This window comes from Notolepis coatsorum (genome assembly GCF_963971535.1).
Source record: "Notolepis coatsorum genome assembly, chromosome: 7".
NCBI lineage: Eukaryota > Metazoa > Chordata > Actinopteri > Aulopiformes > Paralepididae > Notolepis > Notolepis coatsorum.
In genome coordinates, this window is record NC_140171.1 from 12,496,891 (window position 1) to 12,568,979 (window position 72,089).

Sequence of the window (72,089 nt, forward strand, 5' to 3'; positions counted from 1 at the left end):
AGCTGGCCCCACCGCCTGTACGTTAATGCCAAGCAAGCAGTGCAAAAATGCTTCCGCATTCGTCACCGCACGCTAGTGCGGTAAAGCGCCCTTCTTTTCAGACAAATGCTACCGTGCGTGCACCGGCGGCGGCGTGCTCGCTCAGGTGCGTGCGTGCGCCGGCGTGCTCGCGCGAGGTGCCCGCGCATGCGACACGAGCGGAGCTCAATATATATAAGTCACCGCCCCTTATTCAGTATCCAACAAATAGCTCAATTGGCTAGGACACATGGCTGTGGATCCTATGGCTTGTTTGCTGGCGAGTTCGAATCCCATCGAAAATATTTTTTAACGTGATTTTTTTTTAACGTGTATTCTTTCGCCGATTAAGGTTAGGCATTGTTTCGGAGTTGGTTAAGGTTAGAACGGTTAAGTTTAGGCGCTGTTAAGGAGCTGGTTAAGGTTAGAGTTTGTCAAAGAGAATGGCAATATAATTTCTATGGTTAAGGTTAAGGTTAGGCATTGTTTCGGAGTTGGTTAAGGTTAGAACGGTTAAGTTTAGGCGCTGTTAAGGAGCTGGTTAAGGTTAGAGTTTGTCAAAGAGAATGGCAATAGACAGCCTATTTCCGCGAAAATGAAAGGCGCATTACTGCATGCCACTACGGTAAATTTTTGCACTGCTTGCTTGGCATAAAGCTACACGCGGCCCCACCTCTACATATCACTGATCCCAGGTCAGTCTAAGCGACTGACGTGCAGTTTTCAGGGATAGACGATAGGGGGCGCTTTTTTCCATTCTGAGCTGCTGATGGGGCTGGTATACCAACGGGAGACTCGGTTGATGAAATATGAATTCAGATCGCTAATAAAAAAATAAAACAATAATTGTCGTCGTGGGCATTCAGGGGGGGGGGCTGATAAGACGACAATACACGTCTGTGGCATTCAAAGTGTTAACAGGCGCCCCAAAAGGGCACAACTGTTTCAGCTGAGTAACGATGATAAAACAGCTCAACTCCAACCAATCAAATAGTTGATCTCAGCTGATGACACATGATTCCTTGTTTAGCGGGGGTGGTGGCGGGGTTGCGGATGCAGGTGCGGGTCTAGGCGCAGGTCTAGGTGCAGGTCTAGGCGCAGGCGGTGCATGAAGTAGTGGTAGGTGTCAGGAGAGGAGGTGAGGCTGTCACAGAGATACCGGAAACACCACATGTTGTCCTGGAGGAGAGACGGGAAAGAAACAAGTTGATCTGAAAGTAAATTCTAAAACAATTTGTTCGTCGCCAACAGGCCTCGCTCTACTGTGGATATTAAAACCCTACTACTACTACTACCGTCTGTAGCGTGGTAGTGAAAGGGTTAACATTCTGTAGTGTGACGGTGAAATGGGTAACCCTTTGTCGTGTGGCAGTGAAAGGGTTAACCTCGGGTATTGTCGCAGTGAAAGGGTAAACAAACACTGCAACAGGAAGTAAAGTAGTTTTAGCCGTTTCCTAGCAACACACAAAACATTCCAGTGCAACCATCTTTAGACGGCTTCAGCTTTGACCACATGAAACATTCGATACAGACCCAAGTGTATCTCCCGCCGCAGTGTTTGCCAATACAATAGCCGTGAGGGGAAACGCACTTCGGTCCGAACTGTTCCCCAGCTAAACTAGTGCATACAGGGTTCCCACAGACTTTCATTGCAAAATGAAATTCAAGGACTTTCAAGTACTTTTCCAAGCACTATTTTTCATTTTAAAAAGGGCATTTAAAAGGATCCAATTAAACTTTAAAAAGTTTCGTATATGGGCGGACTAAGCGTCTGTCTACCACCGCAGAGACACTGGTATCGAATCCGGCTGTCAAGGGTGCCTCCGGCTTGGGCCGGTCGTCATACTGACACAATTGGCAGAGTCAGCAGGAGGGAAGCCGGTGGGTGGTATCCTGGTCGTTGTAAACAGCGACTCCTACAGGTCGGTCAGGGCACCTGCACAGCGAGGGAAGGAACTGGTGAAGGTAGTGTGATCCTCCCACACGTTACACTTGACCAATGAGAGTCCACGCTGTCAGGTGAAAAGAGGCTGCTGGCTGTCTCCTATGTATCGGAGGAAGCATGTGATAGACTTCAGGGCTCCCTAGACCGGCAAGTAGGGGGCAAATGCGCACAACAACCAGGAAGGGGAGGGGGGAATTGGCATAACGACTAAATTGGGATGGGAGAAAAATATTATTATTGAAAATAAAGAAAGATTTGATTAATTTTTTTTTTAAATTGTTTTTTTTTATCCAATATTTATGGCTTAAAACCAATTTCCGACAATTAGTTAAAAAAAAATGCTATTTCTTGATTCATTACAATTGTATCATGGATGAACAAAACTTTCAATGCGAAAGGTTGATTTGAATTCCAAGGACTTTTTAAGCACCTTGTTAAAAATGGGCTGGTTAAGGAATTCCAGGCCTTGACTTTTTTTTTGTAAAAATAATCAAGCACTTTAAGCACTTCAAGGACCTTGTGCGAAGCCTGTCCATAGTAAGATCTAATGGACAGAAGGTTGAGGCTTGATCTCTTCAATGAACTCCATTGTGCCTTTGGGTTTGGAAGAGAAGACTCCTTGGTTACAAACACAAAGCACACGTTGATCTGAAGCCAGGCCTGAAGCGTCGGCACCTCCACAGTGGCCGTTTAACCCGTGTTCTTCCCCACAAGGTGCAGGATTGTCACCGTGGGCTATATGTGGCAAATTGTCACTCACTCACTCACTCACTTGTTGTACATGTATGTTTTGTGAGGGACATTTTGTAAGATGCATGCGCAGGTCATGGAGATGCTTCTACCGTCATTTCGAAGAGTGTTATCCACATTAGCCACATTCTCCACATTATCCCACTTTCAATGGCAACACAAAACTTCTAAAAAGCCCTACAGTCTGATCCGGACCCAAGAGTCTCAAAACACCTGCTAGCTAAGCCAGACTAGTTAGCATGACACCTGCTGGTGCCATGCGAAATTGTCATCAAAGAAGTTTTGGCGTAAATTATACTAAATGTGGACCGTGGCACATCACAGCCGAGTCAAAGAAGCGGGACGATGTTTCCTACGTCAAGGCAGCTCACTGTGGCTGTAGAGCTACTGCAAAGCTAACGGGCTACACAGCTGGCGGTAGCCGCTTCTCAGCGCTGCTTCTTCATCTAAAGCTAAATGCTTTGCAGGATGACTCGGCTTGAAAAGAACACGAAATACCATAGGGATAAATGAGCATGAGCCAACAAGTATGGCCACCCACTGTCACATTGAAGCCACTGCCTAGCTGCGTTGGATCTGGATGTTTTATTTTTTTACACTCCCACAGAACCACACATTCACACCTGGGAGCTCCTCAGTACAGCCACAGTCAATACACTGTTGGCCATCGAGCATCTCCACTGGAGAGGTTGAGGGTTACGTGCCTTGCTCAAGGGCACATCAGTGGTGTGTATTGAGATTGAGGTCCGGGGGGTTCTAACCAGCAACCTTCCGGTCACAAGCCCACTTCTCCATCCTTTAGGCCACCGCTGCGCCTCTTTCCAAGGACAGGAAGTGATGTCAGAGAGCCAGGAAGAGGAAGCTACCTTGAAGGCGCCGATGAAGGGGAACGCTGGTTTGCGAGGGGACTGGAGGACGCGCTGAGCCAGAGCCTCCGTTACGAACAGCAACAAGGCCTGGTCCTTGAACTCCTGGACACACACGCACACAGATAAACAAACACACACACACACACACAGAGATCGACAAACACACACACAGATAGATACAGATAGACAAACACAACAGGTTCAGGGACAGCTTTTTTCCCCCACAAACCACAAGACTCTTGAACACACACACACAAACACACCAACAGCCATCAGACTTTATAACGCATCACTGAGCACAGAGTACAATCTGGCATAATCTTCCTGGACATTTACTTTTAAATCGACATTTTACAATTTTACACTAATTACTGTACATTTTACTGTATATTTTTGGCTGTATATACATATCTCAGAATGTATATCCCGGACCGTATTTAATTCTTTATTCTTCTTTCGTGACTTTTGTTTTGACTACCTAAATGTTTACGGTTACTGTTGTTACAAAGTGTTTATTGTTACTCAGCTGATAGAGTTGTACAAAACTTGTAAGTCGCTTTGTATAAAAACTTCAGCTAAATGACTAAATGTAAATATATGTATGCGTGTGTGTGTGTGTGTGCGCGTGTGTATGTGTGTGTATGTAAAATGCACATACATTTCCACTGGTTAACACCGAGGGGAGTCTGCAGGACATCTCGTAGTCCAGCACTTGTCTGGAGAATGTCCTCGCATCCTGGAGAGAGATGGGAGACACGGTGTGAAGAAACACAGGAGACAGGAAGCTGAGGAGAGGGAGAGAGGAGAGAGACGTACCTGTATGAAGGTGGGACTGGGCTCCACCAGAGGGACCTGTGGGTCCGACGGCGTGTTGACCAGCTCCAGCAGATGGGCCCAACATTGACACTGGAACACAAACGCATCGTAAAGGGAGAGGCCAGCTTAAAAAGGAACACGCCAACATCATGGGACATGACCGCCTTCTCCAGAGTCTGACAAGAAGATGGGCAACAGTGAGGTAGGCAGGATGGCCTAGAGGTAAAGTGGCCGGCCAGTAACCGAAAGGTTGCTGGTTCGAACCCAGTCACTGACAGGAGGGTGTATTCCAGCTGGTGGCTGAAGGGTGGCTGGTATTACATCTACGGTGCACACCATTCTGCCTAAGTGCCCTTGAGCAAGGCACTGAACCCCAAACCTGTTCCAGGGGCGCTGTACTGCGGGTGACCTGCACTCTAACCTCTCTGATGAAATGCATGTGTTGAGGACTAGGAGGGATTGGCGAAAAGACAAATTTGAATTGCCTCCGTGTACATTGACAATAAAGTCGTCTTCTTCTTATAGATACCAATTTCCTCTGTGCGTTCAAGTATAATTTATTTTTATTTAAAAAGATTTGAGCTGCTATGTCCAAATAAGTTGAATTTAAATGTAGGCTCTGAATCAGGAAATGTACCCACATCCCAGTGAAATCACCATGGGTACCGTCATAGAAACAAAACAGAGCAATAATAGTGCACAGTTAAAAAAAATAATAATAAATGAATCACTGATAGACAAATAGATAGTCGCTCTCAAGGAATGTTTAGGGAATGTTTTGATTTCTTCAAAACTAAAAAATAATGGTTGTATTGTTGTTTTTTTACCTTATTTTATGTATTATAATTTTTTCTCTCCATCTGGTAGAGAGCGTTTTATTTTAACTGTCATGATAGTGTAAGAAAGGGGCAGGACTAGATAAGCTGTGCTTCCTTCTGCCCCGTCTCCAACTCATCCTCATTTGTTCTTCTATGGATGAAGACGTTGTGGTCCATGGTTGTTTATGTGTACATTTTGTCTTTACTGTGATTTAAAAAAAAAAAAAAAATCTACCACTGGTCTACACCCTCCCCAGACCAACAGTAGGGCAATGCCCGCAACGACCAGGAATGGAATTGGCATAATGACTAAATTGGGATGGTAGAAAGAAAAAAAATAAGATATAATAATAAGTCCCATTGGGCTTGTTGCCGCATCCATTCAAAGTGGCAGGTCGGAAGCTCCCAGCTGGGGAAATTGGAATTATGACCTCAGTGCATTCCAGTGTCCAGCTTGGGAAGTTTATCTAAGGCAGGAGCACATGACCCTGCAAGAGGCTGGTGTTTGTGTATCTGGCTTGCCAGCACAATATATGCTGGGAAACTTTGCAGATTAGGCTGCCACACTGGTATGGACGAGAACCTAGCTTCAGTGGTCTTTTTTTTTTTATTTTATTTTTTCCCCTCCTTTTTCCTACGTTTTTCTCCCATCCCAATGTTAGTCGTTATGCCAATTCCCAATCCCCTTCCTGGTCGCTGCGCACCTACCCCCTACGGTCGGTCACGTGCTTCCTCCGACACATGTATAGCCAATCAACCGCTTCTTTTCACCTGGCAACGCGGACTCTCACTGAGAGGGTGTAACGTGTGGAAGGATCACACTACCCCCCTTAGATCCTTTCCTTCACACTAATACAATTGGCTGTATTAGAGGGTGGGAGAAGCTGGCGGGGTGGGTCCGGGTCGTTGTAAACAGCGACTCCTACAGTTCGGTCGGGGCGCCTGCTAAGCGCGGATAAGACCTGAGTGGGATAGTGTGATCCTTCCACACGCTACGCCCTCTCAGGGAGGATCCGCGCTGCCAGGTGAAAAGAAGCGGTTGATTGGCTGGACGTGTGTCGGAGGAAGCACGTGATAGCCTCCACTCTCCCAGATGATCTGACTGTGGGGGGTAAGTGCGCAGCGACCAGGAAGGGATTGGGAATTGGCATACGACTAACATTGGGATGGGAGAAAATCGGAGGAAAAATGGAGGGGGAAAAAAGATTAAAAAAAAAAAAAAAAAAAAATAACAGAAGTACAGAATACCTTTATACAAAATGCTTCTTTCCGTTACGCTCCAGAGACTGTGCTAGACAAGAGATAAGTATGAAATAAAATAGTGTAGCATGTAATAATAGAAGTAAAAATAGAAGTCACACAGTGTTCGGTATATACATATGTACAATGTTCGATGCAGAATAGAAGTAACTGAGTTACCATACAATATACTATGCAATACTAATATTGCATAGTATATTCTATGTTTCCAATTTTCTATGTTTCTTCTTCACTTAAAATCAAAAATTTACCAAAAAACTAAAGAACCATCTTTTATCATGCACTCTTCCTACTATACTAATAGGTCTCTACTACTATGCACTCAACACTGCAGCGCCCAAGTTTAGAATAAGGCTACTGAGGCTAATGCAGTTATTGGTAATCAATAATCAGAAACGGCGCCACATTATTATATAATGTACAGTAGGTTTCTTATTCTTGCCAGAGCTCCGCCATTTTAAAATCGGATGGTTGCTAAATGCTCAAAATAGGGGAGACAAACTAACTGCGCTCCAATATGTAAGGGATAATGTCGTTTTAACATTCGCCGAAATGCTTGATTGTGATTGGTCAATAGCACTCGTCAGAGGTCCGTTATTACTCGATAACGGACCTCTGCCGAGCAATAATGACCGCTGTTCGCAATCAAGCGCACTGACACACACTGCATCATTACAATCAGTCCACACACCTGCCGGCTGCTGACAGCGGACGGCGCCACAGAACAACTGCGTCTGCATTTGATCTCGTCTTGTCGATGGTGTAAAATTAATTAGGTATATTGTCAGTAAGTTAGCCATGTAATAAGCGGGATAATGTATAGCTAGACTCGGTCATTGTCGCAAAATAATTGACCTTCACTACGTTTAAAACACCTCAGCGAGGCGCCTCTGTATTCTAAGATTCTAGAGCAGGGGTAGGCAACCCTAGGCATAGGCACGCGGGGGCATTTTCATAGGCACCCCTAGGGGGCAGCAAAAAATATATATATATATAAATAATAATAATATATATATATAATATATATTTTATTTATAAATGTTATAGTGATATATTTTGCACTGTTGTCGCATTTATCTTGTTGAGATCCTCCCACAGGATCTTTTTACTACCACATATTTAATTGAGACCCTTTGTTTATTATTTCAATTTAGCTGGAAATACATTGCTACATCATTCAGTAACATTTGCAGAGCCTTATAACAAAAACATTATTACGGTCACCATTGTGACCAGTGTGATTAATCAACAAATTGTATTATTTATTTTTCTATTTCATTGAACATTGCACATGTTAAAAGCAATTGTTTTTACTCAAAATGTGAGTATTACCAAGTCAACTTGTGTTCTTAAAACAATGACAATAAACATAGTTTTATTAGGTTGAAATAATGTGGTTGTGTACTTATTTTTCTGTTAACTTATTATGGATTGAAAACTGAAAACCTTAATGCACAGTAACTGAACTCAATATTTTTAAGTTCTGGTAACTTATTATTATTTATTTTTTACAGTGTAGTCTTGCGATCAATCAAAACGTATTTACACATACCTCACATTCACCCTCCATTCACATCCTGGTGTTCTCCATTAGGCCTGTAGGTGGAGCTATGGCAGCACACGTACAGTACACACACCGATGGTGTGTGATGTGTCCAAAAATGAATGGGCAAATGTGAGTGAAATGGTCGCACTGTATGCAGCTGTTTGTCTGCATTGCATCCCCCCCCTCCCAACTCAGATTTAGGGTTGATACAACCATCATAATAATATTGTTAATAATAACAATAACAATGATGTAATAATGTAAAAATTATCATTAAAAATACCTGATGAGAAAAAATTTACGATGCATGGAATATTGTTGAGGCACACTAGTTACAACTATATTTCAAACAGGCACTCCATGTCAAAAAGGTTGCTGACCCCTGGTCTAGAGTAATAAGAAAAATAAAAAATAACCAGGAAGTCATTTGCTTGCCGAAAGCTAGAGACCTGGGATGTGTAGTTTTGAAAAATTCCAACGCTCATTGAAAGCTCTGGATGTCCTCTTCTCAAAATGACTACATTTTCCATCATTCAGCGCCATCAATCCAAAGCTGTTAGAATAACAACATGCAACTTGACATTTCTGATTGTCATTTATTGTTGAGCCCCCATGTCAGAAAAATACAAAAACTGTAAAAAATTAAATATATATATATGTATTATACACTTAAATTAAATAATCTATTTTTTTTTCTATTACCTTTTTCCCCCTCCTTTTTCCGATTTTTCTCCCATCCCACTGTTAGTCGTTATGCCAATTCCCAACCCCCTTCCTGGTTGTTGCCGCCCCCCCCCCTACTGTTGGTCCGGGAGGCCGGAGACTGTCACATGCTTTCCTCCGACACATGTGCAAGGTCACACTACCTTTCTCCAGATCCTACCGTCGCTGTGCAGGCGCCCCGACCGAACTGTAGGGGTCGCTGTCCACAAACGCCCAGGACCCACCCAAGGCTTCCCTCCCCCTAACTCAGCCAAACGAGTTAGTATAGCGATCAGCCCAAGCCAAGGCAATGCTGACTCTCCGGGAGTCGAGACCGCAGCCTCTTGAATTGGTGACGAGCACAATCTCCGCTACGCCACCTGACCGCCAAATAATGTATTTGAGATTCTGATTTTATATGTCTGCACTTTATGTGCTCATTTTATGCCTGTCTTTTTTCTGTTGTGAAGCACTTTGAGCTGTAGTTTCTGTATGAAAGGTGCTATACAAATAAAGTGTATTATTATCTTAAACTAATTTAATCTATTGAATAACGACCTGTTGAATGTAACTACAGTTCAAAATCTTAAACTAATTTAATCTATTGAACCGTAGTTGCATTCAACAGGTTGTTATTCCTCTGACTTCTTTCAGAAGACCAGCGCGCACACACACACTTCACCCTACCTCTTCACCCTACCTCTGCCTAGAACCAACGCTCTAAAGAAAACTGCAATGTATAGAGCCATAACATACTGGAATAGGATCCCATTACATACAACAAGGACAGTTTCAAAAAGAAACTCAAAGGAGCCATAATCCGGAAGGAAATTAATATATGTCATGCATGAGTGTAGCTGCAGCCATGTTATCCAAAACGTCTTCTGATTACTTTGTTTTTTTTTCTTTTCTTTTTAAAGGTATGGTGAAATTGATGTTTTAGTAACATTGATGAGCATTCTAAAAGCAATTCTTAAAAAGATTCAATTTTAAAAACAATCTTAAATTGTATTTAACACTGTATTTTGTATTTTGTTTTCCGTTTCTTTGCTTGCATGTCATTTTAGCCATCTTAATTGTTAGTTTCATTGTGTATTGTATGTTGAGTACTGACTTTTAATAATTCTGTTTTGCAATAATTGTTTTTGTATGTGGACCCCAGGAAGACTAGCTGGTTGCCATGGCACCAGCTAATGGGGATCCGTAATAAAATAAAATCAAACACACACAGAGTCTGCTCCCTCCCCGGTCCCCGCTCGCCCCCACCCTTTTTCTACCTGAGCAGTGCGTCTGTCTCCGTGTGTCTGTGTGAGCTTGGTTAGCCAACTTTAGCTAGCGTTAGCTCCTCGGCTAACGGTAGGTTGCCCTGAATTAAATTAATGACTAGGTTCTAAAGCATTGGAGTAGTTTTCACTGCACATAGAAACAGTCAAACAGCAGGAGCATTTCGGGAGCATATGACCAAAACCCAGGCAATTTCGAGCCCTTAATGCGTGGCGCTAACGTTATTGTTTTAAAATGTGCAACTGTCAAAAAACCTTGGCAGCGATAAGAGGAATTGATAGTCACGGAGGCATGCGATTCCCAACGGGAACCGGTTTTCGATTCCCATCCCTAGCTATAACTATACGTTATATTATAGCTATGGATACAATACCATGGTAATTTGACCGTAAGAACCTTCCATTCAAGATGTGAAAAAGAAAAAAAAAATTCATCCATACATTCCGGTAATTCCTGGGAGGCTGGTAATAGCCCGCAACGTGTATTATACTAAATGCATTGGCGTTTCGTGCCTACACACGCTACAATAAAAAAATTAAATGCATATGATAGGTATTATGTTCCATCATGAATGCATGAAAGGGTGGGGGGGGGGGGGGGGGGGGGGGGGGGGGGTCGTTTTTTGATGCTTTGATCGTCACCAACGGATTACGTTGTAGACTAATGTTACACACATACGCTCGGATCACAATGAAGACATTCTTGGATCAACGCAAGATTGATATCATATAGCCCTGATCTTGACTAGGATGTACCCCAAAAAGAATATTCCAATTATCTGATCGCCATTCCAAGTATTGATGTCCATCGTGTCGCCAACATAATCCACCACACAACATGGATCGGGAGTATTTGATTCTTCTCAATCCGAGCGTTATAACCGTTCCGTCTAGCCCAGAGAAAAATAGCTGACCCGGACCCATATAGTCGACGCACAGCCGAAGATACAAGTTTTCAAAGGGTGCTCGATACCGCCGCCTGGGAGGATCTGGCCGGTACTGCACCTTTGAAGTCCCAGTATGCCTTTTACAGGCAACATACAGCTCCCCGACATTGAATAGGGTATTCAAATAAAAATTAAAACGACCCAGAAACGAGAATTCTCGTTTATGGCACTGAAAGTGTTAAGAGGTTAAGACCTTTTTAAGACTTTAAGGTATTTTATTAAATGTAAGACTTTGTAAGACCCTGCGAGAACCCTGTAGTAGGAGGTCGGACTTCAATTGACACTAAACATTCAGATCCAAAAATATGATTCTCTATGGTGAAAATGGTTGGTATTGGTCATTCGCAGCTATGAATGGTTGCATTCTTTAGTATGGTTACAACAACTCTATATCTTATTATGGTTATTGATGCAACTCTATATCTTATTATAATATCCTCTTGTTGTTCTCCTGTGCTATATACTCACATCGTCATAGACAGCAGGACAGGCCTTCAGAAGCCTGACAAAATACATGACCAGCTCAGGACGCGACAGCGGTGTGGCCCCTAGGGAGGAGGAAGGGAGAAGGTTTAGCTCGTCTTATAAAAGAAACATTTGTCTCAGACCGACAGGGGATGTGTGGTAGGTCTGAGTCTCTACAATTCGTAGCCGCATTTCTGCAGACCCCTCTCTGATTGGTTGAGCTCCATTTCTGCAGACCCCTCTCTGATTGGTTGAGCGAAGCCCCTCTCTGATTGGAAATGTACTACCAGATTCACGTATAAAGTTATTTCGCGTGACTTCGAGGTTTATTCATAACGTTATACACATTTCACAACACAGCCAGGTGTCAGAAACTGTACATTGTAACGTTGTTATTTCGCGGCCTGCCCATGTTCCCAAATCATATTCAGAAAGTATCACAGAGACTTCTATTGACCAAGGAATTAGTTATTATTAGTAAGACAGTGAAGCCTGGCGAGCGATTATTATTGGTTTTTAATGACAAACCAATTACATAATCCTATCCAACATATGTGTAAAGGCACACACAACATATTCCAGTTAACAGTATATTTTTTTAATGATTCGTTATGGCGTAATCAATACTTCCATGCGTATAAATTGCGTTCGCGACCTCCATGTTTTGGGGCTATTCATCAGAAAACTCGGATCCGGGATTCGGCTCCCATCCGTCGGGCAACAACTGTGGGTTTTCAGCCTCTCTCTCTGGAGCTTAACGGAGTTTCGACTCCTGGCTAGAGGAGCTTGTCGCGGCTCATGCGCATGCGCGCGCTCGGCCAATCAGAGAGGGGTCTGCAGAAATGGCCTCAACCAATCAGAGAGGGGTCTGCAGAAATGCGGCTACGAATTGTAGAGACGCGGTAGGTCTTCACAGCAAACACAACATCATACCAAAGCCCCAGGCAGCAGCCTCACAGAATACACAACATCATAGCAAGGCCCCAGTCAGCAGCCTCACAGAATACACAACATCATAGCAAAGCCCCAGTCAGCAGCCTCACAGAATACACAACATCATAGCAAGGCCCCAGGCAGCAGTAGGGCTGCACAATTTTGGGAAATAATCTAATTGCGATTTTTCTGACAGATATTGTGATTGCAGCCCAACAGAGGTTTATTGTAAAATGTGGCTTGCATCTGGCCTACGCGGTGGGTCTGCTCGGGACACAGAGCCTGGAAATGTTTCTTTTTACATGGGAATCGATACCGGTACCCAACGGTACCTTTTTTCAGTGAGGATTATGTTCTTCGACTTCTCCAGTGCCTTCAACACCATCCAGCAGTCACTGCTAGCTCTCTGTGATGCAGCTGGAGCACGGCTTGGTGGCCTGGATCAAGGACTACCTCACTGACAGACTGCAGTACATCAGACTACAGGACAGTCAGTCTGACGTAGGGCTGGGCGATATGGCCAAAAATGATATCGCGATAACGATATCGATAACAATATCATATCACTCGATATTATTATAAGTATAAAAAATCTTTAGTGTTACATCCCCTCACACTCTAGTTCTCAGGCTGCAGCTGGTTTGAAAGCAAAAGTAAACCGGCTTCTCTGCTGGCTGTGGCTCCAGGGGATTTGAACAGTTCTGGCTCTGCTAGTTTCTTTTGGCGCTTTTTTGGTGGACAAACCACCGCACATGTGCACCGTGACTCGTGACTGGAGACTAGCTCTGCTAGCACACATAGCCTACAGTGTACAGATGGTTTCAAACTGTATTTTAAAATTAGAAAGCAAACTAAATAAATGGACAAGAGAAAAATAAATCTCAATTTGGTCAGTATTGTCATTTGGACAAGCAAAGCCATTACTTTAAGTTGCAGGCAAGAAAGACAAGTCTGTCCACTGTCTCTGGTTTTAAAACTGCCATGTTGCAGGTCACAAACCCCCCAAAAAAAATAAAGAAAAAAAGAAATCGATATTTCACGATAATTATAGAATAGAATAGAAAACTTTATTGCCATTTCAACACATGGTTGATTGGGATTTGTCTTGGTGCCAGCACATACATTATAAAAACATACAATATAAAAACACAAGAATACATGCAATACAATCCCCACAATAAAGGTTTTACACAAACAATTAAAAAGAAAAAATGCTACAGTACCTAAAATAAATAGCTCAGTGTTCCAGTTTAAAGTGCATATTGCCTTAAAGTCGGCTGGTGCTAGCCCTAGTGGTGTAAAGTGCCTGTACATTTGTACTTGAGTTCAGGTGACGGACAGCCTCAGGATATGTACTGTTTTTAAAACGGGATATCCTGCACCTGAGACTTTGGAGTCTTCTGCCAGAGGGAAGGGGGTTAAAGAGGTCGTAAGCAGGGTGAGAAGGGTCCCTGATCACCTTCTCCCCTTTCCGCCTGATTTGTGTGGCATAAATGGAGGCCACAGAGGGGAGATCACAGCAGATGATTATTGACGCTGTGCGTACAGTTCTTTCTAGATGTCCCCTATCATGGACGGTGGTGTTTCCGTACCGCACAGTCATTGAGAAGGTAAGGACACTCTCCACAGTGGCTCTGTAAAAGCTGAGCATCGCCTCCCTGGACACACCAAACTTTTTAAGCTGGCGCAGGGAGTGGAGCTTCTGGTGGGCTTTGCTAATTATGAGGCTGGTGTTAACCATTTTAAATTATCACATATGGTGATGCAGAGGAATTTGAAACTGTCTACCCTCTCCACCTGCTGGCCGTTTATGTACAGAGGAGGGTGGACTGCCTCCCCACGCCGGAAGTCAACTATCATTTCCTTTGTCTTAGAGATGTTTAAAAGCAGGTCGTTCTCCTTGCACCATACAGCAAAGCTATCAACTTCAGGCCGATTCATCCCGGTTCTTAATTAATCCCACTACTGTTGTGTCATCAATTATCGTTATCGTTATATCGCCCAGCCCTAGTCTGACGTACTGGTGAGCAACACCGGCACCTCCCAAGGAACTCTGCTGTCACCCTTCCTCTTCACCCTCTATACCTCAGACTTCTGCCACAACTCAAGCGGGTGCCACCTGCAGAAGTTCTCCGACGACTCCTCAATCGTTTTTTTTTCTTTTTTTTTATGCAGTCAGGCCACTGAACTTAGAAGCAGGCCAGGCCAATGTTTCTAGTTGCAGCGGCACAATAGTTAGATAACCTAGGTGGGGAACAACCAGGAGATAACTGCAACTCACACAAGTTGGAGAACTATCTCTCTCTCTCTCTTTTACACACACACACACACACACACACACACAAAGGGAGCCGCATGTGATTGGTGGAGGCGGGACCCTTACAAAAAAATCCATCAAAATCAGTGTTGTTGCTAATCATTGACACATTCTAGCCTGTAATAATCCCCCCCAGAAAAATCTACTTTGCATTTGATATATTGCAAATATATCTGCCATCACACACACTGGCATTTAACACTTTGATCGCCATGGGTTAAATTCATAATTTACCATCCCTCGCCAGCTCTATTTGTCTATGGAGAAGTTCCCCTTCTTTGCAGGGCTATAACTTTTTAAATTCTATTGCTAAATTGCCATTATTATGGCCCATTCAATGTCCTATATGTATTGTTCAGGGTGTAGCAACGTTAAACTTTTTCATTCACATATTCATACTAAATATAAGTATGTTTTCATCGTTTTCTGCAGCTTTCTCCAGAACTTGATTTATAGCTCCAAATGCATTATATTGATGATGAAATACAGTTTGATAGCAATCGGCGCGAGATGAAGAATTTCAACTGGACGTGGTTCTAGAAGTTACTACGTATCATCTGATGTTGACCGGATGGGCGAGGGGGAGTTTATAATTCCGTGGGCAACGTTATACCATTCATCTAGTGTGGGTCATATGTTCATCAGATCAGTTAGTATAGAAGACGTTAGAAAATAACGTTGAAACTCACCGTGGCTTCCTCGCGCCGCTGGCAGATGAGCGTGGAACAGATTTTTTTCTATTATGGGATGGAGAAATGCCCGATCCATTTCCAGGTTGTATAATAGTATACGTCCAAATCATGTTGTTTTTTCGAGTTATTTGCACCGATCGATGTTCACTGTGTGAAGACGGAGTCTCTCTAACGATAGCGAGTGCCCGGACCACATATGGATGAGCACTTCCGGTTCAAAGGCTCATTTCCGGTTGGCGATCTGCCGATCGGCCACCAGATGGCGCTCTTGAACCGCTAGAGAGTTGAGTGGAGCTTTGCAGTGTGTCTCAGGGCTCCGGAGGGGAAATTTGATTTCGGTCACAGATTTTTGAAATATTGACATCAAAGACGAGTTACGGCGTCTTCGGCAGAATTAGCATGGCTAGGAATGACGTCTTAACTCGTCATCGGCGATCATAGTGTAAAGGGTTAGAATTATAAAATTAATATGTGGTGTTATGATCAGGTTTTTGAAAGAAGAAAGATTTATGAAAGAAAAAGTGGTAAATTATTATAACGGTAATATTTTTATGGCGTTTTTTTAATGGCGTTTTTGAAGGACAATTTAGTCCTTTTTTTCAATCTGATATTACAAAAAACTGAAAATCCATCAAAATCAGTGTTGTTGCTAATCATACATTATGCTAGCCTGTTTTTTAACAATAATTTGTGATGCCATCACAAACACTGGCATTTAAAGGGTACAAATTTAAAAAATCCTGCACCAGAATGCAGGAAATTAAGTCTTTGTAACAAAAAATGTCCTGATATAAAATAAATAAAATAAAATAAAAAGTGGCCTGACTGGGGCTATATTTCGCACTATATTTCCTGGCCTGAATGATTTCCCCAGTGCGCCGTGCGGCCCTGGTTAAAAGCCTCCAATGCTTATCAGTGTGTGTGCGTTTGAACGTCTGCATGTTTCAACCATACATTTCCATTTATAAAAATATTTATGAAAAATAATTTTCTTTTTATATACATTTTATAAACAAATATATTTACCTCCTATAATAGTGGGGGTCGCGGCTCTCTGACACCGTTTTTTCAGGGGTCGCGGCCTGAAAACTTGGAACCCCTGCTCTAGTCCAGTGGTTCTCAAACCTCTCCTCGAAGCACCCCAGCCGTTCCATGTATTTGTTAAATTCCACCACCAGCACACCTGATTCAACTAATAAAGGGCTAGTTAAGTTGAATCAGGTGTGCTGGTGGTGGAATTTAACAAATACATGGAACAGCTGGGGTGCTCCGAGGAGAGGATTGGGAAGCACTTCAGATTCAGATTACTTTATTCGCCATTTTATACAGGTACAAAATGGAACCTGTATTCACAATTAAGAACAATACAACAGTAAATAAATAATTTTAAGTAAAGTGCAAGACAGGACAGAACAGTGAGACAACAATAAGACTGTGAAAGTGCAGTGGTTGGGGACATGGATACAGTGCAACACAAAGTTCAAGTCCAGAAGTCCAGCCCTAGCAGCTCGCCATAGAGGGGGGGGGGGGGGAGCAGGGGGACACCTGACTTGTTTACCAGGCGAGCTGCTGAGGGGAAGAAACTCAAGTCTGTGGCGGGACTTTAGTGTCTTGGGCAGCTGTAGCCGCCTGCCGTGGGGGAGCATGTTGAAGAGGTTGTGACCCGGGTGGGCGGGGTCTGCCATGATCTTCCTCACCCTCCTCAAGGCCCTGGTGGAGTGTAGGGACTCAAGGGAGGGAAGGGGGCAGCCGATCACCCTCTCCGCCGAGCGTATCACCCGCTGCAGCTTGGCCTCGTCTCTGGCCGTGGCTGCAGGGAACCAGGTGATGATGGAGAGGGTGAGGATGGACTGGATGATGGCGGTGTAAAACTGGACCATCATGGTCCTCGGCAGCCTGAACTTCCTCAGCTGACGTAGGAAGTACATCCGCTTCCGGGCCTTTTTATTGAGAGCGATGGTGTTCAGCTCCCATTTCAGGAGAGCAATCTCTGCAATCTAGTCGATTTTGTGTTTTGAGCACAAAGTTCATCATAGATCTGGCCTCTTTATTTTGCTCTCAAAGTGCACCAGATTGATGCATTTAACTTTTAAATAGACAAAAAAATTAAATCCAGGGGAGCATTCCCCCCGACCCCCCTAGAGGGTCCAGGGTTCACCCACCACAGTCTCATAAAACACTGTCCCTGTATTGTAAATAGTTCATATGTGTGTTGTCACTACTGTATGTAAAATTGTAAATAAGTTAATTTATGTGTTGTAAATCACACAATCGTTTCATTTCAGCTCAGTGTAGAGAAATGCACAGATACTAACAACCGCCTTACTGCGCGCGTTTATGACGACACCGTTAACACCACGTATCCGTGACACTGCTATCACCCTTCCTATCACCCTTCCTATGCTTCCTATGACCCGTCCTATGCTTCCTATCACCCTTCCTATGCTTCCTATGACCCGTCCTATGCTTCCTATCACCCTTCCTATGCTTCCCATCACCCGTCCTATTCTTTGTAAGCCGTCTTGTCTGCACCATCGTCAGCCAGGCAATACCTGTTCAGCCATTATATATGTGGAATATCCCTCATAGCGGCTGCAAACTCTCTCCAACATGTACCGTGTTTGCCACTGTGGTATGTGTAAGCGTGTGTGTCAGTGTGTGTGTACGTGTAGCCATGTACATACGTGTGTGTGTGCTTGTATCTGCGTGTGTGTGCCCGTGCGCGTCTTTACATGTCTGACCTTCTATTGGCTGCCACTCAGCCTCAGCAGGGACCGGCTCCGTCGGCAGGCCGGTGGTCACCATGGGACCGGTCGCCGTGCTGAAGATGCGGAGGTAGAGGCAGAAGAGGTGTGGCCTGAGGCGGGAGGCGGGGCCATGCAGGGCAGGGAAGAAGGCGGTAATGGCTGAGTGAAACTCTCCCGCCATAGCCTTGAAGAGAGGGATGAGGTCTCTCAAATCGTCAACACTACACACACACACCATCACAACACACACAAACATGAGGAGGTCAGGAGATCAATAACACATGTGATAGGGTTCTCATAACATCACAGTTCACCTAAGAATACAATTATATTGATATCAGATATCAGGCGGATACCGGTGGACTTTGGTAGGAAATAGTTCCTAAATGAAACTGTTCACAACAAGGTCTGTGGATTATGTTGAGAAACAGTGTCATGATTAACACATTCGTGGCCAACCATGTATATATACGTGTTTCGGATCCAACGCTTGAGGGCCAACCACGTATATATACGTGGTACGGTTGTTTTGGCTTTTATTCCATTGTAATATCCTACTCAATGTCACCGAGCGGCACTGCAGATTTACCCTACTCTTGAAATTCGGAAAAGTGCATTACCGGCCAGATCCTCGTAGGGGCGCTGTCTCGATAATGCAGTGTTCCCTGTTACAGACCGGTGTTTTTTTTTATTTTTATCATGGGTTGACTTTTTTGTTAGCCTAAAGCTATGCCTGTAGCCGATCGCCTGCAATAGTTTTTGGGGCGCTGAATTCAGTATGCAGTAAAGGAATATAGCATCAGCCAATGGACATATGGATCTACCAGATGGCAATCGATAACTGGGAAATCCTTTTTGCAGTCCAACCGGCCACAGGTAAGAGCGATTTGACGTCAATTTCAGGCTGATCGGGCCTTGCTTTGATAGCCATCCACCCGGTCAGCGTATGAGGCTAATGCCGTTATTGGTAATCAATAATCAGAAACAACGTTGTTGTCCCCCCCCTTTCATGCATTCATGGTGGGCCATGATACCGATAATATGCATTTTGAGTTTTAGCTCTAGCTTGTGTATAGCCGAAACGCCATTCGATTTAACGTTATTAGCTTAGCACCCTATTATCTCGCCTTCCAGGAAATACCCCAGAACATTGCGGTATATAGTTCATATTCACGACGCTATAAAATGGGAACGTATTGATGAAAAAATTCTTTATTTAAGGCATATTGAAGGGACGGTTTATAGTGTCAATTGACAATGACAATGGACAGATAGCAATAATATAAAGTATAGATTAACAGCCTCACGCACAATGAAAGGTTGTTATGATAAGCTGGCCTTATAGTGTGAGATTAGACGGATCCCAATGGCCCCGAATGTGTTAAACATACAAACAAGCTCAGAATGGGAATCTGTGTGTTATTGTGTGTCAACTCACCGGGGGGTTCGGTCAGTCTGGACCACTCTGATGTAACGGGCCAGTTCTCTGTACCTGCAGACACACAGAAGAGTTCCAGCATTACAACATGTCAAGACACACAGTTATAACAACACTTTACCAACAGACAGTTATCATAACAACACTTCATCAACAGCCACAGTTATCATAACAACACTTTATACTTCATCAACAGGCAGTTATCATAACACTATCAACAGGCAGTTATCATAACAACACTTCATCAACAGCCACAGTTATCATAACACTTCATCAACAGCCACAGTTATCATAACAACACTTTATCAACAGGCAGTTATCATAACAACACTTCATCAACAGACAGTTATAACAACACTTCATCAACAGACAGTTATAACAACACTTCATCAACAGACAGTTATAACAACACTTCATCAACAGACAGTTATAACAACACTTCATCAACAGACAGTTATAACAACACTTCATCAACAGACAGTTATAACAACACTTCATCAACATGGGCGGTCAGGTGGCGTCAGGGTTTCAGTTAGAATTTTTTTTGCAGGTCTGAGTGTCCGCTATATTTCAATCTACCGGACAAATGGGATAAATTCCGGTCAGAGTTTATTGAGCTTAAAAACAATTGATAGGCCTATATAAAGAATGACATCATCAAGGCATTTATAATATTTTAACTTAAAACTAGGCTACTTGGGGGGGGCAGGTGGCGCACGGAGATTACGTTCGTCACCAACACCGGGAGACACTAGGATTCGCCTGTTCGAATCCAGCTCCCGGCGTTGCTATCAGCTTGGCTGGCCTCTCACGCTGATACAATTGGCTGTATCAGGGGGTGGGAAGCTGAAGGGTGGGTCCTGGGCGTTGTGGACAGCGACCCCTACAGTTCGGTCGGGGCGCCTGCTCAGCGAGGGTTGGATCTGAGGAGAGATAGTGTGGCCTCCCACACGCTACACTCTCCCCGGTGAGAACCTGCGCGGCCAGGTTGGCCTGCCCCAGGCTGCACATGCGTTGGAGGAAAGCATGTGACAGTCTCCGGTCTCCCGGACCAACAGTAGGGGAAAGTACGCAACAACCAGGAAGGGTGGGATGGGAAAAAAAATCGGGAAAAAGGAGGGGAAGAAAGATAAAAAAAAATAAAAAAAAAGACAGAGGAGGGAAGAATTGGATAATACGAAATTGGGACGAGAGAAAAATAGAAAATGGGGAGAAAAAAAGTAGATACAAAAAAATATTGAAAAAAAAAAGGAAAACTATCAGATAACGAGTATACTCGTTGGCGTTCAAGCGTTGGCTCCCAATAAGGAGTATACTCGCTGTTGGCTGGGAATGTGTTAAGGTTAGGTTGTACCGGTGTTGTTGCTGTAGTAGTTCTGATCTCAGTAGGACCACAGAGGTTAAGGTTAGGTTGTAGCTCTGATCTCAGTAGAACCACAGAGGTTAAGGTTAGGTTGTAGCTCTGATCTCAGTAGAACCACAGAGGTTAAGGTTAGGTTGTAGCTCTGATCTCAGTAGAACCACAGAGGTTAAGGTTAGGTTGTAGCTCTGATCTCAGTAGAACCACAGAGGTTAATGTTAGATTGTAGCTCTGATCTCAGTAGAACCACAGAGGTTAAGGTTAGGTAGTAGCTCTGATCTCAGTAGAACCACAGAGGTTAAGGTTAGGTTGTAGCTCTGATCTCAGTAGAACCACAGAGGTTAAGGTTAGGTTGTACCTGTGTTGTTGCTGTAGTAGCTCTGATCTCAGTAGGACGACAGCAGTTGGCTCAACCAGCATGTCCTTCTTGCCTTTATCCTTAAGGATCCCTGTCACGTTCTGACCCCTCAGCACAGACACCAGTAGCAGGTCGTCCCAAGGCCGCACACACAGGCTAGAACCAAGACACACACAGGCTAGAACCAAGACACATACAGGCTAGAACCAAGACACACACACATGCTAGAACCAAGACACACACACAGGCTAGAACCAAGACACAGGCTAGAACCAAGACACACACAGGCTAGAACCAAGACACACACACACACACACACACACACACACACACACACAGGCTAGAACCAAGACACACAAACAGGCTAGAACCAAGACACACATACAGGCTAGAACCAAGACACACACACAGGCTAGAACCAAGACACACACACAGGCTAGAACCAATACACACACAGGCTAGAACCAAGACACACACACAGGCTAGAACCAAGACACATACACAGGCTAGAACCAAGACACACACACAGGCTAGAACCAAGACAAACACAGGCTAGAACCAAGACAAACGCATGCATGCTCACTCACACACCTGTTCTCCAGGTTCCTCATAAGGGGAGTAAAACCGAGTGTCTGGTAGAACGCCGCCAGTTTGTAGATAAACTCAGAAGTGAAATTAGTCGTCACCATTTGTCTCTGGACAGAATCTATTACCCTGTGAACACACATACATATACTGTAGATTCAGAATACATACGTTACAATCAGAGCATCAGAAAGATGTGTGTGTGTGCATGTACATACCTCTGCAGCAGTATGGATTGGGCCTTGTAGGCACAGGCCTCTGGTTTGTTTATCTCAAGCCTGGAGTTATAAAGATCCATGTCATAAACACTTTCTCAACGACAAGCCTGGAGTTATAAAGAGCCATGCCATAAACAACAGTTTCTCAAAGACGACCCTGGAGTTATAAAGATCCATGCCATAAACACTTTCTCAACGACAATCCTGGAGTTATAAAGATCCATGCCATAAACAACGGTTTCTCAAAGACGACCCTGAAGTTATAAAGATCCATGCCATAAACAACAGTTTCTCAAAGACGACCCTGGAGTTATAAAGATCCATGCCATAAACAACAGTTTCTCAAAGACGACCCTGGAGTTATAAAGATCCATGACATAAACAACAGTTTCTCAAAGACGACCCTGGAGTTATAAAGATCCATGCCATAAACAACAGTTTCTCAAAGACGACCCTGGAGTTATAAAGATCCATGCCATGGGGGGCTGTAGTAGTTGCCCTGTTTTTTTTTTTTTTATCCACCTTTTCTCCCCATTTAAAATTTCTCCCATCCCAATTTCGTATTTCCAATTCTTCCCTCCCCTGTCTTGAACGTTGCTAGACTATGCCTCCCACTGGTCGGCTGTAGTAAGGATAGAAGCCTTGCATCACGTGTCCCCTCCGGTACACGAGGAGGCAGCCTGTCGCATCTTTTCACCGCAGCAGCTCGAACTCTGTGGCGAGGAGTAACGCGTGGGAGGCTCACGCTGCCCCCGCTACTTCCTGCTTCCGCCGCACCGGCGTCACCCAACCAACCTGTAGGAGTCGCTGTCCACAACGTCCAATCCCCACCCACCGGCTTTGCCACCCTCTAACACTGCCAATTGTGTTAGTATGACGGCGGGCCAAGCCGGTAGCAACGCCGAGAGCTGGGCTCGATACCAGCATCTCCTGCGTTAGTGGTGAGCGCATTGCCCACTGCGCCACTCAGTTCACTTAGTTGTGAAGTCTGAATTTAAGTGTAAAGTTATTGAAAAACGTTATCGACAATTTGATGGAATGTGTAACCATTGAAATCAATGTTGAAAGATCCAAAAATATATAGTTGCATTTACAGAACTCTAGGGTCGTGTATTGATCAATTTAATAAGAAGATTTCTGAATTATATGCAAAGGCATAAGGATAAGGTGATTTGTTTGTGGCGACTTCAATATTGATTTGATGAAATCTAATGAAAATACAAAAACTAAAGACTTTGTTGATATGTTTAGATTGAGTTTATATCCCTTAATTGTAAAACCTAGCAGAATAACAAAGGACAGTGCAACACTGATTGACAATATTTTTACAAATGTAATGGATGAGAAGATAATAAGTGGACTATTAGTGACTGATGTAAGTGATAATTTGCCTGTCTTTGCTGTGTTTGAAATGAAGAATAAATAAAAAATAAGAACAAATAGGCATTCATACAATTTTGTTAAAATCACAGGAAGCAATACTGGCTCTCAACTCTTTCTGCGCCAAAAACGAGAATTTGCGTGTTTCAAATCCAACCGGTGAGCGCCGTTTTTAGATAATTTTTTTTTATTTCCCCCATTCTAAACACTGTGTCTCCCTGGCACCGCTGCCTACGTTATAATTGCAATGACGATCGAATCCCGACAGGTGGCAGTATCGCCTACCTTTTGAACTGGGTCTCTAATGTGTCTTTCAGTGCCTCTGTACCTCCGGCTGCCTCGGTACCTCCCCTCAAAGTGAATCAGCACACAGCCATCTGTCGGAGATTTGCTCACCTGAAACCTATTGTTTCCTGTATTATAGCCAGACCCAATGCACACGAGTAATGGCGATCACGATGGAACTACATGGATTATTCATTTTAGAGTACCTTCCGACTAAGGTAAGGTCTATTTTACAGAACCTAAAACATGCTTTTGTATTGATCACAGCGTCGTATTTTACCAAACCTAAAACATGCTTTTGGTAACGATTGCAGCTTCGTAAAACGGTAGGTCTATATATATATCTATATGGTAGGTATATACCTTTGATTTGGAAATAATATAGGTTTCAGGCGAGCAACCCTTGCGCATACAACACGTAATATCTCACTATCTAGAAAACGAGACTGGATTATTTTGAAACGGGGCAATGTTTAGCGTGGAATAGCGTACAAACGAAAGTATGTAGAAATTAACTGGTTCGTCAATGTTGGACTATAAATAGTGCCTGTCAAATTAGCCATACTATTGTCTCCATAGCTATAATATAGAATATACGATGGGTCCGCAAACATCGTGAAAATTGTCAATAACGCTGGCACCAGGCAGTACAGATGGAAAAACAGATGAGTTAAGGCAAACTTTTTGAGTCATGATTGGCAAGAGGTTTATGTAGAGGATACCATACAATGCATTTTTGGGTACATTTGTCATATTACGACAGACATTGTCCATTGAAGGAGTGCAGACAAAATCCTAAAAAGAGGGTGAAACCATGGCTAACCAAGGGTTTGGAAAAAGCTTGCACTAAGAAAAATAGGCTCTACAGGGAATTTATCAAACATCGAACAAAGGCACGTACAAAAACTATAAAATGTATGTATTATGAGATCACAAAAAAAAGACTACTATAATAATTTGTTGCAAATGCATACAAATAATATTAAGGCTACTTGGGGTGTGATTAATGACATGATTAAAAAGTCTAGTAAAAAGGACTTTCCAACATACTTTGAAAAAATGACAATTCATTTATTCAAAATAAAAAAATTGTTAATGAGTTTAATGAGTATTTTGTTAATGTAGGTCCAAATTTGGCTAAGGAAATTGACCTCCCTACGGAGGGTGAAACTTATTCTGATTCACCAACAAACAGCAACTCAATATGTAAACAATAATACAGAACCACATCTTAGAAGAGTAACCTGTGGTGTTCCACAGGGTTCCATATTGGGACCAAAGTTATTTATACTTTATTTAAATTACATTTTTACAGTATCGGATATTTTGAAAATTGTTACGTTTGCTGATGATACTAATTTACTTTGTTCAGGGGAGGACATGAAAGAATGATTGAAAACAGAAAGGGAGGCGGTTAGGTGGTCGAGCGGAGATTGCGTTCGTCACCAGCCCCGGAGCTGTGAGCTTGGTTCGCCTGTTCGAATCCAGCTCACAGCTCCGGGGTTGTCACCAGCTTGGCTGGCCGTCTGCACTGATACAATTGGCTGTATCAGAGGGTGGGAGAAGCTGGCGGGGTGGGTCCGGGTCGTTGTAAACAGCGACTCCTACAGTTCGGTCGGGGCGCCTGCTAAGCGCGGATTGGACGTGAGGGGGATAGTGTGGTCCTCCCACACGCTACGCCCTCTCAATGAGAATCCGCGCTGCCAGGTGAAAAGAAGCGGTGATTGGCTGGACGTGTGTCGGAGGAAGCACGTGGTAGCCTCCACTCTCCCAAATGATCTGACTGTGGGGGGTAAAGCGCAGCGACCAGGAAGGGACTGGGAATTGGCATACGACTAACATTGGGATGGGAGAAAATCGGAGGAAAAATGGAGGGGTTAAAAGACCAAAAAAAAAAAAGAAAAAAAAAACAGAAAGGGAATTGATAAAGTTAAAGAAAAGGTTTGATAGGAATAAGTTGCCTCTTAACTCATTCAGAGCCACGCCCCTTTGACCATATTAGGGCTAGCGTGCCAATAAGGAAGTCAATGGGAGGACAGGGAAATTTGCGAACGGTTAAACTATATCTTAAATTATGGCTATGGCTATGGGTCTAAAACACCCCTCGCTTATCAATGACTTGCTTGCAGCCAACATGTACGAAACGGATAGTTTTTTCATTGGTACATTTCCGTTTTGAATAAGAGTATAGTTTGATATGTCTAGTAATTCCAGAGAAATTCCGCGATAATCGCCCTTTACTGGAATACACAAAACACGTCGTAATTTTTTGGCTGATTTATGAATAGTTTTCAAATAAACGCTAGATTATCTATAGTATATGTGTACTTATGCATGCTAGAGAAGGGGGCTGAAAAATCGATTATCCATGCCGTGGTCAGCGCTAACGTTACGCACACACACACAGCGATGGCGGAGAAAAAAACATCTGATTAACCCAAGACTGGTAAAATAGAGTCCTTACCTCACATCAGATGTTCTGCAAAAAGATTAATCCAATTCCTGATCGCCATTCCAAATATTGATCGCGTTTATTGATCCAACGTTATAGCACCAAAACACATAATTGACGCTGCTCCCAGTGGGGGGACTCAATGCAATAGTATCCAGCTGCATGCCCGAGAACTAAAACCTGGACCGGACGATGCAGTCCCACCCAATCCAATGATGTGCAATACCATCCGGGAGAGGATAGGCGGCGGTATTTGCCCTTTTCGAGCTCAGACCCATTCCCAATGATAACGTCAGGCTGGATGGATGAAAAATGACTGGATATTGCTAATAAAAGAAATAACGATTAAAACCCGAGTTTTCTCGGGTCTTGGCACTCAACGCATGGCAGGTTAACCAGACTAATCTTGTGGTTGGCACTGAAAGGGTTAATGAAAACAAAACTAAATGTAAAAGAAATTCGGGGGGAGCATGCCCCCGGACCCCCCTAGAGGGTCCAAGGTTCACCCACCACAGTCTCACAAAATCCGGTGGGAAACACTGAACAGGATTAATATTGTTTGTGAGTTTAGCCTGCGAGTCTCATCAATCACAAGAAAAATTATAGGGCAAAATGTGTTTTCCCAAACAAAATCATGAATAATTTGTGGAACAAGGCATGAATGTCCACAGTGTGCGTGTGCGTACCCTGGAGCCTGGTAGTGCAGGAGGAAGTCTTGTGCAGCTACCAGTCGCATGATGGCAGCTGCTCTGTCTTCCTGTCGGTCAGCTTCGTCCAGGAAGGATGACAGACACTCATACACCGGTGAGTAACTGCAACACACACATTACATGATCATTTGATACCACGTCATCCTTTGGCGATACCGATTCTGGGAGCTCAACCTTCTTACGTTTACGTGGCTTTGATTTCTGAAGGTGCATTATGCAGGGATTCCAACATGTTTGTGTTGATGAAATCCCATGACTTTTCGATGACAAATAAATTTTAATTATTGCACGTTCCATACAAGCTCTCGCCAGGCGCACCAAGCTCCCGGTAGCCCCGCAAAAAACAACAACTTGAATACAAAAAATATTTAATATATTTAACATTATTTCATCTCCCGACAGCCGGGCTGCCCCCACATAATACTTGTGCAAATTAAATGCAAGACTTTTTAATACACTTTAACACTTTCAGTGCCAAAAATTTGATATTACGTTTTTGCTCGACAAGCGTCGAGTGACAAAAACGAGATATTACGTTTTTGGATCGTTTGATCTTTTTACTTTGATCCCCGCTCTACAGACTTGCCTGGAGCGATCTGCATCATTTTGGCACATCCCCACACACTAGAACTGCAATGCCGATCGACAATCACCAGGTGGCAGTATCGTCCGTGTCTGAACTGGAATAGCTTGGTGTGGATACACCTATTCTCTCTTTTTTTTTTGCAAGGGCCCCTCCTCCTCGGAGACGGAGCGATCGCCTCGAGATTTTTTTGCCGGACAAAAAACATGCTCGGCAAACACGACCACAGTTTTGAGTTAGAACGCCCCCGCCCCCCTTGATGATTGTGTGAAGGTACATATACCTTTGATTTGAGAGTATTTGGGGTCTCAGGGGATCAGCCAGAACGGTTTGGGCTTATTGCACATATCTCACGATCTATGAAAAAAGACTGGATTATCTTGGAAATGTGCGATGTTTAGCGTGTAATAAACTACAAACTACAGCGTGTGGAAACAAACATTACTCCCATGTTGCACTACAAGTAAGCAATGTTTGTCAAAATGAGCCACACCATGTCTCCACAGCTATAATACAAAACACACACACAGCTTCACAAACAGTGAAACAACCGCGGAAACGACTATAACGCTGGCATTCTAGGGGTAAAGATAAGCGATACGTGTGGCACCCAAAGTGTTAAGGCCTTAAATTGAGAATTAAGAATTTAAGACCCAAGACTTTTTAAAACCCTGCACAAAACAGTTGATTTGAATGGCCCAGGCTTTGGCCCAGGCTTGCGTCACTCACTCATGGAATTGAGGCATCAGTCGTTGTTGGCTCTGTGGAGGGGGCTGAGGCACGGAGGGCTCAGCGTCCGTTCCTTTCAGGTAGATGCAGTACTCCTTGCTGAGCCGCAATTTGAATATATTCAGCAGTGAATCTGGACGTAGGAAAAATATATGTTTAATCAAGAGGAATAGTTTATGTACACTCAATGTGACTGTAAATGATGGAAACCATAGTTGCCTTTAGAGCTTAAATAAAGGTTTGAAAATAAATGAGACGTACAGAAATAAGCAAAAAAAATCAAATCACACAGCATATAAAATCATAAGATAACAAGGCAAGACAAAAGTAAGGATAACAAATCAATTACAACTGATACAACTTGATTGACAAAGGTTGGAGTAGCAGCAGCAGCAGTTCAGATTCAGAGATTCAGATCTCTGCTCCACAGCATCAAGGAATAAAATGCAACAATTTACAAAATAAAAAAGCAGGTATTTATATACAATAAACAATCTGCGGTATGTGCAATAAAATAAGTACAAATAAAAATAATTATAATAATAAGTACACAGACAAGCTAAAATAATTGCACATTATATTGATGCCCGAGGGTGCAGTAAGTGGCTGAGCATTGTAGCAGCATTTGAGTCGAGTAAAGAGCAGATTAACTGTTCATCGGGCTGTGGGTAGAAACTGTTCTTATACCGGTTTGTTTGTTCGTATGCTGCGGTAACGACGACCAGATGGCAGGGGGGAGAACAGCTGGTGTCCCAGGTGGTTGTGGTCCTGGATGATGGAGATGGCTTTGTTCCGACACCTGGACTCATGGATCTCCTCAATGGATGGCAGTGAACACCCGATTAGGACAGTCATAATTTCATCGGTTTGCATATGATCGACGCAGCGTATTGTTAAATGTGCCTTTTGCGGTGGACGTTCAAAGTCATAACATGCGCAACGTGTAATCTAACTAATGTGCAGTGAATCACGTTCAAAATAGAATCAACTTCTCGTAGACCACTATTGGTGATTCTGCCTAGAGCCAAGACTCGACAGTCACATAACTTCTGTGTTTCGCTCCAGCTGGAAGCGAGGGGTTGACCCTGGCCGATACCCACACTTTACAGTTTAGAAGCAGCTTGGCAGCTCTTCTCGATATTATTTGTATTCAATGTTTTAACACAGATACAAACCAAGCAGACCGAACAGACAAAATCAAGACGACAAAAATAAAATAAATATATACCCTCCCAAAAATTAAAATAAAAAAAACAAGACAACCAGTCACTCCTTCATGCCTCTTACCAGTGTTAGACATATCAAATCGGAGATTGAGAAATATATCTACAATAGACACAAAGTCTTTTTACATGGCTTTGTGTAAGGGACAGCTTCACAGTTGCCATTCAGTCCACATAGTCCAGATATAATCTTTGTACAAAGTACCATCAGGCCATCAAGAGTCCCTTCAGTTGATGCCTTTGTGAAGCTGCTGGGCTCTTCAGCCCTGCGTTCTATAGCCTGTGAACACCTGGGAGTCACGCTGTTTCTATGTAAACTCTGCAGGCAACGGGTCCAATAAATGTGTCTTTAACATGCTTTATATCCTTGCATTTACTATATGCCTGTAACGTTAGCTGCTAGTGCTAACTAAGCTAAGCTAGCTCACAGGCACAGGAGAAATCAGTTTCATGGAGTTCCAATAGTGATGAATGGGGGGGGGGGGGGGTCTCCCTCCCTCTTTCTCTCTGTACGTTCAATGATGATGATCAATGAAGTAGCCTAAATGTACACTATAAAAACGAACTTGATAGTTGATAATAGGGCTGCAACGATTAGTCGACATAATCGACGATGTCGATTATAAAAAATCGTCGACGAGGAATTGTTGCGTCGATTAGTCATTAAAAAAAAAATATATATATATATATATATATATATATATATAATTTTTTTTTTTGCACTACCTAAGTGGCTTCTCAGCTCTGGTCCAGCCAGCTGAAGACTTCTTAGCTTAACATAACAGACCGACAGTAAGTTTGGGGGAACTAATGGGATAACTGGGTCTGGGGATGTTGTTTGGTCCTGACAAGAGTCTCAAAGCAACTCTGAGGTCATGCTCAATGTCCAATCTGTTCCTCTGCTCTGACTTCAGCTGGACCAGAGCTGAGAAGCCACTTTCACAAAGATAGGTAGTGCAAAAAAAAAAAAAAAAAAAAAAAATTTATATAATTGTTTTTCGATTAGTCGACTAATCGAAAAAATTATCGACAGATTAGTCGACCACCAAAATAGTCAGTTGCAGCCCTAGTTGATAATAAATATTTCACTTCATTAGCAAAAATATTGTAACATCATTAAGTCTGCTATAAGCTATTCTCCCTCTCGTGTGTGTGTGTGTGCGTGTGTGTGTGCATACATTTACTATATGCTACTCTTTTTCACATGTATTCGGCTAATTAGTTTCAAGTTTCTTTAATAGTTGTCATACAGAAGTACAGAATACTTTCATACAAAATGCTTCTTACTGTTATGCTCCAGAGACTGTGCTAGACAAGATAGTATCAAATAACATCAAATAACATAGTATAGCATGTAATTTAGAAGTAGAAAATGAGGTCAGTGTTCAGTATAGACATATGTACAATGTTCGATGCAGAATAGACGTAACTGAGTTACCATATAATATACAATACTATGCAGTGTACTAATGTACAATACTATATAGTGCAAAGCAGAAATGGGATGAGGTACAATTTAGGTACAATTTACAGTAAGGTGTACGAGTTGTAGTGCAATCCTTCATCAATAAATATAAAGTGTGGGGAGTGGGTGCTACAGTGTGTTTGTTTAAAGTGAGTGTGTGCTATAAAGTGTGTGGAGTGGGTGCTACAGTGCGTTTGTTTAAAGTGAGTGTGTGCGTGTGGATGTGTGTGCTATGTGCGTTTGATGGTTGTTGTTGTGTAGTGTTCATTGTTCGTTTAGCAGCCTGATGGCCTGGGGATAGAAGCTTCTTCTGAGTCTTTCTGTGCTCGCCTTGAGACTCCGGTATCGCTTGCCTGACCGCAGCAGTTCAAAGAGGCAGTTGTTCGGGTGACTGGAGTCTTTAATGATTCTCTTAGCCTTGCCCCTGCACCGCTTGTTGTAAATGTTCTGGAGGGTGGGGAGCCCCCCTCCAATTGTGCGTTCGGCTGAACGTGTCACTCTTTGTAGTCTGCTTCGGTCTTGTGCAGTGCTATTCCCAAACCAGGAGGTGATGTTGCCAGTCAGGATGCTCTCTATTGTACACGAGTAGAAGTTCTTAAGGATCTTCTGACCGACTTGGAACTTCCTTAGGCGCCTGAGGAAGTAGAGGCATTGTCGTGCCTTCTTCACAACACTGTCAATGTGTGTGGTCCATGTCAAGTCCTCGGATATGTAGGCTCCGAGGTACTTAAAGCTGTTGACTCTCTCAACCGGTGCCCCGTCGATGCTGAGGGGGCTGTAGTCCTTGACCCCCGACCTCCTGAAGTCCACAATCATCTCCTTTGTTTTGCTGACGTTCAGGGAGAGGCTGTTTTCCTGGCACCATCCCGCCAGGACCTTGACCTCTTCCAGGTAGGCCCTCTCGTCGTTGGCAGAGATCAGGCCCACCACCACTGTGTCGTCAGCAAATTTGATGATTGTATTGCTACTCCGCTGAGCCACACAGTCGTGTGTGTACAGGGAGTAGAGGAGGGGACTCAGAACACAGCCCTGGGGGGCCCCTATGTTGAGGGTGATGGATGAGGAGGTGCAGTTGCCTGCTCTCACCACCTGGGGTCTGCCCGTCAGGAAGTCCAAGACCCACTGGCAGAGGTCATAGTTCAAGCCCAGGTCCCTGAGCTTGGCTATGAGTATGGAGGGGACTATGGTATTGAATGCCGAGCTGTAGTCGATGAATAGCATTCTCACATAGTTCCCCTTCCTCTTGTCCAGGTGTGATGCTGCTGTGTGCAGCACATGGGCTATGGCGTCCTCCGTGGACCTGTTGGGGCGGTATGCAAATTGCAGGGGGTCCATGTTGATGGGGAGGGAGGAGCAGATGTATCCCTTTACTAGCTTCTCAAAGCACTTCATGGCTATGGAGGTGAGAGCTACAGGGCGGTAGTCGTTGAGGCAAGCAGGCTTGGATTTTTTTGGGTACAGGGATAATAGTTAGCTTTAACAATCCTGATTCCTGAGCCTATTTTATTGAAAAGGAAGATATTGATTTAAATATGTATATAGCCTATATATATAAAAAAAAAAAACATTTTAATCGTATGTCCTGTGCTGGCACAAGCACTACCGTAGCGTGGAGAGATAACACACAACACATAATAATTCATGAAAATATACTAAAAAGCTATTTATGGCCGGTAATAATCTCTCTGGCTGGTAGTTTTTTAAATCTAAAGCTAAAAAGGATGAGGATACTCATTAAAGGAAAACTCCAACATTTTGGGAAATTTGCTTATTTGCCATCTACCCTGGAGTTAGACAAGAAGATGCATACATTTTTTCTTCTCTGCGCATGCAGTAGGAGTAGGAAGACATGCACCGTTAGAATAGCTTAGCGTCAGTCACTGGAAGTAGGTTCCTCCATTAGCCTAGTTCCCAACGTCTTCCTACTCCTACTGCATGCACAAAAAGAAAAAGGTATGCATCTTCTTGTCCAACTCCAGGGTTCGCAAAATGTTGTTGTTAAGATGCATACCTTTTTCTTCTCTGCATGCAGTAGGAGTAGGAAGACGTGCACCGTTAGCATAGCTTAGCGTCAGTCACTGGAAGTAGGTTCCTCCATTAGCCTAGTTCCCAACGTCTTCCTACTCCTACTGCATGCACAGAGAAGAAAAGGGTATGTATCTTCTTGTCTAACTCCAGGGTAGATGGCAAATAAGCTAATTTCCCAAAATGTTGGAGTGTTCCTTTAAACATTTTGAAATATTCAATTGAAATAAAATTTTCTGGTAAATTAATGGTTAATGATTCATCGATAAAATAATCAGCTGATTAATCGATAACAAAATTGTCGCTAGTGACAGCCCTAACACCCGATGATCTTTTCTGCCGTCCTCACGACCCTCTGGATGGCTTTCTTATCCTGAGTGGTGGTGTTGCCATGCCACACGGTGACACAGCTCGTCAGTACGCTCTCTACTGTGCGTCGGTAGAAGTTCACAAGCCATTGCTTGCTTATGCCACACTTCCTGGGGCGCCGCAGGGGGTAGAGGCGCTGGTGGGCCTTCTTGAGAATGACCTCCGTGTTGTAGGTCCACCTTAGGTCATCGGAGATCTGGAGTCCTAGGAACCGGAAGCAGTTGACGACCTCCACTGGTATCCCATCCAGGCGGATTGGTTGCCCTGATGTCGCCTGAAGTCCACGATGAGCTCCTCCTTAGTCTTGCTGGCATTCAGTGCAAGGCTGTTGTCCTTGCACCAACATGTCAGCTGGACTAGCTCATCTCTGTCTCATCATTGTTGTTTATCAGTCCGATGACTGTTGTGTCGTCTACGAACTGGATAATCCTGTTGCTGTTGTGTGTGGCTGTACAGTCATATGTGAACAGAGTAGGAGTAGTAGCAGTGATGATAGTAGTAGGAGTAGTAGCAGCAGTAGTAGTAGTAGCAGCAGCAGTAGTAGTGGTAGCAGTGATAGTAGTAGTAGTAGTAGCAGCAGTAGTAGTAGTAGCAGCAGCAGTAGTAGTAGTAGCAGTGATAGTAGTAGTAATAGTTATAGTAGTAGTACTGTATTATATGTATATGCGTGTGTACTTTTATGTGAAAAATCAGAACATCATTTTGAGAATACACACTATGAAATCAGGACATTTGGCATTTTGGGGACCCAATGGAGACATGTTCGACATCCTGATTATGTATGACAAGCTACTGTAATATTATTAGTATCATCACTGCTAAGGTTAGGGTTTAGGTTATAGTTAAGATTAGGTTATGTCTGTGTGTACCTGCATGTCGGAGGTGATTGTCTAGGTCTGACACCTGCAGGTTGAAGGCTCTCAGGTTTCCCAGCAGCAGGTTGTCACGGTGATGGCTCCAGAACCCACTCTTCTTGTGACTGTTGCAGTGACAGATGTTTTGCACACACCACACCTTACACTGGACCACACACACACACAGGAAGAGTCACTACGGAACACACACCACACCTTACACTGGAACACACGCAGGAAGAGTCACTATGACTATGGAACACACACACACACACACGCACACACCCACCCACCCCCCCCCCCCGTCTTTCACTCACATGGATACACACACGTACCATTGATGCTAGTTTGTCGCAGACATAGCAGAAGCATTGATCACAGAACAGCCGGTTACTGCCGACTGGACCTAGGATGTCGTGATCCGTTGGCCTGAGGACAGAAGAGAGACATTGCAACTACTTGAAGCCCTGAGGAAGAGACATAATACACTTTACAGACGGTGTGCTTGTTTAGCATGTTGCACATTTTGGGAACCCGTGCACTTAGGGCTGCACAATTAATGAAACACGGTAGGGCTGGGCGATATGGCCAAAAATTATATTGCGATATCGATAACAAACAAAAAGAAAATCAATAAAAATAAAACATACATCTGTTGTTTAAAAAACAACAGATGTATGTTTATTTTGCAGCAATTCTTTGTCGTTGCCGCCATCTTTAGTGTTACATCCCCTCACACTCCAGTTCTCAGGCTGCAGCGAAAAGCGAAAGTAAACCGGCTTCTCTGCTGGCTGTGGCTCCAGTTCTGGCTCTGCTAGTTTCTTTTATATCTTTTGGCGCTTTTTTGGTGAACAAACCACCGCACATGTGCACCGTGACTCATGACTGGAGACTAGCTCTGCTAGCACACATAGTCTACTGTGTACAGACGGTTTCAAACTGTATTTTACATTAGAAAGCAAACTAAATAAAAGAGAAAAATAAATCTCAATTTGGTCAGTATTGTCATTTGGACAAGCAAAGCCATTACTTTAAGTTGCAGGCAAGAAAGACAAGTCTGTCCACAATTTCGATTTTTATTTTTTTCCGATCTTTTTTTCCTTCCGATATCGATTATTAAAATATATCGCTATATATCGCCCAGCCCTAAAACACGGTCAACTGCGATATTGATTGTCTGCCCTTCTACATCAAATCAAGTGCTCCCCGTTCCTCAGGTACATTGTCTGACCATGTGCAGCTGGTCCTGTGCGCTGCGAGCTCCGTCCTGGGCGATATTGAAACTCCCCTACTGACGATTTTGATTTAACCCTTTCACTGCCACACTACAGAAGGTTAACCCTTTCACTGCCACACTACTACAGAAGGTTAACCGGGGGAAGTGCACATTAATCAACGTCTTCAGTTTCCACATCAATGTAAATGTGCTAGAATTAGCTAACGAGCCCGTTTTCATCTGTAGTCCCTGCCTACCACCATGCATGTGCAGTAGGGCTGCACGATTAATCGATTTTTAATCGAAATTGCGATTTGGAATGATACAATTATCAATTAGCCATTTTTATTTTTTAACTTTTTTTTTTTTTTTTTTTTTTTTAACCAGGAAGTCCCATTGAGATACAAGATCGGTTTGGGAGAGGGAGGTAAGGGGTTTTAGATTGTGTGTTGTGAAGTTTAGACTTCAGAGAGGGAGAGTAAAGTACAGAAAAAAAGGTACCGTTGGGTAACGGTATCGATTCCCAGGTAAAAATTTACATTTTTAGGCTTGTGTCCTGAAAAGACCCACCACGTAGGCCAGATGCAAGCCGCATTTTACAATAAACCTCTGTGGGGCTGCTTAATTTTTTTTTATTATAATCGCAAATTTAATCGCAATCGCAATATCTGTCAGAAAAATCGCAATTAGATTATTTCCCAATATCGTGCAGTACGTAAAAACGTAATTTCCATTGATCATACTTAATAATCCTGATCACAATATCAAGAATAATAAATGCAATGATTGTTTTTGTCATAATCGTGCAGCCCCTACCTGCACTCGTCGACTGATCGGGGTCGGCCCTAATTTGATGGTTCCCATTGTGCCAGTCAACCTATATGGAGGGTGTGTGCCTGAAGTGTATTGCACTCACGTGAACAGGTGTGTGGTGCAGTCGTAGTGTTAGGCAGTATTCTACTCACGTGAACAGGTGTATGGTGCAGTCGTAGTGTGAGGCAGTATTCTACTCACGTGAACAGGTGTGTGGTGCAGTCGTAGTGTTAGGCAGTATTCTACTCACGTGAACAGGTGTGTGGTGCAGTCGTAGTGAGGGAGTATTCTACTCACGTGAACAGGTGTGCGGTGCAGTCGTAGCGTGAGGCAGTATTCTACTCACGTGAACAGGTGTGTGGTGCAGTCGTAGTGAGGCAGTATTCTACTCACGTGAACAGGTGTGCGGTGCAGTCGTAGTGTGAGGCAGTATTCTACTCACGTGAACAGGTGTATGGTGCAGTCGTAGCGTGAGGGAGTATTCTACTCACGTGAACAGGTGTATGGTGCAGTCGTAGCGTGAGGGAGTATTCTACTCACGTGAACAGGTGTATGGTGCAGTCGTAGTGTGAGGCAGTATTCTACTCACGTGAACAGGTGTGTGGTGCAGTCGTAGCGTGAGGGAGTATTCTACTCACGTGAACAGGTGTATGGTGCAGTCGTAGCGTGAGGGAGTATTCTACTCACGTGAACAGGTGTATGGTGCAGTCGTAGTGTGACAGTATTCTACTCATGTGAACAGGTGTGTGGTGCAGTCGTAGTGTGAGGCAGTATTCTACTCACGTAAACAGGTGTATGGTGCAGTCGTAGTGAGGGAGTATTCTACTCACGTGAACGGGTGTATGGTGCAGTCGTAGCGTGAGGCAGTATTCTACTCACGTAAACAGGTGTATGGTGCAGTCGTAGTGAGGGAGTATTCTACTCACGTGAACGGGTGTATGGTGCAGTCGTAGCGTGCGTGAGGCAGCACCTCGGCTTTCCGAGAGAAGGTGATCACCAGGTCTTCATCCAACTTACTAGGAGACAACGTATAGTCTGGCACCATAACAGACACACACACACACAGTACAGTATAAATACACAGGGAGGGAGATATGAATAGATAGGTACTCCACTGTGGGACACAATACAGAGGAGGTGCATAACAGTGCTTTTCTGTGCATTAGGGCTTCAGAATAGTCTCTAATATATCACTACCTTTGTCTATAAAGACAAGTATATCATTAAGTTACTGGTCTCATATAGATATTTATACTATGGAACAACACCCATAACAGCCCCCAAAAGAGCATTACCAACTTCAATTGACCTGTGCTCCAGGTATTGACAATGATGCTACCAACCCTACCACAAGAGACACCAACGTTACCTGTGCTCTTCTTCTCGTCCACCTCCACGATTAGAACGGAGAGGTCATTGATGGACTGCTGACCAGTCTCGTCTTCACTGTCGTCTTCACTGTCAATGATTATTAAGCTCATGTCCATGGTGAAACAATCAAGTGTCGGTTCCTTTTCTAGATGGGGTACTGAGCAGAAGAAGGAAGACTGACATCAGTCACACAGGTTGGCGGTTTACTTTCAGTGGACAGCGTCAAGCAGGGTTGAGTTCAGTGGACAGCGTCAAGCAGGGTTGAATGAATGAATGAATGAAAACTTTATTTAACAGATTGCAGAATGGGTACAATACAGTACGGCTCAATACATACAATTGTTAAGGGGATGCAGACCTGAGAAAGACGTTTGTCTTGTTTCCATCAGGGTCCCCCATTTTCAATTCATATAGACATTTATGACATACACAACATACATGACATTTATGGCATAGGGACATATAGGTATTTAGTACTGATACATTTGTGACATAACGGTATTCAAATATACAGTACTGTTACCCCTAGATCCTGACAGAGTATATACATATGATGGGGAGGGGACTGTACATTAGGAGGGGGTGGGTGGGTGGGAGGGAAATATACATACGGCGGGGAGGGAATATATACATGCGGTGGTGAGGAGACTGTCTATTAGGAGGTGGTGGGGGTTTTGGGCATTTACGGTGGCCAGTTTCGAATTGCAGCCTCCCGTAGGTGCTCTTTAAGAGCGGTTTTGAATGTGGGCAGGGATTCACATTCCTTTACAGCTTTGGGTAGGGCGTTCCACATTGTTGTGGCATAATTGCGAAACGTGTTTAGTCCCTTGTTTGAGCCGAATCTGGGTTTAACATGATTTGTTGAGCTTCCTCTGGTGTAGTGGTTGTGGTATTCACTGACCTTTGGGAAGTATTTTGACATGTACATGGGCACCCTAAATCACTGGGTAACATTATCACGTCTCATGGCTTCTCCTACCATTGCTATGCCGACGATACTCAACTCTTCCTCTCCTTCCCTCCCTCAGATATCCACGTCTCTGAGCGGATCTCGGCCTGTCTGTCCGACATCTCCGCCTGGATGACGTCCAACCACCTCAAACTGAACCTAAGCAAAACAGAATTGCTCCACCTGCCGGCCAAATCCTCCCCCCTAACCGACCTTTCAATCACAGTCGAGAATGCAGCTGTGACTGCGTCCCCGACCGCCAAGAACCTTGGTGTTGTCCTCGACGACCAGTTGAACTTCTCTGCTCACATCGCAGCGACGACCAGAACCTGCCGATTCCTCCTGAGCAACGTCAGAAGGATCCGCCCCTTCCTGACAAAAGAAGCCACCAAACTCCTCGTCCAATCAACAGTCATCTCCCGCCTCGACTACTGCAATGCACTGCTCGCTGGCCTCCCGGCCACTGCCACTAAGCCTCTTCAACTCATTCAGAACGCAGTGGCCCGCCTGATCTCAAACCTACCGAAGTCGGCCCATGTCACCCCACTTCTTAGGGACCTGCACTGGCTCCCCATTGCTGCACGAATCCGCTTCAAGGCCCTCGACCTAGCATACCGTGCGGCAAAGGGAACCGCTCCCGCCTACCTCCGGTCAATGGTCTCTAACTACACACCCTCAAGACCCCTACGCTCTGCATCTTCTGGCCGCCTCAGACCTACTCCTATCCAAGCTCCGGGAAGGTCATCAAAGAGAAGTCGCCTATTCTCAGTCCTTGCCCCACAATGGTGGAATGAACTACCCACCCCAGTTAGGACAGCCGAATCACGTCCAATCTTTCGCCGTCGACTAGACGCACTTCTTCAACCATTATCTGAATTAAAAAATAAATAAAACTATAAAAAAAAAAATCTAACCCTAACTAACCGTACTGTCATGCACTTGTCCTAATAAACTAACCTACACTGTAGCACTCAACACTTTGATGAACATTGTTGCTCAGCTGATAGAGTTGTGCCCTTCCTGATGGCTTGTCGTACAGAACTTGTAAGTCGCTTTGGATAAAAGCGTCAGCTAAATGACTAAATGTAAATGTAAATGCACCCCGGTCGTATAGTGTATCTTGTAGACCAGGCCCATTGCAAGTTGCTGTACTCTGTCGTCTACTCTAAGCCATCCTAGGTTGGCAAAGTGGGCAGGGGTGAGGTGGGTTCTGGGGTTCAGGTCAAGTAGTAGTCTGACCAGTTTGTTTTGTGATGTTTGTAATTTTGTTTTAAGCGCCTTTGAGGTGCATTGGTACCATGAGGTGCACGCATAGTCATAGTACCCTTGAATGAGTGCTCCTGCCAGGGCCTAACAAAAATAATAGTTGGTTTCAGGTTGGTTGTCAGTTTGGCCATGGGTAGGTAGGACTAGGGAATTTATTTTATTTTATTTTTTTATTTTATTCTTTCCCACGGCGACTATGGATAGGGAATTTCTTTATTTAATTAAAATGTTCACAACAACATGGATGCATGTACTCTGCCAGCATGTTTAATATCCATAATACTAAATGTTTGACTAAGATTTCTATGAAACTTTATTCTAAAAAAAAAAAAAAAAATGATTTTTTTTTTTTTTTTAATATATAATTTTTTTTAAAAACTCATAAAATATATTGGGTCGCACCTAAATCGGCAGGGTCGGTCGGCAACCTGAAACCAACCATTATTTTTGTTAGGCCCAGAGTCTTCACGGTATTCTTGTTTACCAGAGAGGAGATCCGGTACAAGAATCTAGTTCGTTGGTTGACTTTTTTTATTACATTGGATGCCATTTTGTCAGTTTGAGATCAGGTTGAGATCAGTGGACGGCGTCAAGCAGGGTTGAGTTCAGTGGACGGCGTAAGGCAGGGTTGAGGGACAGTAGATGCTAGGTCCCAAGGATGTAGTGAGGAGAACATAATGGGAAATTAGCTTACCATCTTCTATAGTCCGACAAGAATATAGTTACCAATTTCCTCTCTGTGCGCTCAGTAGAGAGTGCTAAACTAGGCAGCACAATGACTAGAAGCGGGGGGTTGGAGCGGCTAGCCTAGCGTTGGGAGTTTTAAGCTAGCCGCTCCTCCTCTGCTTCCACTCATTGTGCTAAGCTAGGATAACATGCAGCTGGATCCCTCTCTACCAAATGCAAATTGGTATCCATCTTCTTGTCTGACTCCGAGGACGACGGTAAGTGAAATTCCCATAATGTTGGCGACGTGTTCCTTTTAGGTTAGGATTAAGGTAAGAACTTTTAAGGGGGAAATTGTGGCAACTTTGCAGCTTGGCCAAGAAGTGACAATACCAAATGAATCACTAATAATGACCTAGTCCTCTAGTCTAGTGTGATCTGAAGGATGGGGGTCACACACCGTGTCTATAGTTGTCTGAGTGAGTCTGCAAAGCCTCAAAAGGTAAAAAGCAAGAAGGACTGCTGTTTGTGTGTGAATTATAAGATGCCAAAGATAAGATGACTGCATGAGAGTCAAACAGGTGAATAGATTGAAAGGTTGGCCTGTCATTTTGGGGGGGATTTAGAGTCAAAAGAAAAGAAAATGTTTAGCTAACTTATGTTACCATTTCCAAATGATCAGTGACGAAACTATTTCTCACTTGGTGTATAGTATGATGACCAACTGTCAACTTCTCACAGAACGTTTAGAATCTTTCTGTGCACAGTTTAGTAGTTTGCTTACACTTCAGAAGTGTGATGTTTAACCCCAGACTTGGTCCTCAAACTGAAGTGAATGAGCCTGACATGAGGAATGGTGTGTTGAGAACAGTGGTCACTAGCTTTACTTATTTATAGACATTTGTCTTAACACTTCGGGGTGGGTGTTTGACAAATCGTGTTCAAATCAATAATGTTTAGATAATATATAATTATTATGGGTAACGTTAAGTAAAATTAAATTACATGACGTGCGTCGCCCAGGAAATCCAAAGGTAAAGTTAACTTGCCAGACTTAGCCCCTTTCGTGACTTTCGGTTTGCAAGCCTGGGGCTTTTGCAAACCGAAAGTCACGAAAGGGGCTATGCCAGACTGTGATATAACAAGCTAGACTAACGTAGTCATTGTATTATTTATAACATAACTGATATATAGTTTATATAATTCGCATTATATGGCTATAGTTATATATTCGTGTACTTATTCGACGGTATTGTCCTCCTTACCTCTCCCTTTTGCCAAAGTTTGTTGCAACAACGGTTAACTAGTTGTTTTTTCTCCTCATTTGATTTCGCGGCGCGGCCACCAAACAGGAGATGACGTCTTCTTCTTCGTCTTCTTCTTCTTCTTCTTCTTCTTCGTCTATTATGTTTTTTTTGCGGTTGCCTTGCATTTGTCGCCAACTACAGGATTTTTCATGATCGGCACATTGTTTATTTTCACTTTAATAATAATAATAATAATAATAATAATAATAATAATAATAATAATAATAATAATAATAATAATAATAATAATAATAATAATAATAATAATAATAATAATAATAATAATAATAATAATAATAATAATAATAATAATAATAATAATAATAAACTTTATTTGTATAGCACCTTTCATAAAAAAAAATTGCAGCTCAAAGTGCTTCACAGCAGCAAAAAAAGACAGGCATAGAAAATTGTGTAGTCCATTTCAAATTACTGTGTTCTATTAATATGGTCATTACTACCTCCTTTTTTTTTTTTTTTTTTTTTTTTTTTTTTTTTTTAATTTTTTTTTATTATTGCAAAACAAAACTTATTAAAAGTCAGTACTCAACACACAATGTATAATGAAACTTTCAGTAAAGGTGGTTAAAATATATGCAAGTACAGAAACAGGATAAAACAAAAATAGTCAATAATAACATTTTAACCGTATACAGTGTATATCCAGCGAAGTTACAATTATATAAATGTTAGTATATAATATACCCCTAATACCTATTTTCTAAAACCCTACACACATATGCTCCAGCTCACACCCCCCCCTCCCGGCCCCCTCTTGGATAGTACCTCCATTATCCCTCACTCCTAACCAGACACTACCATTATAGGCTAGCTTTTATTCTCTCCACCACTTCTAACCACATTGACATTTTGGATTCATTGAGCCCCAGAATTCTTGCTGTAGATATTTCTTGATATATCACATCGAGATATGTAAGAAACCACACTTTCCGGCACATTTTTTCCGGTTGAAACCAACGTGATGCGATCAGTTTTTTAGCTACTGTGATACCCGATAAAACCAATCTTTTTAGTTGTGGATTCACTGCAAACTCAAAAACATCATTCAATAGCAATACCGCGGGGTGTACAGGTATATTCCAAAATACGAGTATTGATAATTGTTGGGACACATCTTTCCAGAATGCCTTAACTGGTGGGCAGTCCCAATACATGTGCATAAATGTTCCTTCGTCCCCATTTGTACATTGGGAGCATTTGGAGTCTTGTATAAGCCCCATTTTGCACAGCCTTATAGGAGTCAAGTATGTCCTGTGAATATAGTTCAGATTGATTTGTTGATGATCCGGGTTCCTTGATGTAAGTCGGACATTTGCCCAGGCTCCTTGCCAATCAAAGTCATTTTCCAGGTCTGGTATATCCCTCCTCCAGACATTGTCTAGTTGAAGGGTTTCATACGAGGACGTTAGTAATTGATAATAAAAACCTGATACAAAACCTCCCAATGTATCTCTTTCATAGAAAAATTTGTGGTATCTGTGGTGTTCAATTGGTATGAGTAATGGAACACTGTGAGATCTCATACAAAGTCGTAACTGTATGTAAAAAAGCCATGTGGACTCGGTGAGGTTAAACTTTATGCATATTTCGACATAACTACAGAGGCCCTTGTTATTAAAAAGATCCCCTAATGAGTGTATGCCTCTCTCTTCCCATATAGGGAATCTTATAGGTCGTTTTCCCATTAAGAGAGCATTGTTATTGAATATGGGAGTGTGATTATGCCATACTTGAGGGTTAGGAAATTTCCTTTGTGTTTCCCGCCATGTCCTGATTGCATGGGTAATTATTGGGCCAAATTCTCGCTCACAATGCTTGATTGAAAGTTTAGTGTATGCTATGTCTTTCAATCTCTGTGGGGCTACTATGTTTTCTTCTAATTTTCTCCAAGATACCAAAGCCTCGGGGTCAAACCATATCTTCTTCAATGGTCTTAATCTGAAGGCATTAAAATATTGTAAAAAATCTGGGACTGCCATGCCACCGTCTGCTTTATTTCTCTGTGCGGTGGATCTTTTTATGCGAGGTGGTTTGTTATTCCAAATAAATTTGTATGTGGAGGTTTGTAATCTTTTCCAGTAGCCCTCTGGAGGAGGTAACGGAAGCATTGAGCTGAAGAAATTGATTCTTGGTAATACATCCATCTTAACTATTGATACCCTTGCCTGTACTGAGTTTTTAAGTTTTGCCCACCTGTCCAGGTCGTCTTTGATTTTGTTCTGTATTTTTGTGTAATTGTGCTTCACCGTTTGTCTTATGGTGGGAAATATTTCCACACCCAAGCATCTGAAATGTTTGACCATGGGTATCGCACCTGGGAGGGTTGTCTCTTTTTTTGCACTGGTGTTAAGAGGAAGAAAAGCCGACTTAGGCCAATTTATTTTAAATCCCGATAAATCACCAAAGTTCTCTATCAACTTGAGTATAAGCGGCAATGTGTTGTTGGGGTTTTGCATGAACAATATTACGTCGTCCGCATATAAACTAATTTTATGATGTGTGCCCTTGATTACTATTGGTTCTATGTGTTGGGATTGTCTTATAAATTGTGCTAAAGGTTCTAATGATAGATCGAATAGTCCGGGACTAAGAGGGCAACCTTGTCTGGCTGAGCGTGATACCGGAAAGATATCGGAGATGAATGTGCCTGTTGTAATCCTGGCCGATGGGTCCTTGTATAGTACTTTAATCATATCAATGAAACCTTTTCCTAACCCCATCCTTTCCAATACTGCCCATAGAAACGACCATTCCAACCTGTCAAATGCTTTCATAGCATCTAGGGATAGTATCGCCTTAGGTGTGATGTCCTCTTTGTCTGTATCTAGTACGTGCAGTATTCGCCTTATGTTATCATTGATCAGGCGACCTTTTATGAAGCCTGTTTGGTCCGGATGAACTAAAGACGTCATATGCTTTTGCAATCTGATGGCTAATATCTTAGAGTACAGTTTGACATCGGTTCCGAGGAGGCTTAAAGGACGGTAACTACCGCACTCAGTGGGGTCTTTGTCTTTTTTGTGAAGAACTGAAATGAGTGCGGTATTTTGGTGTTCAATGAAGCTTCCCTCTTTGACTGAGTATAAGATCATATTTAGTAATAAGGGTCCAAATATGTCCCAGCAAGAAATGTACATTTCTGATGGGATACCGTCAATTCCCGGAGCTTTGCCGTTTTTCATTCCGGATATGGCCTTCTTGAGTTCTTCTAATGTGATCGGTACTTCTAACTGTTTAGCGTCTTCCTCCGTAAGTTTAGGGAGAGTAATTTGATTAAGATATGTGTCTAATTTGTCTTGATCAAAGGTCGTTTCTGAGTTATATAAATCGGAGTAGAATTCTTTGAATGTATCGTTTATTATTTTGGGTTCTGTTACTAGAGCTTGTTGTTTCCTAATGGCAGTTATATCTGCAAATTTTGCATTAATTCTTAGTCGCATGGCTAATAGGTGACTAGGTTTAGAACCTTGGAAGTACTGCTGTTGTCTTGTGCTGCGTATTTGCAATTCCGATTTTTGTCTGTACATTGCTTTGATCTCTGTCTTTAGAATGTTAACTTGGTTATCTAGTCTAGTAGAGTTGTTGTATTTTAAAGAATTAAAAAGCGTTGAGTAAAGCGTTTCCATTTCAGACAGTTTTGTGTTTTGATTTTTGCGCAATATGGAGGTAAATCTATCCGAGAAATCCTTGATCATATTCTTTACCGACATCCATAATATTCTGGGATCTTGCACCGAGTTAGCATTATCCCGTAGGAATACTGTGAGAGCTTCTTTAATTTGTGTAATGAATTCCTTGTTGTTAAGCAGCATCGAATTAAAACGCCATCTTGGGGCCCGGGCAGATAGTGTACCAAATGTTGCTTTCAGGATTAAGTAGCAGTGATCTGATAGCGCATTGGGTGTCATTTCCACTTCATATTTATCAAATATTCTCGGGGATGCAAAGACGTAATCAATTCTGGATAGTGTGTTGTGTCTCGCCGAACGACAGGAGTACTTGCGGGTCATGGGGTTACGTGAACGCCATAAATCAGTTACTCCTGTTGATTTCGACCAATCTTTTAATGCTTTAGATGAATTCTTTTGTTCGCTGGAGAAGGAAAGGTAAGTTTTGTCCATCCTTGGGTTCCAAATGGCATTAAAATCCGCACCTATTATATATGAGTACTCGGGATGGTTTAACATTTCTCCTGTTAGTGAAGTGAAGAAACCCACTTCGTACAAATTCGGGGCATATACCGCTGCCAATGCAATTTTCCTGTTATTATGTATAATCCTAGCTATAGTTATGCGCCCCTCAGCATCCGACCATACCCCTTTCAATTCGATATTTAATTTGCGTCTGACGACTATGGCTACCCCTCTAGTTCTCGTAGCAAAAGAAGAGTGACTAATATTATGGTATATGTTATCCGCTAACGTATTTATGTCTCCCTCTAAAATGTGCGTTTCGCTTAATAGAGCCACGTCCACACACTACCTCCTCTTTTCTATTCCCTCTCCTATTTCTCTCGCCTACTTTATTTTGTAATGTATGTGTAACAAGTGGAATATATGCCTTGTGTTTATAATTACACCACGTCTCCAGTGTTATAAAACACTTTATGCAGTGTTTTATAATATTTTCCTGCAATTCCAATGATTGTACATCAACAATCTATATTTTGGTATCGTCCACGTCCGCGTGAATATTTTCCCTAACCTGCGTTCACTTCCGCGTTCGGTTTGCGCGATCTGATTGGCCACTGACGTTTCTGGTCATGTGACATCTGCGGCAATCGTGTGACGCCTGTTTCTATCACCGGTTAAGCTTAGGCGTGTTATTTTTTTCCGCTCTCTGATTGGCCACTTCATGTGACATGCCTGTTTCTACACCGGTTAAGCTTAGGCACTTTTTCGAAGTTGGTTAAGGTTAGAGTTTGTCTTTAGGGCAGGGCAATTCATAGAACACCAGCCCTGATTCCTTAACCAACTTCGAAAGAGTCGCCTAAGCTTAACCAGTGATAAACTAGGCGTTAGGTAGTTTGCAGGCTGTTAGACCCGGAAATGGGCAAAGACACAGCTCGTCACGCGATTGGGCGCACATGTCAGTGGCCAATCAGAGAGCATCAGTCAGTGGCCAATCAGAGAGCGCCTCCACAAAATGCGGCTACGGAAAAAAATTACGCAGCTTAGGCACTCTTTCGAAGTTGGTTAAGGTTAGAGTTTGTCTTAGAGCAGGGCGATAGAACACCAGCCCTGATTCCAAACTCTAACCTTAAGCAACTTCGAAAGAGTCGCCTAAGCTTAACCAGTGATAAACTAGGCGTTAGGTAGTTTGCAGGCTGTTCGAGGCGGAAATAGGCGCAGAAACAGGCGTCACACGATTGGCGCAGATGTCACATGACCAGAAACGTCAGTGGCCAATCAGATTGCGCAAACCGAACGCGGAAGTGAACGCAGGTTAGGGAAAATATTCATGCGGCCTGGAGCACAGTTGCTGACTCGAGACCTATGTGTGTCTTTGTTTGCTTGTACAGAAATAAATAAACCTGTGTTCTACAAAGCGGAGTCCTGGCTGTCCCTTCCATCATTGAAACACAACGCAGAACAATTTACACCGGTCACATAATATAATATTATGTACATTTCAGATATTGTTTGAATAGGTGTTTTTAGTGGACGGCGGGAAATTGGCTGACAAAAATAACTGTCCTACTTTGTACAACTACTAATACTCAAGTGTCACAAAATGGTCAAATTGTCATACATTATGGGACTTTTGGCATTATTGATCGTACAGAGGGTGAAATTATCATACAAATGCGATAATTCTCTTACATCTGGCAACACTGGTCCTCATTCTCGAACGGACATACGTAAAAGTTACCAAGGAATTCCTTCGTAACTCGATTTACATACTTATTCTGCATTCTCGAACGGCTTTGTAAATTCGTTGTAGAATTTACAAACTCGAAAAAGGCAGTCGTAAATCGGACAGACCGGTGCACTCCCGTGTTTTCAACAGCTTTCTCTGGGACAAGTCATTGGGGATTGCCGATACTACAGACATCTGTGGAATTAAATAATTATGATAATAAATACGACTGTTGTGAAGGATCAGATTAAACCGAATATATATATTTATTTATGGATATATATTTAATAGTATTTGTATATCGTTTGATATCCCTTGTATATTCTTTGTACATATACACTGAATATCCCTTTAGTCTACTACAGCCCATAATAGTTCATTCTCTCATTGGACAAGAACCTGGCGCCAGCAGACAGGCCCCTTGAGTCAAGTTCAATAGTGCCGACGAACATGTCCCAACTAGCCCCGGTTCCGCGTAGGAATACGGCTACCGAAATACGAATGGTACTATTTGTTCACCGTGCATATAAATAGGGCGCAAGTAAAGTAGAACTTTCTTTTAGTCCATTAGTTCTTTACCCTCCAACCTAGTAACAGACGTGAAGCCTCACCCACGACTCACGTGTGGTGCAGTATGGCCTATTTTGGCCCCAGAATAGGCATTGAGACCTCGTGTAAATTCATAGCTGAATTGTCATAGTTTGGCACTGTACCGTCGAGTGGGACGTATTTCTATTAAGTTAATAATAGTCTATTATGTATGGTGCATTGTTCGGTTATAGTTCTAAAGTGAGCAGCACCCCCATCGTTTCCTCGCGTTATCTAGAGTCTTAACCAGGCTGGGCAGACCACGCGTGGTGCTTTCATCCGAGGAGTTCTGGGCGAGAACGAGTGGACCTGCACATTGGATTACCTACCCGGACGACTGCTGAGCCTATACGGCATGGAATATCTATTTGCTTTGGGTGCTTTGATTTGTGGAGCGGATAACAGCCAACGCCAGTGAGTGTTGGAATTACCCCCGAGAGGAGCCCAGGTGAGACGGCGCTCAACCCAGACCGAGGCCGCCTCGCTTCTCCTTCGTTGTGGACCTACAGCTACCGTCTACAAGAGGGCCCAAGTGTATTCATCTGTGGATCAAGATCCTGCAGGCACTGTTTTCTGTACCTGAATTCTCCCCAGGAATCGTTGGCCAGATGGGATGCAGCTGACGGCTCTCCAAACCCCCCCCCCCCTTACTGACTTACAACCAGCAGGACCCCTTTAGTATCCCGCTATAATCCTTAAGTACCATCGCTATAGTTTCCCTAAAGAACCAGGTTGTATACTTGCTTCCTGCGTAACCAGAGATTGGACATTCAGTGTTGATTTGCCTACGAATACTCATTTGCCTTACAAGTGCATTCAAATCATAAATGTAATTAAGTGAATGTTGTATATACCTTTTGCTATATTAAACCTTCGACTGTTATATTTGTGTGGACCTGGTTTCATATGTGGGAAAGTGTTCATCATACTTAGATATCGTGTACTGGATGGCCAGAAGTTAAAGTACATCAAGCGGTAGTGGTTTAATGATACCATACTTATCAATACAGTCAGGGAATTGTACCCCTCAGTTACAATTGGTCCTTCGAGCCGGAGGGTAACTAGTGTAATATTAATATAGTGTTATTAATATTGAAATGGCCTATGATGAACACTCCACGAAACGGTCCTCCTAACGTAGAACGCCCGCGGCGCAGACGACAGACACCTCAGTACTTAGAGGATTACGCTGTCAGTCAACTACCTAGCCTTCTACAGACGGTAAACGCGGTAAAAGTAGAAAGTAAAATTATGTCTGACCTTAACGACCAGGTTACCCCGACCACAGAGGCCCTAGTGGGTTCTAATGTAACTGACCAAGCTCACGGTGGGGACCAGGAGGGAACAGACATGCCTTTACCCCCCGCCAATACCGAAGAAGTAGTCCCCGACCAGCTCCGGGAGGAAGACAACCCTCCAGAGGTGGAACCCTGCACGGAACAAGATGAGGAGAGCGCCGAGGAGATAGAGCTCCAGGACTCCCCAACGAGGACAGCCAGGAGCGGCTCACCTCTACAAGCGTCTTCCCCCAGCGAGGCGGAGAGGATGCTGTCACAGGCGTTCCTCGTCAGCCTGACAGCCTCTACCGAACGCGATCGACTCCAGGGTGAACGCGATCGACTTCAGGGTGAACGCGATCGACTCCAAACACAGCAACGGAGCGAAGAAGAGCACATACGCCTGGAGATGAGACGCCTTCAGACGGAAGAGAATATGGAAAGAGACCGGTCCGACAACCAGCGCGCCGCTGACGGTGCCCAAAGAGAAGCAGAGCGCGACATTGCTCTCATCCAGCGCGAAGCCGAGCGCGACAGACTACAAGCCGAGCGCGACAGACTACAAGCGCAGCTAATGGAGCAGCTGATCACCAGGGCAACACCCTCTCCCTCCGCCAGGGGTTCAAGGGCCTCGTCGAGACAACAGTCAAGGGCAGCATCCCCTAACCGACCAAGCGACCCTGAACTTGACCACCAGAGAGAGCCTATACCCCCCGCAGACCCCCTTCCCCGACCGGTCCAAGCGAGACCCAGCTACAAGGAAGGAGCAGCATACACTGCGGAGAGGCTAAATAAACGACTACAGGATCTAGAGGACCTGACAGAAGAAGAAGAGGGAGAGGAGGAGAACCAAGCCCGACGACAGCACAGTACTCCACCGGACCAGGAGGTCCAGTACAGCCCAGGCTATACCCCCGCGGCGCTGCGCTACAGACCCCCGACTCTATTCACGGGTGAGCATGACGCACGACCAGCCCCGAGGAACAGCACCTGGACCAGCGGGCCATGGTACCCTGCCGGTACCAGCCCACAGAGAGGCGCAAGAGGAGACTCGCCTAGGAGGCCTCTCTCCCAACGCTCACCGATGTGCCAGCCATCCACGGCGTCATACATTGGCACACCGACGTTTCCAGACTTCACCCATGAGAAACGAACACAGTACACGGAGCTCCGGATGTGCTTAGAGACAATGATGGTGGATGTCGTTGACGAACGCCACAAGTATGCAATATTACTGAAGCACCTGAAAGTACCCCGAGCGCACAATATAGCGCTAGCCTATGCCACCTCTACGACCCCATACACCGCGGCTCTAGCAGCGCTGGACCAGAGATATGGACGTATATGGGATTACGTAATCCAAGAGATAAGGCATATTGACCGTCTACCCCCAGCAACAGACAATCGCTCACTAGACGACCTGTCTATAAAAGTGCAGTCCCTGGTAGGGATGCTGGGAGCGCAACGAGAAAAGGGTATGCACGAGCTATACGCCAACTCTAACGTCGAGAGGATTTTAGAGAAGCTGCCGCCCGCCAGACAAGAGCGCTTTAGGCGGCAAAGAGACCACCGTGATCCTAACGGTCCCGAACCATCCCTCCTCGATTTAGCCGACTTCCTGACGAGAGAAGTCAGCAGCCTACGCTTGGATACATTCGTGCGGAGCACACCAAGCTCCAGAGAGGGACCTAGGAGAGTAAACGATGGAAGAAGATCAGTGACTGTCATGCACCAATCAGAATCAGTACCGAGCAGTAAGAACCACAGTACCCCCTCGAGAAAAGAGAAGTGGAAGATGGTGTGCCCGTACTGCGAGAAGGAACACTGGCTGTCACAATGTGACCTGTTCAAGAAGATGAATGCAGAAGAAGTGAGTCAATGGATAAAGTCCAACAGGCGCTGTTACCGATGTGCGCGCAGTCACATGGCAGCCGAGTGCCGCCTAAAGAAGAGGTGCAGTCGGTGTGACGGAGCCCACCTAGATGTCCTACACGACAGTAACAGAAGAAAGCCTGCACCTGCACCATCGAGCAGCACAAAGGCAAGTGTCATGTACATTGACCCCGCCAGCAGCAGCGGCGCCCAGGTGCTCTTAAAGGTAGTCCGTGTAACATTGAGCCACCAAGATAAAGTCATGGACACTTACGCCGTCCTTGATGACGGGTCAGAGAAGACCCTTCTCCTCGCATCCGCTGCGGCCCAGCTGGGACTGCGGGGGAGCGAGAACCAGATGACGATTCGGACAATAAGAAGAGATTTAAAGACGATAAAAGGCGAGAATGTCTCCTTCACTATCGCAGCAAGCGGGCAGCCAGAGAGACGGTATAGGATTACAAATGCTTTCACCAGCCAAGAAATAGGACTATCACAGTACACCTACCCCATCGCCAAGCTGATGGATAAATATGTGCACCTGCGTCAACTACCTATCCCGCTCATAGACGGCGCCACCCCGACCCTGCTGATAGGCTCCGACCATGCAGACCTCATAGTCCCGATAGACCGGGTCCATACAGGACCCAGAGGCTGTCCTGCAGCAGTCGAGACCCGCCTAGGATGGACACTACAAGGCCCCCTCGCTAAATCTCTCAACCGAACAGCAGCCACTAGCTGCCTCCACTCCAGAGTGACAGAAGAAGACACCACTCTCCTGCAGCATGTCGAGAGGCTATGGACACTAGAGACAATGCCCTTTAAGAACGAAAAGAAAGACATTCGTTCTAAAGAAGACATTTACGCCATAAACCTCCTCGAGCAAGGGACAAAGAGAGTCACAGTCGGCGGAGTGATGAGATACGCAACTCCACTCCTGAGGCGAGAGGGAATGCCCACCTTTCACGCCACGAAAGAAGCTACGGAGCGGTATCTATTGAACACAGAGCGGCGCCTAGCCAAAGACCCCGCTCAAGAGAGTGTGTACCGCGCTGAGATTGAGAAGCTAATCACAGCGAGACACGTAATGAAGAATGACATTAAAGAGGCCGATCAGACGACCGAATCATGGTACGTGCCGCACCACAAGGTCCACCACAACGGCAAGGATCGCATTGTGTTTAACTGCAGCTACCAGATCGGATCCCAGAATCTGAATAAAGAGCTCTTGCCCGGCCCCACACTCGGCCCCTCTCTACTAGGTGTGCTACTACGCTTCCGCCAGGACAAGGTGGCTATCAGCGGAGATATCAAAGGGATGTTCCTGCAGGTGAGACTAGTGGAGGAGGATAAGCCCCTACTGCGGTTCCTATGGAGAGAGAGGATCGGAGATGAGCACCCAGCCATCTACCAATGGGAAGTCCTCCCCTTCGGAACCACATGCAGCCCGTGCTGTGCTACATTTGCACTGCAGAAACACGTCGCAGAGGACCCAGCAGCAGATGAAGAGGTCCGACACAGTGTGAAGAACAGTTTCTACGTGGACAACTGTTTACAAAGCGTTTCGACCCAAGAAGAAGCCGAGGCTCTCCTACTCAACCTACGCGCCTCCCTGATCAAAGGCGGCTTTGATCTCAGGCAGTGGGCCAGCAGCGACCCGCAAGTATTGCGCAGCCTCTCCCCCGCGGACAAGGCAGCCAGTAGCGAGACCTGGATGGCGACCATCCCAGGAGAAGCCCAAGAAATGACACTAGGACTAGTCTGGCGCTTCAAAACAGACTCGCTCCACTATAGACACAAACCCCTGACCACGGAGCAGGGAAGGTCGACGGCAATACCGACCACCAGATGGAGTGTGTACAGAACACTCGCCAGACAATATGACCCGTTGGGATGTATTCTACCTTACACCACCAGGGCAAAGATGATTGTACGAGCACTATGGGACAAGGACCAGGGCTGGGACGACCCAATACCCGCACACCTTGCCTCCACATGGAGAGAGTGGGAGACGGAACTCCGCTCACTCCCAGGCGTCAACCTACGCCGCAGCTACTTCCCACCCACAGTGAGGCCAGAGACATGCAAGATGGATCTACACGTCTTCAGCGACGCCTCCGAAGTAGCCTATGGATCTGTGGCCTACTTGCGTGCCCAAGAGAAGGGAGGAGAGATACACACCGCTTTCATCCTGGCTCGCTCAAGAATAGCCCCACGAAAGCAACAATCTATCCCGCGTCTAGAGCTCTGCGCAGCCCTAGCAGGAGCGCATCTAGCCACGTTAATCCAACGTGAACTCACCATCCCGGTGCAAAGAACAATCTTGTGGTCAGACTCTACGACAGTACTCACATGGATCAAGTCTGATTCATGCAGATACAAGGTCTTCGTGGGAGTCAGAGTCACAGAGATTCAAGAGTTAACAGAAGCAGCAAGCTGGCGGTATGTGGACACCAAACACAACCCAGCTGACGTCATCACCCGGGGAATGTCCCTAGATGACCTCACCCGTCACAACATCTACAGTGACGGACCAGAGTTCCTCAAGCTCCCGGAAGAAGAGTGGCCTACGCCCACCCCACGGGAAGCGAGTAAAGAGGAGGCTGAAAACAAGAAACCTATGTTCTGTGGATTGAGCACAGTCGCCTCCACAGACCCCAACATAGATGATTGCCTCACCCTACAGAGTGCGCAGATAAAGACATTCCTGTGGCACCACCCAGAGATTCAGCCCACCACTGACATTTCAGCAGCTGACTACGAAGAAGCAGAACTTCTTCTACTACAACGAGCCCAGAGAGACTCGTTCCCCGCTGAGCTAGACTGTCTACAGGGAGGAAAGCCTGTCCCATCAGACAGCAGACTGCTCCACCTGGCACCCGAGAGTGACGCCCATAATCTCATCAGAGTGGGTGGTCGTCTGCGGAGAGCCCCCGACCTACCGGATGACGTTAAGTACCCGATAGTCTTGAACAGCCGACACAAGGTCACAGAGCTGATCATAAAGAAATACGACGAGGATGTGCACCACGCAGGCGCAGAGAGAGTCTTCGCGGAGATCAGACGTCGCTATTGGATACTTCAAGGGAGAGAAGCAGTGCGACGCTTCCAGCGAACCTGTCTAGACTGCCGAAAGTGGCGCGCGCAGCCCAGCATACCCCGGATGGCTGACCTACCTCCCTGTTGCCTCCGACTCGGCGACAAGCCCTTTCACTCCACAGGCATGGACTGTTTTGGCCCGTTGTATATAAAGAAAGGAAGAGGAACCGAGAAGCGGTGGGGTATTGTATTCAAATGCATGACCACCAGAGCGATACATATCGAACTCCTTCCAACCATGAGCACAGACTCATTCCTTATGGCTTTCCGAAGATTCACATCGCGGAAAGGAAAACCGTCTACATTGTTGTCTGATCACGGGACAAACTTCAAAGGCGGAGAAAGAGAGCTGAGAGAGAGCTTCCAAGCTATGGGCCCAGAACTTAAGACCCACCTCGCTCCATCCCAGATTGACTTCCAGTTTAATCCCCCGAACGCACCCCACATCGGTGGAACCTGGGAACGAGAAGTACGTTCTATAAAGACAGCCCTGTACGCCGTGCTTGGGGCCCAGACTGTGGCGGAAGAAGTCCTAATGACAGTCCTCACGGAGATCGAGGGAGTATTGAACTCCAAGCCCCTCGGTTACGTCTCAAGTGATGTAGCAGATGTCGACCCAGTCACCCCCAACACACTCTTGATGGGGCGGCTGGACCCCGCGCTACCCCAGACAATGTACAGGCCTGAAGAAGCGAACGGCCGAAGAATGTGGAGGTACAGTCAAGTACTGGCTGACAAGTTTTGGAATAGCTTCCTACTCCACTATCTACCGTCTCTACAGACCCGCCAGAAGTGGGTAAAAGAGAGAGACAATTTGACAGAAGGAACAGTCGTCATGATTATCGACCAGTCACTACCCAGAGCTATGTGGCCGGCTGGCCGCGTAAGCAAAGTGATCACCGGTGCCGATGGCAAGGTCCGAGCAGCTGAAGTGCTCGTCCAAGGGCGAACTTACACACGACCCGTGGCGAGGCTAATAGAACTGCCAAGACTCCCAGACACTATCGATGACGACCATGACCCCACGACTTTGTGAGTTGACTGACCCTTACAGCGGACCTTGAGTGGTAGAGAGTGCGGTTAATCTGTCTCTGCTTAGCTAATTAGGTGGGACTAATTAGGGGGCGGCTGTTGTGAAGGATCAGATTAAACCGAATATATATATTTATTTATGGATATATATTTAATAGTATTTGTATATCGTTTGATATCCCTTGTATATTCTTTGTACATATACACTGAATATCCCTTTAGTCTACTACAGCCCATAATAGTTCATTCTCTCATTGGACAAGAACCTGGCGCCAGCAGACAGGCCCCTTGAGTCAAGTTCAATAGTGCCGACGAACATGTCCCAACTAGCCCCGGTTCCGCGTAGGAATACGGCTACCGAAATACGGCTACCGAAATACGAATGGTACTATTTGTTCACCGTGCATATAAATAGGGCGCAAGTAAAGTAGAACTTTCTTTTAGTCCATTAGTTCTTTACCCTCCAACCTAGTAACAGACGTGAAGCCTCACCCACGACTCACGTGTGGTGCAGTATGGCCTATTTTGGCCCCAGAATAGGCATTGAGACCTCGTGTAAATTCATAGCTGAATTGTCATAGTTTGGCACTGTACCGTCGAGTGGGACGTATTTCTATTAAGTTAATAATAGTCTATTATGTATGGTGCATCGTTCGGTTATAGTTCTAAAGTGAGCAGCACCCCCATCGTTTCCTCGCGTTATCTAGAGTCTTAACCAGGCTGGGCAGACCACGCGTGGTGCTTTCATCCGAGGAGTTCTGGGCGAGAACGAGTGGACCTGCACATTGGATTACCTACCCGGACGACTGCTGAGCCTATACGGCATGGAATATCTATTTGCTTTGGGTGCTTTGATTTGTGGAGCGGATAACAGCCAACGCCAGTGAGTGTTGGAATTACCCCCGAGAGGAGCCCAGGTGAGACGGCGCTCAACCCAGACCGAGGCCGCCTCGCTTCTCCTTCGTTGTGGACCTACAGCTACCGTCTACAAGAGGGCCCAAGTGTATTCATCTGTGGATCAAGATCCTGCGGGCACTGTTTTCTGTACCTGAATTCTCCCCAGGAATCGTTGGCCAGATGGGATGCAGCTGACGGCTCTCCAAACCCCCCCCCCCCCCCTTACTGACTTACAACCAGCAGGACCCCTTTAGTATCCCGCTATAATCCTTAAGTACCATCGCTATAGTTTCCCTAAAGAACCAGGTTGTATACTTGCTTCCTGCGTAACCAGAGATTGGACATTCAGTGTTGATTTGCCTACGAATACTAATTTGCCTTACAAGTGCATTCAAATCATAAATGTAATTAAGTGAATGTTGTATATACCTTTTGCTATATTAAACCTTCGACTGTTATATTTGTGTGGACCTGGTTTCATATGTGGGAAAGTGTTCATCATACTTAGATATCGTGTACTGGATGGCCAGAAGTTAAAGTACATCAAGCGGTAGTGGTTTAATGATACCATACTTATCAATACAGTCAGGGAATTGTACCCCTCAGTTACAACGACAATATTTGTATAATTAACAATTACGTTTTGCATTTATAGTCCTGACTCAATGAGGCATTGTGAGCATTACACACAGAGCAGACTAAATAAATAAGAACTAAACCGATCGCCAGCTACTGTATAGTGGAATATACTGTATTAATATACCATATACTGTCTTCTTCTCTATATTATTTATTGTTGGTTTGATTTATGCTAGAACTAAATAAAAGCTTGGGGAAACGGCTTAATGAGGCAGCCTCAGCACACACACATACTGTATACAAGCTAAATTAATCGTTCCAGCAAAGTAGGCTTCTATTATTCTAATGACTTGTTTTATTAGGTATTATAGTAGTAAGTCCTACTATAGAACATGACATCTCATTTAGTAATGTCAATACTGAAAGACTGCACGATTGGCTCTTGACAAGCGCGCAGTAATTCAGTATTGACATTACTGAATGAGATGTCTGGGTTTCATCACCTGTGCATTGTAGGTTACTATTGCACTCTGGTTGGATGGTGTATTGTACTTGTGCTGTATAACGACAATGCATTTGAATCTAATCTAATTTTGAGATCAGTCGCAAATCGCTTCCGTGCTACCTGTGGTCAGCATGGTGCAGATGCAATGTTCTGGTGCTCTGCTGTTTTGCACACAGCCCTTGTCGTTTTGCACACGCCTCCTTCTCCTTATAAGGAGCTGGCGGAGTGTGTCTGTATGCAAATTAAGGTGTACGAGGACACGCTTTACAGTTTAAGAATGAGTGACGTACTTCATTCATGGGAACCCAGCTGCGAAGATTTTGGCCACTTACGGAGACTGTTTCACACGTTCAGGAATCCGGAGGATTTAAAAAAAATTAGGGCTGTCAGTTTATCGCGTTAATTAGATTAATTAATTACACAGCAAATTATGAAAATTAACTCAAAATTAATTACAAAAAAACAATTTATTTTTTATCTCATTCATTCCATAAGAACGTAGAATACACATTTACAGACTTTTTTTATATGGTCCATTTGCATGTTCTCTGATTCTAGGGACATCTATGGATCTCAGGGAATGTATTCCCAGTGTCAGAAATACTGTGTCTGTTACTAGGCTTGAGTAAATTGTAATGAACCAAATGAGAATATCAATAAAAAAATATTTATCTTTGACTGTGAATAACACTATGCTCAAATTGACCAGACCTGAAAAATCTAAGCAAATTAATCAATGGAAAATGATTAAACAGAAGGTTTTGTACTATGAGGGCCGACGTTCCACTCTACTGGTTAAAATTACTTACTTGTGAGTAGTACGTTCGTTGATAAAGAAAAATAATGTCCACAGCCGCTCCAGTGTAAAACAAAGATATCCAAATGGTTTATTTCTCTTCCACAGCGAAGTCTTTCTTTACAGAAGTGGTCCTAAATCTATTTACCTAAATATTCACTACTCACTACTACAAGGTAAGAAAACTGTATTTTCCCAGTCTCCAAAATCATAGCCGACTCGACACATGAAAATTCCTCCACACTGGAAAGCCGAAAATCTATGTTGTTTAGTCTATCTGTTCAGTACCGCTCAGCACGGTTTCAAGATGCACACTGACCTGGCTGAGAGAATGGCTGAATATATAGATACACAAATGTTCTAGAAGGTTCGGTCATGACATCATCACAAATGTTCTAGAATGTTCGAGCATGACATCATACTGTGACATCACAAATGTTCTAGAATGTTCTATTATGACAATTATATAATACAATAACCTAAATAGCTTTGGCTCCTACAAGTACTGAATTCTGCCATCCGGACACATGCAATTTGAAATATGATTATAGAATATCAGGCATAAAATGGTTATGCGATTAAAATGCGATTAATTAATTACAAATCCTGTAATTAATTAGATACATTTTTTTATTCGCCTGACAGCACTAATATACACACTTGAATATGAATGACATGTTGTGTTTCCAATTTTGTTCCTCACATTTTACCCATTTGATTCACTCACACATTCACACACCGACAACGGAGGCGACCATGCAAGGTGCCGACCTGCTCATCAGGAGCAGTTAGGGGTTAAGTGTCTTTGCTCAAGGACACTTCGACACGCTGCCCGGGAATCGAACCGGGAACCTCTGGATTACCAGACGACCGCTCTACCTCCCGAGCCACTGTCGCCCCGACTTAGGTGTCGGCAGGACACACAGGTCCGTTCGTTGTCTTGTGGAGACGAGGTCATCTCTCCTGTCCTCGGCCGGGGGGCAGAGGTTTTTGTTAAGCGGGAGACGCGCCGCCGCTCCTCTGCTTCTTGCGGACGTTGTGTCTCCTGACCGCAGCCTGCTGGTTCCTCTGAGCCGCCGTCCGGCCGTCGTCCTCGGGGACCCCGTCCATCTCCGCCTCCTCTGCCTCCTACTCCTCAGCGCCCTGGCCGGGCATGGACCTCAGCCACAGCTGGTAGTAACCACGGAAACCGTCGATCTGAACCAAGTAGTTGTTCCTGGACTTGTGCATGTGTACGATGTCTGTCATCACATCATAATATTGGCCTCGGGCTTAAGTCGTGCCAGGGCCGAATTGCTTAACTTTTCGGGCTAGGGTAGGGCCGGGTCTGAATGCTACAGGCTTGGGCCGGGGCCGAAATATCAGGCCCTTGCAGACCTCTAGTCTCACTGGGAAAACTGGGAGAGCGTAACGCATGCGGAGGTTCACGCTATCTCCCTCAGACCCTCTCCCTGCTGAACAGGCGCCGGACCGACCAGTAGGAGTCACTGTTTTGCAATGACCACCCGCGAACACTGCCAAACCCGAGGTACCGCTCACAGCTGGAGTCTCTGCGGTGGTAGGCGAGTGCTTAGACCTCTACACCAGGGGTTCCCAAACTTTTCAGGCCGGGACCCAGAAAATAAGGCGTCAGAGAGCCGCGGCCCAATGCACATCGTCAGGCTTTTTTTTTCTTTTTTTTTTTGCCGGGGCGACCGATTTTTTATGCCAAATATCACTTCAATCCTATTAACACTATGGTCGCCAAAACCGCCGTACGACGTCTTTCCTCGCCATGCTCAATCTGCCAAAGACGCCGTACCACGTCTTTGATATCAATATTTCAAAAATCTGTGATCGAAATCATATTTCTCCCCCGGACACTTGAGATATACTGTTGATCCCCTCTCAACTCTCCAACGGTTCAAGAGCGCCATCTGGTGGCCGATCGGCGGATCGCCCAAACAGGAAGTGATGCGCCGGAAGTGGTGCTCGCTCATATTTCGTCCGGGCACTCGCTATCGTTAGCGGGACTCCATCTTGATACACTGGACATCGATCGGTTGCAAATAACTCGATAAACAACATGATTTGGACGTATATACTATTATACAACCTGGAAATGGATCGCATATTTCTACATCCCATAATAGGAAAATTTCTGTTCCACGCTCATCGCCCAACGCTATGAGGAAGCTACGGTAAGATTCAACGTTATTTTTTAATGTGTTCGATACTAACTGCTCTAATGATCATATCACCCACACTAGATGAATCATCTAACGTTGGCCACGGAATTATAAACGACCCCCCCCCCCATCTGGTCAACATCAGATGATCAGTAGTAACTTCTAGAAGCACGTCCATTTGAATTTTTTTTTATCTCGCGCAGATTCCTATCAAACTGTATTTCATCATCAATATAATGCATTTGGGGCTATAAATCACGTTCTGGAGAAAGCTGCAGAAAACGATAAAAACATACTTATACTTTAGACCGTATTTTAGTATGAATATGTGAATGAAAAAGTATAACGTTGCTACACCCTGAACAATAGATATAGGACGTTGAATGGGCCATAGTAATGTCAATTTAGCAATACAATTTAAAAAGTTATAGCCCTGCAAAGAAGGGGAGCTTCTCCATATTAAATAGGGCTGGCGGAGGATGGTAAATTATGAATTTAAGCCTGGCGATCAAAGTGTTAAGTTAGTTCAAGTTAGTTATTCATTTATATGTGCTATTTATGAGAGGGCTAACTTGTTGCAAAATAATAATGATAATAATAATAGCCTCATTAAAATACTATTGTTGCTTCGGTTGTTTTCAGCATTTTATGTGCATAATCTGTTATTTAGTTTGAAATGTTCGTTGAAATAAGTAGATTTTTCGTTTTTGTTTATTTATTAAAACCATATAGTCACATTTTAGAATACAATAGAATAGAATTTTAGAATACAACTAGAAACACTGTCCTGGCCTGCTTCTAAGTTCAGTGGCCTGACAAAAAAAAAAAAAACGTCATCATCTCGCGGCCCTCCCGTGGCTGCTCACGGCCCACCTTTGGGTCGCGACCCCGACTTTGGGAACCACTGCTCTACACAACCCAGCCGCCCCCTGGAATTAACTCCTTCTACATTCATATCATATAAGGGCAATGGTAGCTATGAGCTTTGTACTTGGAAATACCATTCCAGAGAATCATTATATTATTTTAATATAATGAGCTCTTTTCAAGTGTAGCCAATAATAGATCAATGTGTTACCAACTCTTTATAATGTTCCATGAGCGTGTCAAGCATCGTGCCTTAACATAAGGAAAGTGTTGACAATACAATAAATACATTACTTATTAACCCACATTTTAATCTAAATACTACCAAATAGAATACCGTCGCTAGATGTCAAATCAAACCAGAGCGTTGGGAATAGTTTACCTACACTTGTTGTAAACGTGTTGTAAGACTGTGAAAGTAGAAAGTGACTACTTTCCACATAGCAATGCTTTTTATTAAATGTTTACAAAACCTAAACTTAAAAAAATACTTAAAAACCCTTACACTACCACACTACAGAAGGTTAACCTTTCACTACCACACTATAGACGGTTAACCGTCTGTAGTGAAAGGGTTAACCTTCTGTAGTGTGGTTGTGAAAGGGTTAACCATTTGTCGTGGGGCAGTGAAAGGGTTAAAATGGAAAATCCACCTGGCGAGAGAGTGGGAAGCTGATGGAGAAACAAGGTATCGGGCAATTAAAATGACCCGCCATGTAAAAAACAAACGTCACAACTGATTCTGGGGCCTGGTTCTCATAGTGACATATCTTTACAGGGCCTGGTTCCCATAGTGAAACATATTTACAGGGCCTGGTTCCCATAGTGAAACATATTTACAGTAAAGTGACTCTTGACTCTTGTCTGCCAGGAACTGCCCCGGATCACTGTGATTGATGTCCGGGTATTCGATGCTTTCGCCACCCAGATCCCTGACAAAAGCTCTCATGGTGTTGTTCACAAACTCGTAAGCCTCGTTGACCATCCCCGGGGCGAGGTCTCTCCAGAAGCCCCTCTCGTTGATGCAGGAGTAAACCAGCCTCATGGCCGGGAACTTTCTCCAAAGCTCCCGGAGGTCCTGCTGCATATGCTCCACGAGCTCCATGCTGTTCATCCGTACCAGATCGTTGATGCCGGCGTGGATGAGGAGGACGTCGGGGAAGGAGTGTGTGAGCAGCTCGATGTAGAAGCAGGGGAGGAGGTCACACCAGCGGAGACATTCTTCTCCGCACCGAGTCCAAAGGTTTTCCCAAACAGCTCCGATGCCCTCTTCTTCTCTCTGTTCAAGCTGCAGCCCAGGATCCATATATTCTTCTCTGTGAAATGACAGGAAGGAAGGACAGACGGATAAGACTTCACATCTTCACTCATTCATTTAGAATAAAGCACAAGAAGATGGCGCGGCCCAGGTCAGTCGCCGTTAGTTTTGCTCCGCGAAGATTGTGCATACTTTTAGTTATTATATTTTTATTAAAACTACACTGGCGGGGACTTCATACAACCGCCAGTCACTTATGGACCTAAACTCCGAACTGAAAGAGGAGATTAGCGACACTTTATGCCAAGATTGGCCATCGGAGATTCGCAGAGACAACAAAGGAAAAAACTGCGGTGCGTTCTCAGGGAGACGAAAACACAGAGGAAAAAGAGGGGGAATTAGGAACAGGCTAAGAAGCTCAGCTTACCGGGCAGCAATTCCATCGATCCTCCTGGCAAATGTTCGATCGTTGAAAAATAAGATGATCTCAGGGCGAGGATTAGATTCCAACGGGACATGAGACTGCAATATCTTTTGTCTGACAGAGACATGTGTTCGATTCTGATCAATCAGCCGGTACCACGTCTTCGTCTGTTTGGCTTGTGTTCTCATTTCCATCCACTGACTCTGCGTTGTGTTTTAACTCTCCGATGTCTTCACCCTGGCTGATACAATCCTTATCATTCCCCGTTAGTGCAATCCGCAACCGTAAGAATTCGACACCTTGACAGCATACCTTTCTTGAAAGAGCGTTGTTTATTAAATAAACAGAAGCCTCAGCCCAGATGTTATCAGATTGTATTTTCATTGCTATCGTCTCTGCTGTTATTCAGTCCAATGGTGGCTCAGGCCTCGTTAGCCAAAACCCTCCTCGTGTTAGCCGAAGCTAATGATGATGTGGCATCCTCCCCCCCCCCCCCCCCCTCTCTGTGATGAGAGGAGGGAGTCTCTGATGGTTTCTTCTCTTCTGTGTGATCTCAGTCCTAGTCAGATTGTAGTCTGCCCTTACCCGGAACCACTGTTCGATTTATATGATCTTCGTCATAGCAACGACGGCCCCGCCCCTGGTTGTCATGACAACTGCGAATAACCTTTCACACCATTAAAACGCTGTTTCTAATGATGTCAAACCTCTCCCTCGCTCTGTGCCTGTATCAGCTTGTTGATGTTCTTGATCGGAATGCAAACATTCTGCTGGCTGCTAACACTGCCTGCCTCCTGCCTTTGAACCGCTGCTTCCACCACCCTCTGCTAAGCCATGCACATTTCGACCTCTCTGACCTGGCCCCTTTAGATGCGGTCATCTCCCCCAATATACATGACATACATTGAAAACAACCGATTTCTCTCACATGGCTAACGCCATTAACACCGGATCAAATCATCACCCCGTCTGAGTCCTTCCGTCTTCCAAGTGGACAGGACAGTAGAGTCAGGGAAAGCCAAAGGAGGGGGTGTATGCTTCCTCATAAACAACGGATGGTGCAGCCCCGAGGCGAGCCCGCTCCTGCTCGCCGGACCTAGAACATTTGACCATTCTGTGTCGTCCGTTCTATCTCCCCTGAGAGTTCACAGCAGTCATCGTCACCGTAGTTTACATCCCACTGCAAGCAGATACCGACAAAGCACTGTCGGACCTCCAGGACTCATTGAACCAACACCAAATAAAATATCCAGACGCGGCCATGGTGATGGTTGGCCATTTCAATAAAGCGAACCTAAAAAAGGTTATGCCAAACTTTGATCAGCACATCAAATGTACCACCAGGGGAGGGAACACTTTGGATCACTGCTATACCCTTTACAAGCAGGGTTACAAGGTGATTCCAGCCTCTCCGTTGGGTCCTACTAATCACCCCAAAGTACCAGAAAATACCCTAAAGTACCCCAAAATAGTCAAGTCAAGTCAAGAGTTTTATTTGTCACGGCATACAAGTATACAATGAAATGCGGGGGGTCTTGCCCGCAACGATTGTGCATAATACACTAATAATAATATAATAAGAATCCAATAGGATGTGAACGACATTTGTGCAATAACACAAGTAATCAAAGTAGGGCATATCGGTATATGTACATGCGTTTTTACAAGAGCATGGTAAGACATGCTAGGTCCTGTGCAATACACTTAGTGAGGCACTGGGTCTTTATGTACACTGCTATACAATGCTATATTATACAATCTCAAGTTATACTATACTATTTTTAAAGGGACCTTTCCTTTTGTAAAGTAAAGTGACCATAAGTGTGAGCGTGTGCAGCATGTGTGTGTGTGCGTTCATGTTAAAGTGACTGTTAGTGTGTGAGCGTATACAGTGTGTGTGCTCATGTGTGCTTGTGTGTGGAGAGTTCAGTGTTTAAGACTCTGATGGCCTGGGGAAGAAGCTGAGCCAAAGTCTCTCTGTCCTAGTTGCTGGTGTTCGCAGGCGTTTGCCTGACCGCAGCAGCTTGAACAGGCTGTTGTTGGGGTGGTGAGGGTCTTTCATTATTCTGCAGGCTCTGGATTTGTACCTCTTGTTATATAGGATCTGCAGGGGTGGTAGTGCAATACCCGTAGTACGCTCGGCTGAGCGTACCACTCTCTGTAGGGCCTTCTTGTCCTGTGCCGTGCTGTTTCCATACCAGGCAGTGATGTTTCCAGTCAAGATGCTCTCTACAGCTCGGGGAAGGACTGGAGTATCTTCCCCGATACTCTGAACTAATACCCCAAAGTACCCCAAAATACCCCAAAGTACCTCAAAGTACCCCAAAGTATACCCTAAAATACCCCAAAGTATACCCCAAAATACCAGAAAATACCCCAAAGTACCCCACAAAATACCCCAAAGTACCAGAAAATACCCCAAAGTACCCCAGAATACCCCAAAGTACCAGAAAATACCCCAAAGTACCCAGAAATACCCCAAAGTACCCTAGAATACCCCAAAGTATACCCCAAAGTACCAGAAAATACCCCAAAGTACCCTAAAATACCCCAAAGTACCCTAAAATACCCCAAAGTATACAGCAAAATACTCCAAAGTACCAGAAAATACCCCAAAGTACCCCAAAATACCCCAAAGTACCCTAAAGTACCCCAAAGTATACCCCAAAGTACCAGAAAATACCCCAAAGTACCCCAAAATATCCTAAAATACCCCAAAGTACCCAGAAATACCCCAAAGTATGCCAGAATACCCTAAAATACCCCAGAGTACCCCAAAGTACCAGAAAATACCCCAAAGTACCCTAAAATACCCCAAAGTACCAGAAAATACCCCAAAGTACCAGAAAATACCCCAAAGTACCCCAGACTACCCTAAAGTACCCCAAAGTATACCAGAAAATACCCCAAAATATACCCTCAAATACCCCAAAGTACCAGAAAATACCCCAAATTATACCCTAAAATACCAGAAGTATCACGAAATACTCCAAAGAACCTCAAAGTTCCCCAAAGAATACCTCAATGTACCACAAAATACTGGCTCAGAGGTAGAGCAGGTCAACTAATGATCATATGGTCAATGGTTTGGTCATTGGTTTGAATCCCAGCTCCTTCTGTTCACATGCCGAAGTGTCCTTGGTCAAGACACTGAACCCCAAATTGCTCCCAATGAGTGCAGTTTGCCTCTCCATTCAGGAAAAGTGATCATGACGCCATTTTCCTCATGCCCGGATATAAACAGAGAGCCCGAGAGGCTGTAGTGTTGCGAGAGGTGACGCGGTGGTTCGAGCAGTCAGAGCAGGGGCGTAATTTGCGGGGGGGTCCCCGGAAAATGTCCCCCGCATGATTTCAGAATGCAGTATTTGTCCCCCCCATGTTTTTACCCCCAAACCGCTGCAACTGCGCGGCCTGGCGGCCAGCACTGTGACTCGCTACTACACAGTGCCGGCACTGCAGATTTACCCTACTCTTGGAATTCATTGCCACTCAAAGTCATAGGGGCGCTGTCTCGATAATGCAGTGTTATTAAAGCAGCATGTAGCCGACGCATGAACCAGTTGGGATTCAAATAGACGCGGCCTGGAAGCGGAACTGGAAATCCGTTGGTAAAGAAATAGCGGCCTGGAATCATTTTTGGGACGCTCTCAATTCGCAGTAAAGGAATATATCTGCGGTTTCCCTGGCGGATGGCGAACAAGCCAGCCGATTCTACTATGAGTCATGACATTTGACATAGTCTATGACATCATACTTAACTTAAACTTGAACACGGAGGCAGTTACAAGAACTATCCGAGCCCCCGGGAGGGTGGTCGAATACCTTTTGCGATGTATGCAGGGAACGAATTGCAGAGGGAAGTGGAGAGCTGCCTGTCGCCCAGGAGTCCTGGACCCCCGACAGGTAAGGTAAGCGATTTTAGATGCATCACTTTAAGTGTGCGGCTGTTGTCCGAATACTAGTGAATATTGAAAAATAAAGGCATGACATTTAGAGACGTCCCCGTCGTAGCGTTCTGGTGCGGGGATATGGGTCTCTCTGTGCGGGGGCGCAACAGCAACAGGTGGGGTAGGCTGGGCAGAGATGTATGCATCAAAACGATTACATTGTTTGTCTCGCATACATTCGATTTATAATGCGAGCACCTGCATTACAATCAAATGACTGATCTGTTATGTGTTATGGACCCAAGTCTCGAGAGGCACTTTATAATAGAAAAAAGACAGTGCAAACATGTATATGTCGCTTACAGTTTATTATGCCTATGCAGCTCGTTTATTTTGACAGAGTTAAAAAAAATTCACTAGTATCATTATATTAAATTAGCGGACGTGCAGCTGGACAAGCCCTGGCTCCACGATGACCACTTCTTACAAGAGGCGCCACCGCCTGGGAAAATGCGTATTGCACACCTGGTATTAGAAAAAAATTATTGGGAAGGGGGGGCGCCCCCCCCCTACCCCCCCCCCCCTGCGACATCACTGACCACGGCCCCTAATATTTCCCCCCCACCGCTAGGAACAAAGTTCCACCACTGAGTCAGAGGCCATGTTACAGGACGCACTGGATGACGTCGACTGGACCGCTCGGGCTAATGCTTCAGAATGTCATCTTTCAAAAGAGACCAGGCTCATGCATGTGCTATAAGTATAAAGTATGTTGTTTTGGTTTGCAAAAAAAGTATACAGTCCTCAAAAACGAAAACTAAATTGGCCATTGCAGGTTAAGAGGTTAAGCGTTCATAAGAAAAACTCTGTGGCGTGTGACTGGAATAATTATTGGGTTGTTGTTAAGTAAATGGACTGCATTTATATAGTTATTTTATCCAAAGCACTTTACAACTTAATGCCTCACATTCACCCACACACCGACGGCAGGGGAGCAGTTAGGGGTTAAGTATCTTGCTCAATGACAAGCTGCCGGGAGGAGCCGGAATCAAACCAGGAACCTTCTAATTACCAGACGACCAGCTCTACCTCCTGAGCTACTGTGTGTTTACTCCAAACCGCTTAAGATACCATCCTTCACTTTTACTGGTTATATAAGAAGACTTCTTAGCATTGTTTTTTGCATTAACGTCTCCAATATGCAAGGAGCGTACTTAATTTCTGTAAACCACCTTTGTGGACACCTTTCATCTCTAGAGACAGCCGTCATTGTGCTTGGTAATAAACATTCTGATCTTTCCAACGTTCTGTTGTGATGCCTGATGCCTGGCTATCAAACTGCTTCCACCAGAGCATCTGGGGGAAAACGACAGAATACTTTGCACATGTGGAATTGAGTTTGTAGCCGTGTTGATATTTATGTTGTACACCATTGAGTTTGTATACCGGTGTTGATTTTTATGTTGTACACCATTGAGTTTGTATAGCGGTGTTGATTTAAAAATGTTATGTTGTACACCATTGAGTTTGTATACCGGTGTTGATTTTTATGTTGTACACCATTGAGTTCGTATACAGATGTATATTTTTATGTTGTACATCATTGAGTTTGTATACAGATGTATATTTTTATGTTGTACATCATTGAGTTTGTATACCAGGGCTCGATACGAACACCGTCCCGGGAACAATAAAATATGTATTTTGGACGAACAGAAATCCTCCCCGGGACGCAAGAGGATACAAAAAAATGTTCACATGGAAATGTCAATTGAGCCGCCTATTAGTGCGCATATCACTGTCAAACGGTGCACGTCTCGTGCCACTGTCGGTCGCTTATTTGACAGTGGCAACCACTGCACAAGACCCGTGAAAATATCAGAATGTAATAATAATTTCAAATAAAAATTTCATTATTTATTTCTTAATCATTTGAATGGTGTTTTCTTATGGCAATAACTATAAACGACAAAACCAACGTTTTTGGGACGGTTTAAATTCACTTTGGGACGGTTAAAATTGTATTTTGGGACGGTTCTGGGACAGTGGTGAAAAAAGTGAGTCTGGAGCCCTGTTGTATACAGATGTATATTTTTATATTGTACATCATTGCAAAGATTATATGGAGTGCCTTGTAAATCTATGTGGGCTGGGTACCTTTAGGTGCATGACATAATAATACAAATCAATCAATCAATCCATCCATCAGTCTTATTTTCTATTTTTATAAACAAGGGAGGAAATTAGGAAGGTCATGCTTAAAGCTAAAGTGCATCTTTGCAGATGATACAATAGTCTATTCAGTTGCCTCTTCTCCGACACAGGCTGTTTAGTGAGCTTCAGATTGCCTTTCAACAGCTACAGGCATCATTGTCTGGTCTCAAGTTGGTTCTTTTTTTTCTCCGATTTTTCTGTTTTTCTCCCCATCCCATAGTCGTTGTGCCAATTCCCCCCCTCCCCTACCTGTTTGTTGTGCGCATGTTCTCCTACTGGTCGGTACAAGGGAATCCTGAAGTCATCCGCACGCTTCCTCCGACACGCGCTGCGACAGCCAGTGACTCTTTTTTCACCTGGCAGCGAGGACTCTCATTGGTGAAGTGTAACGCGTGGGAGGTCACGCTGCCTTCATCAAGTCCTGCCTCCGCTGAGCAAGCGCCCAGACCTGACCTGTAGGCGTCGCTGTCCACAACGCCAGATTCCCACCCGTGACTTCCCTCCCCCTAACCCAGCCAAACGGGTTAGTATAGCGATCAGCCCAAGCCAGAGGAAATGCTGACTCCGGGAGAATCGAGACCGCAGCCTCTTGCATTGGTGACGAGCGCAATCTCTGCTACGCCACCTGACCGCCTTCAAGTTGGTTCTTAATGCTAAGAAAACTAAATGCATGATCTTTTCCAGAACGCGCTCGCAGATCTCAGAGAATGTTGGCATTCATACATTAGGAAGGGACTCAAATTAAAAGAGTATCATCCTACAAATACTTGGATATTTGGGTGGACGACAAGCTTTCTTTTAGAGTGCAATATTGAGAGCCTATAGTGAAGAAGCTGAAAGTTAAGCTGGGTTATTATTATCAAAATAGGGCCCTTTATTTTATTTAATTAGCAGTTAGGAAAACACTTGTACAGGCTACGTTATTCAGTGTTCTAAATGGTAAATGGCTGCATTTATATAGCGCTTTTATCCAAAGAGCTTTACAATTAGTTCCTCACATTTGACCCATTCACTCACACATCGACGGCGGAGGCAACCATGCAAGGTGACAACCTGCTCATCTGGAGCAGTTAGGGGTAGGGTTAGGCACCGAGAACCGGTTCTAATAGGAACCGGTTCCGGAAGTAACATATTTGCATTTAGATTCTACAAAAAAAAAAAAAAAAAAAAAATTTTAACTTTGTTCATTAATACTCTAGTTACAGTACAGCAACCAAATTAAATTGTATCAAGTCAACTGACAATGTGAATAGTATGACATTTTTTTTAGATTAAAAAAAAAAAAAAAAAAAATCTCCTGCGAAATAAGCTGTGACCTGTTTTGACCTGCACCTCAAAGAATCGAAATCGAGAATCGTTTAGAACGGGAATCGAAATGGAGAATCGGAACCGGAACCAGAATCGTTTAAATCCAAACGATGCCCAACCCTATGGGTTAAGCATCTTGCTCAAGGACACTTGAGCTCCCGGGAGGAGCGGGAATCGAATCGGGAACCTCCGGATTACCAGACGACTGCTCTACCTCTCAAGCCAGTCGCCCCTAGACTATGGGGACATTATTTACATGCATGAATGAATGAATGAATGAAAACTTTATTTAACAGATTGCAGAATGGGTACAATACAGTACGGCTCAATACATACAATTGTTAAGGGGATGCAGACCTGAGAAAGACGTTTGTCTTGTTTCCATCAGGGTCCCCCATTTTCAATTCATATAGACATATATGACATACATGACATACAGATAGTCAGTACTGCTACATCTATACATTTATGACATACCAGATTTGCAAATACAGTACTGTTTGTGATACAGAAGGAGTCAAGAAAAGGGAGTATATACATTTGACGTAGAAACTGTACATTGGAGGTTGGGTGGGGGGGGTTGGGTACATTGGGATATTGACAACCATACTGGGTAATTTACATTGGAGGTGGTTGGGGGGGGGGGGCGGGGGGCACACTGTATAAACAAGTAACACTGTACATTGAGGGGGGGGGGGGAGGAGACACTGTACAAACAAACACAATTGTACATTGAACTATTGACAAAACCATACTAGGTAAATGACTGTACATTGGAGGGGGTTGGAATGATTGGGTTAGGATATTTATATTTACAGGGGCCAGTGTTGAATTGCAGTCTCCCGTAGGTGTCCCTTGAGAGAGGTTTTGAAAGTGGGTAGTGATCCACATTCCTTTACAGCTTTGGGTAGGGCGTTCCACATTGATGTGGCATAATTGCGAAACGTGTTTAGTCCCTTATTTGAGCCGAATCTGGGTTTGACATGATTTGTGGAGCTCCCTCTGGTGTTGTGCTCGTGGTATTCACTGACCTTTGGGAAGTATTTTGACATGTACATGGGTACCTTGGTCGTGTAGTGTATCTTGTAGACCAGGCCCATTGCAAGTTGTTGTACTCTGTCGTCTACTCTAAGCCATCCTAGGTTGTCGAAGTGGGCAGGGGTGAGGTGGGTTCTAGGAGTAAGGTCAAGCAGTAGTCTGACCAGTTTGTTTTGAGATGTTTGTAATTTTGTTTTTAGCGCCTTTGAGGTGCTTTGGTACCATGAGGTGCAAGCATAGTCGTAGTACCCCTGAATGAGTGCTCCTGCCAGAGTCTTCAGGGTGTTCTTGTTTACCAGAGAGGAGATCCGGTACAAGAATCGAGTTCGTTGGTTGACTTTTTTTATTACATTGGATGCCATTTTGTCACAGGAGAGATTAGCCTCTAGGATGGACCCCAGGTAGGTAATTTCATCTTTCCTTGTGACAATATTGTCACCCACTGTAACTGAGAAGCCGTCGGTCTTGCTGAGTTTGTTATTTGAACCGAAGAGAATGGACTCTGTTTTGCCCATGTGTAATGATAGTTTGTTATCAGCGAGCCATATGCAGATTCTGCCTAGTTCCGAGCTGAGGGTTTTTTCAACCTGTAACTTGTTCTTGTCAGAGACCAGCAGGGCTGAGTCGTCCGCAAACAGGAACAAGTTGCAGTCACAAGCTGACGACATGT

At 44.3% G+C, this 72,089-nt stretch overlaps 1 protein-coding gene across 1 annotated transcript; it reads right to left on the reverse strand.

The window, feature by feature from the left end:
* Positions 1–407: 407 nt before the first annotated feature.
* Positions 408–41,739, reverse strand: LOC311232625 (uncharacterized protein). The gene is made up of 18 exons (XM_084319485.1): positions 41,689–41,739; positions 37,541–37,699; positions 37,098–37,206; positions 34,478–34,571; positions 34,158–34,308; positions 33,241–33,492; positions 28,207–28,339; positions 26,871–26,996; positions 22,068–22,127; positions 21,856–21,978; positions 21,265–21,420; positions 19,547–19,600; positions 18,103–18,329; positions 11,423–11,502; positions 4,399–4,488; positions 4,241–4,318; positions 3,580–3,684; positions 408–1,197 (listed from the first exon to the last, which is right to left on the reverse strand). The coding sequence occupies exons 2-18, from the start codon at positions 37,656–37,658 to the stop codon at positions 1,045–1,047; spliced, it is 2,109 nt and encodes a 702-aa protein (XP_084175611.1). The 5' UTR covers positions 37,659–37,699; positions 41,689–41,739; the 3' UTR covers positions 408–1,044.
* Between the last annotated feature and the right edge of the window lie 30,350 nt (positions 41,740–72,089).

Coding starts and splice junctions, on each gene's coding strand:
- LOC311232625 (XM_084319485.1), bottom strand. CDS start 37,658: ATGGACATGAGCTTAATAATCATTGACAGTGAAGACGACAGTGAAGAC. Junction 4,489..11,422: donor GTCCTGCTGTCTATGACGAT/GTGAGTATATAG, acceptor TTTGTGTTCCAG/TGTCAATGTTGGGCCCATCT. Junction 3,685..4,240: donor CGGTGTTAACCAGTGGAAAT/GTATGTGCATTT, acceptor GTGTGTGTCCAG/GAGTTCAAGGACCAGGCCTT.